The 72,089-nt window shown below is 35.3% G+C and overlaps 1 long non-coding RNA gene across 1 annotated transcript; it reads left to right on the forward strand.

Moving 5' to 3' along the window:
• Nucleotides 1–10,415: 10,415 nt before the first annotated feature.
• On the forward strand, nt 10,416–43,510 carry LOC119876973. Its single transcript, XR_005369375.1, has 3 exons — nt 10,416–10,540; nt 20,115–20,227; nt 42,725–43,510. It is a non-coding gene; the product is annotated as an uncharacterized LOC119876973 (long non-coding RNA).
• Nucleotides 43,511–72,089: the final 28,579 nt, after the last annotated feature.

Consider the following 72,089-nt stretch of genomic DNA (forward strand, 5'->3'; position numbering starts at 1 on the left):
CACCTTCAGCTCAGAGTGTGATCCTGGAGTCCCGGGATGGAGTCTGTGAATTGAGTCCCACGTCAGGCTCCCTGCATGGAGCCTGCCTCTCTCTCTCTCTCTCTTTCTCTCTCTCTCTGTGTGTGTCTCTCATGAAAAAATAAATAATCTTTTAAAAAAATAAAGTAACTATGCTTAATATATTAAGGAAATAAAGCACAAAATCAAAAATTTATGTATAAAATCGGAAACTCTAGAAAAGAACCAAATGGTAATTCTAAAACTGAAAAGTTGAAAAATTTTAAATATAAAATTAAGAACTTGATGGAAATTAAACAGTATATTAGACATAGCTAAAGAGACAATAAAGAAATTACAATATACGTGCGAAGAGATCATCATGTGTAATAGATTATAATCTATTATAATCAATATAGTTAGTTTACTATATAGTTATAATTATATAACTAGTTATAATTAGTTTTACTAATACTCCTTTACCTATTTAAGCCATAGGCCAGCAATGGTCCCCTCCTCAGTTGGGCAGTATTGTTCTCAGGGTTACCCTCACCTGCCTCAGTAATTTTGCATTAGCTTCCATCAGTATTCTGCAGCCATTTCTTCAACCTCTCCTCTTTCAACTACTCTGCCTGGAACATTCTTCCTCACTATAGCAGACACAGTGTCAATATATTTCTATCCTGATTTAGTCACTCAGTTACTAGTTGTTCATTTGTAACTCAACAAAACTAAATTTAGGTCTGGTGGTAATGCTGGGTGATATATAACTTCTCTTTTTGATCCTAACACTCAACATCATCAACAAAAACAAATATATATGTTATATATTTCAGACACTATTGTAGGTGCTGGGAGATGGGATGCATCTGTGAAAGCAAAAGGGAAGCTAGCAAACAAACACCAAAAAGTTAAAAAAAATCTCTGTTCTCCAAGAAAGGTAAATGTACCATCAACAAACAATAGATATAAGTAAATAAATAACTATAAATATTCTAGAATGTGAATTACATGATGGTGAGTACACAGTGTTGTTTTTCTTCTTTATACTACAATTGAGCTAAGGTTGAAAGAGACATGTATTTTTATTATTTTAGTTCTAGAAATCTGTTTAGATTAACCTTATGACCCAGCATATGGTGAATTTTTTAAATGCTCTTTTATGCTGGGAAAGAATGAATATTCGGTGAAGTATTCTTTACATTTGGGTTAGATGAGTTTTGCTAATGACAATGTTTAATAAAAATTATTTAACAACTTTTGCTCTTACTCATTTTTTGTCTGCACAACTCATTACTGACAAAGGTGTGCAAATTTGGATCATTATACTGTTCATTTCTCCATCTTTCTTTTTACTTTTGGTAAATTTTGCTTTACAATTAACAAGGATATATAAGTTAGGTGCATGAAAAGTTGGAGTTATTTTATGTTCTTTGTGAATTAAACCTTTAGTATGACAGGCCTCTCTTTATCTCTGATTATCCTTTTTGCCTTAAAGTCTTTTTTTTTTTTTTGCTTAATGTTTGGTGTTTGATATGTCAACTTAAACTTTTTTTTAGTTATATTTGTATTACGTAGTTTCTCTGGAGCATTTCTTAGCTCCAGGTCTTCCGTAAGGCTGCAAGCAGTGTGCTGGCTGAGACTGTGGACATCACAAGGTTCTACTAGGGGAGTAGCTTCTAAGAGGTCTCATGTGGCTTCACAGACTATTGACCAGAGAATTGGTTCTCTGCCATATGGGTTTTTCCATTAGAGCGGCTTGAAATATGGCATCTGAGCTGTTCTCTCATGCTCTTGCTTGATTGTCCTGAGGAAAGTCACCTGCTATGCTGTGAGCTTTCCCAGAGAACTGAAGCCTTCTAACTGCCACTTGAGTGAGTTTGGAAATAAGCCTTCTGATGACTGTTTCCCTGGCCAGCACCTTAATTGCAGCTTTCTGAGAACCTGAGCCAGAGGCACCCACTCAAGCCATGCCAGTATTCCTGACATAATAATGGTTGCTATTTTAAGCTGCTGAATTTTAGGGGTAATATGTCTATGCAGAAATGGATAACTAATACTAAACTACCAAGTGTTAAGTTTTCTGGCTTATAGAAACTATGTAAGTTATTTTCTTATAGGAATAATCTTGTTTAAATCAATAACATTTGCTTCCCCCACCCCCCAATTTTATTAATATATAGCTGACACACAATATTGCATAATTTTAAGGTATACAGCATAATGACTTGACATGTGTATATATTTTGAAATGATTACCACCGTAACTTTAGTTAACATCTGTCACCTCAAAAAGTTAAAATTGTTTTTCTTTGCAGTGAGAATTTTCAGGATTTGTTCTCTTTTCAAATATACTATAGAACATTGTTAACTATAGTCATCATTTTATCCTCAGTATTTATTTATGACTGTAAGCTTGTACCTTTTGACCACCTTTACCAAATTCCCCCACCCTTGCTTTTTTTAACTGATTAAAATCAATACAGAAATTTATTATATGGCCCAGTGGTTATCATACAAATCTCAAGGGCTATGTCTGGGCTTAATAAGTGACTGGAGCAAAAACTAGACTCTTTTATTTTTTTATTTTTTATTTTTTAAATAATAAATTTATTTTTTATTGGTGTTCAATTTGCCATCATACAGAATAACACCCAGTGCTCATCCCATCAAGTGCCCACCTCAGTGCCTGCCACCCAGTCACCCCCACCCCTGCCCACCTCCCCTTCCACCACCCCTAGTTCGTTTCCCAGAGTTAGGAGTCTTCCATGTTCTGTCTCCCTTTCTGATATTTCCCACTTATTTTTCCTCCTTTCCCCTTTATTCCCTTTCACTATTATTTATATTCCCCAAATGAATGAGACCATATAATGTTTGTCCTTCTCCGATTGACTTATTTCACTCAGCATAATACCCTCCAGTTCCATCCACTAGACTCTTTTATTAATCAAGATCACCCTTTCATTTTTATGTTATAGTTTTTCTGTTTCTCCCTCTGCATGATTACAGATACTTTTCTGCCTCTATCTTATTAATATGTGTCTATTTTAGTAAACCTTCCTGAATACAAGTTATGTATTATGTAATACAAGTCCTAAGTTATGGTGTACTTGTAGTTCTGTGCTGATACATTTATTAACTTATACTTAAAAGCTAATCCTTTTCAACTGAAATTGTCCCATTTGGTTTGGTTTAAATCCCAAATCCAAGTGCTAAGAAAAGACCAATACGAATTCCCTAGAGGTGTCATCTCTCGGATTCAGTGTGATTATCATTCACCTCTACTCCCATTTGGAATTCAACTCAACTGAGAAATTGGGACAAAAGTCAGAGTGATCAAAATACCCATTTTGTTTCTGGGAAAGCTACTTTGCATGGGGAGGAACATCATTTCTTTTTAAGACAGCTGATCCCCCAAGCTTTCCAGTGATATCTAAAGCTATTAATTGATAGTGACTGTACATGAAATGTGAAGGAATTGGAAGTTGCCAAAAACCTATCATTTGCACTGACCAATAGGAAGCATAGTAGAATGGAAATGCCTACCCTAAAGGCCTCTTGAGAGTTGAAGAATCATCAGTTAGTCTGGCATGGGACTCAAAGATCTGCTTTTTTATAAGTACTGGGTGATTTTGAGGTGGTCCATGAAGCACACTTTAATAAACAGCCAAAAAAGAAGAGCAACTAAAGAGAAGAAGCAAGGAAATTGCACAGAGGAAAAGAACGGAAAATGAAATACACAATGGGGGTGACAGGTAAATTTCTGTAGGTGTCAAGAAGTTTGTGTACATTTGATCTCATCTTGAGATATATAACTATTACATCTTTCAGGAGTTAGTCAAATATTTCAAAATGCTTTCTTATTAAATTGCACAGTATTTTAATGATCAGCAAACTTTTTCCATAAAGGGCCAGAAAGTAAATATTTTAGGCTTTGTGGGCTATACAGTGTCTTTTCACTCGATCCTGCCATTGTGGCACAAAAGTAACCATTAATGATATGTAAATGAATTGCATGATTATGGTTCAGCAAAACTTTATTTACAAAACTGGCAATGGATGGTATTTGCCTATGAGCCATAGTTTGCCAGTCTCTGATAGTTAGTTGATTAGTAAGTATTGTCAGCTATTTGAGGAACACAGGAGAGTTAATTGCATTTCTAAAACTTACATAGAAATTCAACAAGAACATTAAAATCTAGGTTAAATGGTAATACATCTTTTTAAAAATTATAAATTATAAAAAAATAAAAATAAATAAATAAATAAAAATTATAAATTATAAAAGAAATTTATAAATAAAAGTGCTGGGGTCTATTTGGTAGGTTTTGGATATCTAATGTACAATAATGTGATTACAGTTAACAATACTAAATTGTATACTTGAAATTTGCTAAAAGGGTAGATCTTAAGAATTCTCACCATAAAGAAAGAAGAAAAAAAAGAAAATGGCAACTATATGAAGTGATGGATATGCTAAATAGTTTTATTTTCTTTTAAAGATTTTATCGATTGATTGATTTTAGAGAGTAAGAGAAAGAGAGAGCACATGGGGCATGGGGGGTAGGATGGGGGAAACAATCTGAAGCAGACTCCACACTAAGCCCAGAGCCCAGCATGGAGCTCAGCCCCATAACTTTGAGATCATGATCTGAGCCAAAATCAAGTCGGACACTTAACCAACCGAATCACCCAGGTACGCCTAAATAGTTTAATTTTATAATGTATATGTGTATAAAATCATCAAGTTGTATACCTTAATATATGTAATTTTTAAAAAATATTTTATTTATTTATTCATGAGAGACACAGAGAGAGGCAGAGACATAGGCAGAGAGAGAAGCAGGCTCCCTGCAGGGAGACTGATGTGAGACTCGATCCTGAGACTCCAGGATCACACCCTGGGCCAAAGGCAGGCACTCAACCACTAAGCCACCCAGGTGTCCCAATATATGTAATTTTTAATTACTGATTATACCTCAATAAAGCTGGGGGAAGAAAAGTCTACTTGGCAAGTAGACTCTGCTGAGCAAAGAACAATTGAAAATAATAAACTACTTATGGTCCTTAAAAGAAAAGATACTTCTTCTGAACAACTTTATAGTAATTACGAAGATTATAACATATGCTGAGAAAATCATAATGGAAGGAAAATCATTATTTTTTAACTTGCATCTAAAGAATATTAGTAGGAAATCTTAACATATGAGAAATGTCTTATTAAAATATGGAGAAGACCTCTCCATCCCTCTCATTGACTTTAAAATATTGCTTACATCTAAGGAAAGGATTTCTGATATTGCAGGTTCAAATATATCATCAGTGCCCAAATGTCAAGGGTTAAGAGATGTTCAATGAAATGTGGTTAGTGAAATGTCATGTGGCAGGATTTCAATCATGAAATGCTACAAAATGAGGGGTCATGGCAACCTGTGGTGTGAAAGAAAATGTCAGTAATGGAATGGAAGTAAATAACACTATCCTGCTTGTTATCTAAATGGACACTTGGCAATTCATTTCATCTTCACTTGATCACTCGGCTTCCTCTCTATGATCTGTGCACATGTGAGTGCCCCCTTTTGCTTGCTTGCTTTCTCCCCAATATACATTGTAAGCAAGCACTGCTTAAATACTTTTAAAAGATGAACAAAAACGATATAAAATAGAAAACCCCACTGAGCTCAAAGGTAGCTATTATTTCTCACAATATACTCAAACAAAATATAGTGAGTCCAAGATATTATACTGTGATAGAAATGAGCTCTTGAGCCAGTTAGATTTTAGGAAATTACTCATAGTTTTTCAATCTGATAGTTTTATCGAGAGAAAGGCAATCTGAGCTCTACTTTCCTGTTCTGTATGATTTGTAGCCATTTTTTTCATGTTTTCTAGCACAACTTTATCTGCAGGACTGTGTAGTGTCTGCCACTGTGGAACTGTGTTACACACAAATACTGCAGCCAAAACATAGCCAATTTGCCAGGAATTAGACCAATTTGTGTAAAGTTGATAGTAGCTTTGGAAATAGATATTGCCCTGGAAGTTGGTAGACTATTGCTTCAGTTACCAGCCAACTAACCAGACTCCCAGTACCCTCATTCTTGTGTAGTCTCCCCTGTAAATCTGGACTTGCTCTGAAATATGTTTTAACCAATAAAATGCAGCAGGATTGACTTTGTATCAGTTCTTGGCTGAAGCCTTAGGAAAACCCAGAGGCTTTTGCTTTTGCACTTTACATTTTTGCATTTTGGGAAAAGCCAGCTGCCGTGTAAGAAATCCAACTACCTTGAGCACACTGTGCACATGGTCAAGTTGACCATATGAAGAGTACACATGGTTGAGAAATGAGGTGTCCAGGCAATAGCAAAAACAGAGGCCCTAAGTATATGACCCCAGTGGAAATGAGGTAGCCAGCCCCTGTCACTTGAGCCACACCAGATGTACTATGTGCTAGAAAGATGAGCTGAGTCAACCCCACTATCCTCTGTCCAAATTCCTGTCCCACAGAATTGTAAGCAAATAAAAGGTGGTTGTTTGAAGCTACTGAGTTTAGGGATGGTTATGCAGAAATAATACATAACTGAAGTTGAACAAGAGAGGCAATCACAGGCAAAGCCAGAAAAGGTAAAGACCATAGTAACCTAATGATGTTCTTGAGGGAAATTCTGGGAATGTCATTGTATATAACCAAATACACTCTGCCATAGGTGCCCTCAGACAAATCGTGTACCATTACAGCAAGGAGTCTTTTAAAAATGAGAGGAAATAATATGGTCTCATCAAACAAGGGATATATATATATAATATATATAATATATTATATATTACATATAATATATAGGACATAGCTTTTGGGACATAAGTCCTATCTGGGGGGCAGAGAACAAAAGCATTCCTTCTGCATGTTACTTTTAATGGAAGACTCAAGAAAGAGAGCAGAATTTGTCAAGTTTTGAATTTCTATATTTGCATTGGTAAACAAAAGTTTTGATATAGGCAAGATATTATGACCATCCTATAGAAACAAAATGGACACTCACTCAAAATTTGGTTTGGATATTGAGACTAAAGACAACAGGTTTTCTGGGGAGAGCAGGGCAGATTTCTCAGGCTGGTTCAAAAATGTCTTGAAAGAGTATAGGAAGGAGGCTTGCTTGAGGTTTTCATGGTGGAGAGGGAGAGTGGAGTAGAGGAAGGGTTCCCTTACAGAAAAGGGTATGCCTGGTTTGAATTTCTTATCAGGGCCAAAGAAGGGAGCATCTGGGCTTTCTTATTAGCCTGTCCAGACGTGAGACAAAGGAGAAGAAGCAATGGTGAGGCTCAAAAGCTTTCAGTAGGGCAGCCCCGGTGGCTCAGCGGTTTAGTGGCACCTTCAGCCTAAGTCCTGATCCTGGACCCGGCATCCAGTGCCACGTCAGACTCCATGCATGGAGCCCGCTTCTCCCTTGGCCTGTGTCTCTGCTGCATGCGCTCTCTCTCTCTGTGTCTCTCATTAATAAATAAAATCTTTTTAAAAAAAGCTTTCAGCATTCAAACATCTGAAAACAGAGTCAAACTCTTTGTTACAATCCAGCCCTTAATGTTTGATGACCAAAATGTGTCATGTTCATTTCAATGAATTTGAACTTATTTAAGAAGGCCATTATGCATTCCATGAAGCCTATTGCATGAGACTGGCAAGAGGAAAAACAGATCCTTGAATGTCTTCTTCAAGAGCCCAATGATATATGTACTCTGAAAAGTAAATGAGAGCCTTGGTCACTATCAGTATCATCTAGAACTCTGAAGAGGATAAGAAGAGTCTTGATGAGGCTATGGATTTTAGCCTATACACTAAATGTGTATAGAAACATGTGTGACCTTGATGTATGTTTGAGGTGTCTATGAGGCAAAAAATTACCAGAGTTCTCAGGGTAAAGAACTGAGGGAACAATAGTGGATAGGGAATCGTTATTGCTGCCACTGAGTAGAGCAGATATCCAGACCGTTTGTGATGGTTCAAGACACTAAAAATGTGCAGACAGGGCTGATTGTTGGCCAAGGCATCCAGTGCTAAGATACCTGACAACCAGGTTTTTATCACCTGAAGTCTGACCAATTGTGCTGATTCTTGTGTCCTGTCCTTTATGAGACATCCTGGTTAAGGAATGGAAAGCGGCTGCTCTCTGGGGAGCTCCATCATTTGTGATGGTGATAAATAATTTCACCATAAAGTTCACAAACTCTTTTTGCTCTTCATTTAATTGATCCCAAGGGGCTCAGATAGCCAGATACTTGGAGACAAGTTATCTTCTTTTATACTGTGGCATATCGCAGGAGATTAAGGACAGAGGAGGCAACCCCTCCTGCGGGAAGGATATGTCAGAGAGCCTGGGCTTGTCTCTATCCTGTAGCAGGTCACCTCAGCAGTCAAGCTGGGTTTGAGGGTTGCTGCTTCCATGATCCAAGACAAGGAAGACAGCTGGTTATGAAGTGTCACATGTCCAGTGTGGGGCCAAAAATTGCCAGTATAATGGCATACAGCACTGGGTCACGGGAGACGGTTTTTGCATCAGAAGCCTCCAGGCAATGAATGATCATTATAGGTGGTCAAGAGACTCCAAAAGACATGAAAAGAGGTTGCAAAAGCCTCTATGACAGAGGAGTCTTTGGAGTTACTAATGGGAATGTGTATCGTACAAAATTGAAACAAATTCTAGGGAATTTTGTTGTAATCTACAATAGCAAAATATTTACCAATTGCTGTTTGTATGGAGTCAGAAATTCCAAGAATATTGGTACAGAAACTTAAATATGTGAGACCAAGGCCTCAAGGTTGCAGTTATTTAGTATGTGGGCCCATTCATTCTTTACAAATGTAGGAAGAGGGCAGATTAAACAATTAAATGGATTGGAAGTGGGAATAATTACCTCTTCTCTAAATAAGACTTTTACAGTGTAGTTCAGGCATTGAAGGCCCCAATTCTAATGTGAGCTTTATTAAGTATTTTAACTGGAGAGAGGGTCCATGTAGTCCTATTTTGTCAAGCTAATTTGTAAGTGCAAAGACTTAATTTAATTTTTAATTTACTATTCATTAGGTCAGGACAATTATGATCATTATAGGACATTTTTGGGCAATAGGTGCTATGAATACAGGGGATTTAGGCAAGACAATAGTTTCAATAGCTGACATGAGGCATGTGTCCTCTACTTTATGTTCAGTAATTCCCCTAAGATCATGGGGCGGGGGTGTACTTTGTTTCAATTTAGTGGGATTCCCCAGTGTAACTGTAATTTGAGCTCTCATATTTATTAAGGCCATAAAGGTTTGCCATTGATATGAGAGTTAATTAAGAACCTATACTGTAGTGGCACAAAATCTAATCAGCATCTTTTTTTTTTTTTTCTAGTTTTCTCTGTACATTACTAACTTTTGGATTTTCAATTGGGTCAAATTGTGGATTGATTGATTGATTGATTGATTGATTTAGTATGTTTCCTGCCTCTCTCCCTCCCTCTTTCCTTTCCTCCCTATCTCCTTTCTTCCTGCTTTCTTGCTTGCTGTGTGTGTGTGTGTGTGTGTGTGTGTGTGTGTGTGTGGTTACTGGATATACTTCAGTGGGCTTTTCCCTACCCTGCTCATATTATAGGCTTCTTACTCCAGAGATCCTTACATCAGTATCATCAGGATTAGGGACCTCACCTCTGGCAATGGTTGAATTAATTCTTGACTGTGCTACAGGAATGCCATGGATGTTTTTCCTTATACCCCTAATGATAAGTATCTCTTTTTTTGGTGACAGAGACATAAGTGCAACAGCACCAGCAAAGGCATTTTATAGTGTCCCAGTGAGCCTCCTGTCTTTAGGATTGTAGAATTCAGCAATTCACATTTTCAAATAATGACTACTATTCAAATGGTGACTGTTCTTCCTCCACTGAGTTACTACCCAATGTGCCCATGTTTATCACACAGGGTGTAATCTTTCCCTTGAACTCTCTATGAATGAGGGCATACGCCCGACTGAGACACACCAGGTCACAATTGGTCACAAAGCAGTAGTCATTCTCTAAAGTTAGCGTCAGTCAAGTTTTTGCTAGAATCAGGACCCATAATTTAATCTAATACATACAGATGGGTTCAGACTGAGACACATGACCCAGGGCTGCTTTAATAAGGGCCTGAATCACATACTTCTTTCCCTAAAAGCCAATTAATTATTAAAACTTCTAACTTAGGTTACTTAAATCTATAACAGAGGTTCAGTAGAACTCAGAAAATAGAGCACAAAGCAGTACACCTCAAAAAGCAGGCTAGCTAGCAGGCAGCAGCTCAAAATACATGCTTGCCATCAGACAGTAGAATCTGTTAGTAAGCCAAAGAAACAGAAAGACACCCCCCCCCCCCCCCCCCGGTGATGGTGATCATTGTCTAGGGATTCCACTCTCAGAGTCAGCTGTGACATTCTGCAGATATAGGGATAGTACATAGAAACAGAATAGACCTCCACCAAAATTTGGTTTGGATGTCAAGTCTGCAATCTAGGCACACACCAAGAAGGTATGAAAAGGTTTTATTATTTATGTAATGAAGCTTTCTAGGGAGAGGAGAGCAGACTTCACAAACAGGTCCAAACATGGCTTGAGCGAGCAGAGAAAAGATACTGGCTTGGGGTTTTTTGTGATTATTAAGGGATGGTGGGAAGAGGCTTTTGTGATTGATCCCCCCGTTCAAAGAAAGTAGCACCAAGGCTTTCCTAGCAGCATGCCAAGATGTGGGGCAGAAAGGAAAGAGAAGTGAGGTTGTAAAAGCTCTCAGCAGTCAAACATCAAAAATAGAGTCAGACTCTCATCAAGGGATTTCTGGATACAACTGTTTATAGTGGAGTGAATTGCCAATGAAAATTATAGACTGTATAAACTGAGAGGAGTTTACATGACATGCTGTGGAAGATGGTGTATCACTGGATCACCCCAGAGGACACCTGGGCATGATAATTCTTTCCATAGGGATACAGAAGGATGAGAGCAAAGCTTTAAAATGACAACATACCTTGAAAAGCAAGCCTTTTATTTCTTCTGATAGTGTGGCATTTTTAACAAGTCAACTTTAAAAGGTAATAGATTACATAATCAACATTCACCACTTTATTCCACATGGAGAAGCATGGTTAGCACCTACTACTTAATGCTTATGTCATAGGGAGGGGACTATGCAAACATTGGCTAAGTGAATATACGAACGTTATGGAGTTTCAGGCTTTAAAAACTACTTTCTCATTATTTGTCTCATTTGATATTTAAATGCCTCCTCTGAAAAAGAGACAATTATCTGCATTTTATAGGCCAGGGAACTTAGGTTCAGAAAAGATAATACCTTTGCTCAAATTCAGGCAGCAAAAGAGCCAAGGTGCAATCCCAGTTATTTCTAAACACTCATGTATTTCTTACCAAAGCACTGTTCCTGCTAGGGATAGAGATAGGAGATCTCCTTTTGGAGATAAATGAGTTTCTCTCTCAGAGTTCTTTCTGGTTCTTTCACCTTTCTGATCTTCAAAACTCGACTTCGTAGTCGAAAGCTGTTTCAATGAATATTGAAAAAAATCTGTTAGACACATTTAATTCTAATAGCACTTAATTCCAGTGATTTGCAAACTGTTGGTTCAAACACTTTGTCTGGAATAATTTTCATTTCTATCACTAACACTTATTAAAAGTCCAGATTCAGGCATTCTAAATGATTCATTTATTATACTTGATATCCTGAAATATTTTGAATTTTTCTGAAGATCTGAAGAAAAAGAAATAATCAGATCTCTCTCCAAAGCAGTACTTTATTTCCTCCTAAATCAATGTAAAATTATGTGCAGGAGATGAGTTCTAATTGACTATAACCCTAAGTGGAATTTGTTTAAAGTCCTTATCACTCTGATTGTTCAATCTGTAATCAGCTTTCAAGTTCAGGAGCTGTATGAAATATGGGTGGGTCACATGAAAACTCTGACAGAATAACAAGTATTTTTTTGAGGTATAAAGCTTATCACAAGTGGTAAAAAGCTGAATGATATTTTGTTGTCAATTTACTCCTCTCAAGGAGACCATTTTCAAAGTAAGGCAATGTAAAATTCCATCTAGACTTTGATTCCTAAAGCATCTAACAATCGAATGCCTGGCATTGTCATTCCATCTATTGTTGTCCTAGATACCTATCTCAGATAACATTCCCAGATGTCTTGAAAGCATTGCTCTCTTGGATGGAAAGCACTGTTGTTGACCAAATTTGTTCCTTCTGGTACCTCTCTTTCCTTAGACTGCTGATATACTTGTCCATCAGATCACAGTTCATATTAGGGCAGAAGTATCTGAATCCTAAAGTAAAAATTGCCTAGATTCTCACCCTGAAACCTTGCAGAAAGTCTTGGTGACAAGCTTCTAAATATACATTTAACTTCAAAGAAATATGATTTACCTATTACAAAGGCATTACTTTTTTGCTTTTTTGTAGTTGATTGCATGCATCCCTGCTAATTCCTAGAAGGTACATTTCTGAGATCTTTTTTTAAAGTTTTTATTATTTATTCATGAGAGGCATAGAGAGAGAGAGGCAGAGACACAGGCAGAGGGAGAAGCAGGCTCCATGCAGGGAGCCTGGTGTGGGACTCCAGGATTATGCCCTGGACCAAAGGCAGGCGCTCAACTGCTGAACCATCCAGGTTTCCCAACATTTCTGAGATCTAAAGCGGCGTAGTGACATCACTATCTGTGAACCTCCCCCCCATTAGTATATATATGGTAACAAACACGGGGCATTACATTTACATTACATTACTTGTTTCTTTGTGTTTGGGGGGGTACGGAGTGGAGGGAGTGATTTTCAAGGTACTTATTATACTTTATTATGACAATTTAATTCCCTGTCTTCTTCCTCAACAAAATAGGATTCATGGATATGCTTTAGTTCTTTTAGTTCGGTAAATGTTTGTTGAACTAAATTCTAAAATAAGAGTAGCTTTTTATTCTCCCTGTTGTATCTTCTCTGTGGAACCTTGAGCAATTCAAAATATATTATATGTATACGTATTTTTTTCAGATATTTTTCTTGTATCAGTACCTTCCTACCTGAAGGAGGATGGATTTGTGTAATGGTAAATTATACTGTGAATGTTTGATCCATATGTATTGTTTCTGTACAGAGTGAATATTAAGGTTTCAAAGGGAAAAATACACTTTTAGACTCACTTTAATAATAATGTCATTACATCCTGTTTCAGATTCTGAATGCTTCTATTTAGTACCAACTGAGTACTCCAATAATGGTTTAACCATTTTTATTCTTCCTGTTTGATGTTAAAGTACTTTGGGAAATAAAATTAAAACTCTTTGGTGGGAGTAATAAATACATTCCACACATGACACTAGTTCCTACATCTGCATCATAAGCCTCTCTCTTCTCGGAATTCTAGAACTTTCCCATAAACATCAATAAGCAATTTTTGTGCTTAAATGATACTTAAGTCACATCTGTAAAATCCGTTATGAGTTTGGGCAAGTTTTGGTCCTGTAATCCCTCAAGAAAGAGTAGTTGTGTTGAAATCACTCTAGGACTATGATGAATTCCTAAATCATCGTAGATCCTCAGTGCTAGTCCCTGTTGCTGGAACAGTTTCAGCCCCTGTGTTAACAAAAACAACTTGGATTCTCACATGACCCAGTGCATCCCTGTGCTTAGTTAACAAGACATGCATTTCTGTATTGGTAGAAATGGAACATGATTTTCCCAGTTCTTTAATTCCCTGATGTATAGGACATGCTCACAGTTTTATCTTCTGTCACTGGAATTTATTCATTAGCCTCCTAAGAGGATCCTTGATATCATTCCCAACTCTACCCTCCTAAATATTTTAATCACTGAGCATGAACAATAAATAGAAGAATGCCATTCCCAAGCTTTCAGCTATTTTGTTCAGAGTAAATAAAATATTTTTAGTACATAGAAGCATTCTATGGTTTCACCCCATCTCACCACCTACCACCTAACGCTTTAAACACTAATAATGCCAAAATGCTGCCAGTGACTGTAAGGAATTTCACAATTCAAAGAGCACTGTCTTGTGTGCACTTCCTACCTTGCTTCACCTGGCTTTCGGTCCTTTATTTTTAACAGTATTTCCTTCAGGAAGCCCAAGGTACGTGTAGGAACCTTTCTATTGTGTTCCCTGAAAACCTGATCAGACCTCTAATCTACCAATCAAAATGTATTTATTGTGTGCTTGTTTTAATCTAATCAGGTACTGTGATATACTATAGCTTTAAACAATATATTCTCTGCAGCTGTTACCTGGAAATTCTTGGAAGACAGGAATCCTATCTGATGTGCCTTTGGCCTCCCCTGCACATAGCACAAGTGGTTCATATAGAGGCTAAGTAATTATTGGGGGTGAAACTGAAGTGAACCAGAAATTAATAGGGAAATCTAAAATTATTTTCCTGAATACATTATTTTAGAAAGACAAAGCTAATAGTCATGATTCATATATGGCTCTCTTAAGGGAGAGGGGGAGAGCAAATCACCCAGTCACTGCAATGACTAGTGGATTTGCCTTCATTCCTTTAAAAACCTGAAACCAGTCCTTGACACAATCATTAGAGATCAACTCTAATATAAATTTGTATGCAACATTATTGAAAGTGATTTTTATTCGGACTTGAGTAACTTTATAGTATACCTTAATTAGAACAAAATTTGGAAGCAGTAGTTTCTTATCACAGGTGATTTTCATTAGCAGAACATTAAAAAATAGATCTGTCTTCAATGTCCTCTTGTTGAAATATTTATCAAAGTCAAGTGATATATATTTAGTAATGTTTACAGTACTACATGTCCTAGTTTCACAGATTATAATTTTCATGCTGGATTCTTTTGAATAATGTGGACCAGAATAAACCAGACGTAGGATAAAATTGATTAAGTTAGCATACTACAGGTAAGCCAGGAAGACAAAATGAAAGGTCAATTTTGAGGGAGAAACATTAGAACAAATTTTATTCAGAGTCATGGTGAGCTACACACACCATCAAAAAGCTCCATGGACTACTCATTCATACAGAAATGATCCGACACTCTGTAGACACTAAAAAACAGAGTTTTTCTGACAAGGTTGCATGTTGACAGTGAAGGTGTTTTTGTTTCTTTATCTTTAATACATGATTCTATTAGATGAAACACTGATTATTAATATAAAATCATGCATTTAGAAACCTGAGAAATTGTTCTGGGCTCTCAGGGTCTGTTTTATGTGGGAGCATCACATTTTTTTTAATTGACCTGGAAAGCTTTTTTTTAATTGACCTGTATAAATTTGCGAATATGGTCAAATAGGGAGTGCCCATACTTCCTTTTGCCCATGAATCCCTTTCTCCTATCCAAGTTATCTGTCAACTCAATTTAAGGGGTTCAAACCTTTTCATGCAATTCTCCTTCCTCTCTCTCAAGATAGCTTCCTCTCTGTGAAAGGTAATTACTTCTCCCAGGAATATTTGCAGTTTATCATCATCTTTTCTACTAGTTTTTCTCTTCAGTTATCAAATTAATATATAGAATCACTCTTAACCACATTTCACCGAGCCATATCACTGGATTAACTAATGTCTCTGTAAAATGATTAGATTGATCTTATTGCACACTGCATTTATGGCTAGTAGGTTATTCTCCTCTAAGTATAAACACAACTGCTCACACTAGATAAACTGGATGTTTACCAAGAGTCAGGTGTTTTTGCGTCTAAATCTGTTTATGCCGGTTTTCCTTGTTATGGTAGTTTCCAAAGTTAGCTGTCATCATTTTTCCCCTCCCTACATGAACATGCCACTCCTCACTCCCAGAAGTGGAGTCTATTTCTTCTCCCCTTGAATCTGTGCTGACTCTGTGACTTGCTTTGACCAATAAACTGTTGCAGATGTATTGCTGTGCTAGTTCCAGGTTTGAGCTTTTTAAGGGAAACTGGCAGCACCTGCTTCTCTTAAAAACCAGCTGCCACACAAGAAGCCTAATACTCTGAGACCACCATGCTATAACCCAAGATAACCCACTGGAGAAGCCACAGGGAGAGAGATGCCTTGTCACTCCCTAGCTATTTCAGCAATCCTAACTGAGGCATGAGACATGCCAGTCCCAGAATATACCACCTAGGGAAGAAGAATCACCCACTTGAGCCTTGTTCAGATTCAGAATTGTAAAAAAAAAACAAATTGTGGTTGTAAGCTTCTAAGTCTTTTGTTATACAGCAGTAGATAGCTTAAGCACTTGCTATAGTAATCATATAATTTAATTAAATAAATAAGCCCATGAGTCTTGAATGTGGGATGAATGAGAATTATATCTATAAAAAACGAAATGAAAGCTTTGAAAAGTCTCAAAGAAGTTTTAAAAAAACAGCTTAAAGTATAGAAAGGTTGCTATCAAAATAGGGTGGGGAGAAAACAAAACGTAGGAATATTCTACATTCAGATTGCTTTAAAATATCTTGAAGTACATTTTTTTATAGTTCTTATTTGTTTTGCTTTGTTCTTACTTATCCTTGAGTGTGAAATGATCTAGCCAGAATTATCTACAACCACAGAGGATATATGTTCATCGAATCAGCCCCCACCATCCTTTTCATTGCAGTAGAATATCTTTCCCTGATCCTGATAGCTAAAGGAGCTGGTTTAAGAATACAACATACTAACCACTTTTGCACACTTGTTAGCATCACAACTAATATAACTCCAATACAGTGTTATAAAATTTACATCTTTGCTGCCAACTTGTATTTTATACAGAAAAGAACATCCAAGGCAATATCCAATACTTTGTCCAGATGAAAACATCTAAATGATACACTCTAAAGAGGATATCCTAGAAAACAAGGCTCCCACCTGTCTGCTTATGGGTTAGCTGAGTTTAAGACTTATAATGCCTTCATGGATGTATCTTGCAAGGAGTTACTGTGGCTGAGTTCAAAAAGGGTATTGCCTGTGTTCTCCTCTAGGATTTTGATGGAATCTTGTCTCACATTTAGATCTTTCATCCATTTTGAGTTTATCTTTGTGTATGGTGAAAGAGAGTGGTCTAGTTTCATTCTTCTGCATGTGGATGTCCAATTTTCCCAGCACCATTTATTGAAGAGACTGTCTTTCTTCCAATGGATAGTCTTTCCTCCTTTATCGAATATTAGTTGACCATAAAGTTCAGGGTCCACTTCTGGAGGGTATTATGCTGAGTGAAGTAAGTCAATCGGAGAAAGATAAACATTATATGTTCTCATTCATTTGGGGAATATAAATAATAGTGAAAGGGAATATAAGGGAAGGGAGAAGAAATGTGTGGGAAATATCAGAAAGGGAGACAGAACATAAAGACTCCTAACTCTGGGAAATGAACTAGTGGTGGTGGAAGGGGAGGAGGGCGGGGAGTGGGGGTAAATGGGTGATGGGCACTGAGGGAAGCACTTGACGGGATGAGCACTGGGTGTTATTCTGTATGTTGGTAAATTGAACACCAATAAAAAATAAATGTATTAAAAAATAAATAAAAGACTTATAATGATAATAAAAAGACTTGCAACCATAGAGAAAATAAGGCATAATTATGACTACCTAATGAAATAATACTTATAAAATAATGAAAAAAACTTCTGGTTAGTGAAATTTCATTACCCTTAAGCTGGGGATATGTGTGGAAGTTGAGCAAGTATTCCCTCCTAGACCCCTCTGCTGAAACAGAACCAGAGCATACAAAGACTAGTATTTTTCTGCCAAAACCTGTTGATTTCTATAGTGTTGTAAATTTTCTCCAGTCTCTAGAATAAATCTAAATATTATTCTTAGCTTCTAAGTGCTATTGTGTAGTTCTTATTGTTTTATATATATATATATATATATATATATATATATATATATATATATATACACACACACACACATTAAACAGAAAGTTGAAAGGGCAGATTCATTTTAATTTAAAAGAATTATTTCCCAAACACACAAGGTAATTCTTTTCTTTCTCAACTCTATAGGCATTTTATACCAACCATTGAATTCAGGCATCTTCTCACTTGGAAAGTGGTAAAGGAATGTGATTATATTATTTACTTACATTTTATTTTCCATATTGTCTTCAACCGTGTGACAGAAACAGTAATGCACACCAAGTATCCCGTTTGTTCCTCTATGTTTCCCAGCCCTCTGCAGTTTATAGAGCCATATGATCAGTTCTGGCTAATGAAAAAATGTAAGTGGAAGTGTGATAGGTCATTTCTAGCCTGAATAATTAAAGAGCCATCTGTGGGGGCGCCTGGGTGTTTCAGTTGGTTCAGCATCTGACTCTTGATTTCGGTTCAGCTCACGATCTCAGGTCATGGGATCAAGCCCTGTATCTGGCTCCGTGCTTGATTGTGAGTCTGCTGAAGATTCTCTCTCTTTCCCTCCCCCCATCCCCCTATTCTCACTTTCTCTCTCTCTTAAACAAATAAATCTTTTGGGGGAAAAAAGCATCTGTGATTCTCCAGTTTCTCATTCATCTGCCAGGGTAACTGAAAACGCTTTGAGTCACAGATGATTCACCTATAAGAGAGCCTTAGATCAGCCTAGGTCCCTAACTGAGTAGATGAAACAGAGCTCCTTGCCCACTTATGTAGAATATATACCATGAACAATTCATAAACTTTTGCTGAACTTATCAAAAATTTTGGAACTGTTTTGTTACTGCAGCATTAACCTAACCCATCATAATAATACATACAATATGGTGCAATCACAAAAATAATTAATCATTTAATAAATTCATTCAACATCTAGTTGGTAACCATTAGTGCCAGGTACTGTTACAAGATACTAGGTTTAGGTCTGTGCAAAAAGACACAGTCTATGTCCTCAGTGAGCTTATAGTCTAATGAGGAGAATGGAAAAATAAACTTTCAACAAGGAGCATTGGCAAACAACCAGCATGTGCTTCAACTATACAGGCACTTGGCAGAAAAGTGTGAATTAAGAATTTTCAGTGTAAGGCAGTATAATTCAGTGTAATATAGGCATGATAATAGATTATCATAATATGGTAAGTATTTCAAGAAAGTCTGTACCAAATATTTGGACAGTAAAGATAAAAAGGCAAGTAATTATCTTGAGATATGATGGAAGACTTCTCAGAGGAGGTGACATTTGTTTAGATCTTGAAAAGTGAGAATTCACCTACTGGAAAAGTTCATGGAGTAGTCATTAGCTCTGCTCAATAAAATTACCTCATTTTCTTTCTTCAAGGGTAGGTTTGCACTTCTAATCCCCTTTCAATTTAGAAATAGCCATGTGCTTTTTTTGGCCTATAAAATGTGAATAGAATGAGTGATTGACACTGTCAGGCAAAAAAAATTAAGAGCCAATGTATTATTTGCCAGGGTCCTTTCTCATTTCTGATCACAGGAGTGCAATTTGAGATGAAGTTTCAATCGACCTTGTGTCAGAATGACAATGATGGGATAAGCCTCAGCAATTCACATGGCATGAGTAAAAATAAATTTTTATTGTTTTAAGACACTGATAAGTGAAGAGTCATCTGTTACTGAAACATGACTAATTCTGACTGATAAAATATATTCCAAGCTAAGAAAATAGCTAGTGCAGAAAGACCTGGAAATGTGAAAGATTATTGTGTATTTCTGAAACAGTGAATTCAGTGGAGGCTTAAGTTCAAGGTATGTGGTGAAAAAAGGGTGAAATAAGATGATGTAAGATAGGTCAAGGTGTGAGTGGTTTTCTGTTGCTGTTAAAGGACTATTTTTGAAGCAAGAAAAAATAAGTCTGGAATGTTGATGGTCAAGGTATGAGCACATGTGTACCTTCATTCATGTCTACCTGACCCTGTGCTAAGGAGAACCCTTTGTAAAAAGCCCTTAGAGAAGGATTTTAAATAAACAGTTGTTTTGTCAAGGCAGTTATTAGGTATGTTGATGAAGCCACATTGAATGACAACTTTTTGTTTTGTATTATATAAAGCAGGAGGTTGTCAAAGCCTTGAATCTGTTGTCTGTCATTGCCACCATATTTTGTTTGGAGAATGTTAATATCTCCTAAAAAGTAAAACTGAATTTTTTTTTTAGATTTGCTTGAGAGATGGAGTAACATGCCGATTATCTGTGGCAGTGGGGAAATGAAACTGTCACATCAATTACAAAAGCTGCTAAGTTGCCAGCAGGAAAAGCATTGATTCTCGGTGAGTTCAGATCTGTAATTTCAGATACTTTTGTCATCTTGCTGAATGGAAAACTTTGAAAAGAAAATCACTTCTTCCATTCATAACAATACCCATCATTGGAGTCTTTGAAAGGAACTGATAAGGTGAAAATTTATTTTTGAAATGCCCTCAGTTCTTGTTAATTTTTACTTCTAATTTAATTTTCATTTTTCCTTTCTTTGAGGTATTGGTTTATCAGTTCACTAGATTCCCAGCAGGACTCAATATGACCATACCGTAGTTTATTTTAAAATGCAGCTAAATAAGAGTGATTCAGAATTGTGTACATTTGTATCTCAACAAAAAAGCATTTATTTCTATTAACAGTTTAAATTTTGGGCAGTTTGTTTGTTCCCTCCTGTTGTCTCCACTAAAGACATCTGGCCTCTTTATGAAGTAGAAATCAAGATATTTAGAAAATTTGGAAGGTCTTTGTTCTCTGTGGACCAGATCAAATTGTTCTAAAGTCAATCCATGGGGACTTTTGAGAGGGATGCCAGGCAGGGATTGACAGCTCTTATCAAACATCTTTATATGCCTTGCTTGGTGCATTTATCTATCCCCAATATCTCCCCCTCCTACCACCAATAACCGGGTTTCAAGGATTCTGATGACAATCTGAAAAGTTTATGAGTTGCAGATTTTTTGTTTAGGGATTGTGACAAAATCCTTTTTTCCTTCGTTTTTCTTTTTTCTCACTGAACACGGAGGAAGACTATTTCTGAGTCTCCCTTAAAGTTCGATTATGCCACATGACTAGATTCTGGCTAATACTGGTAGATAGAACTAATGTATTCATTTTGAAGTCTGCCCTAAAAATTCCTGTGTGCTTGCCTATTCTCTTCCTTCTGTGGTTACCATGGAGGCCATGTTTTTAAGATGGCAATGTTATATAATGGAAGGATCCTAGATTCCTGAGACATTCTTGAAGGAGAACTAGCTAACTTGCAGCCAAAAGCAATGTGAGAAAGAAATTTTTATCAAGGCACTGAGATTTGGTAGTTGCTTTTTACAGTAGTTAGTATTTCTTGTTCTAACACAGGATACTTTTGGAAATTAGAAAAGGTAATCTAATATGTTCAAAGTTTATAATAATATGGGAGAAACAGTAGAAAGCCCTTTAAGTAGGGCTTCTAGACTCCAAAATGACGCTTAAAAATATTAATACTGACACCATATCTTACATAAACTATAACTTCCTTGTGGGTTAAACCAATATTTAAGATTACTTTCTAGAGTACTATGATCATATCACTTCCCATCTTAGCTTAGGAACAGTGACAAAGTTGTAACACATTCGTTACAAGTATACAAGAGTAGAATACAAATCCCACAAGTAAAAGAATAAGTTATAACAAGTGAAAGTCTGTAAAAGGAATTGTGACTCTTACCTACTTGTACTAAAGAAATATTTTGCAGAGTTGACTTATTCAACCAATGAAATGAAGAAATCAGTTCTGCTTTCAATTTCATTATAACCAAGTAGTGATTTTGCATCGCTAAATGTAGGTTCATTGAAACAGAAATGGTTTGTAACATTTTCACTTCTCAATTTCAAGAGAGATTTTCATGCATTCCCAACATTTCATATATTTACTTACCTAGAAAATCTGTCTTAACCTTTTTTTTGTGTATAACTTAGGTACTCAAGGGCTTGACAATTGATTTGAATAGCGTGTTAGCATGACACATTCACAATTTTTAACTGGTGATATTGGTTTGTATAGCCTTTTGAAAGGAAGAAAACCTCCTCATAAAGCTGTATTGGTTCAATAAAAAATCCCATTAAGCTACTAAACATCACTTTTTTGACCTTTTTGCTTCTGTAAGCTGTAATTAGAGTTTTAAAAATTTCTTCCTTAAAAGCCAAGTTTTAGCACAGAGACAAATAGTGATTCATTATTGGAAAATGTGATATTTTTGGCATTTCATTTCCCAAACTATTTCAAGTCTGGCCCACATGACAGACATATTTTAAAAGCCACTACTTACTTTCTTTAACTTTAAAATCTTAAATGGGTCTATATATTGGCAAATTGAGTCACTCTTATAGAATGGAAATAAAGTTTTTAAAATTAAGTGACCAAACTAAGAAAGCTTATCCACTGTGCCTTATGCATCTTTAAGGCTCAGGTACTTATAAGTAAGGGTCATGCAATAGAATAAGCCCTAGTCTAAAAAACAAACCTGGATTTTCTTCTGGCTCCCCACTTTGTGTGACTTTGACGAGGTCTTTCATAATAATAAGTAACATTTGGATGATACTTAAAAGCCTTGAAGTATTTTTGTATATATCTCATCCTGTATATGAATCAGAATCATAATTTTAGTTTACTAGAGATTCATCAGGACTATTTATTTTTAGAGGAGAGCAGATATTGTCCCTGTTTAAGTAAATGTCACCGTGAATTATGTGATAGATCACCTTCCTAAACTATACTATCTGTCCATAAACAGGACAGTAATATCCATAATATAAGGAATATCACCTTGTTATAAAGTCAAAGAACTCTTTTGTTAAATTCTGCTACATTCAGTCATTATGCTAAAGGAGAAAAATGGCTCATTTCATAATTTGTTCTATCAGATTTTTTAAAAAATTATGAATAACTTATTAAGCCAAACCATGAAACCAAAGTTTGTCTCACAGAGATCTGCGGTGGTAAATTCAACCCTTGGAAATATTTGTTTACCAAAGAGATGAAATCTGGTCACACTTTTCCTAACGTTCAATTTCACAAATAAAAGCTAGAGAAATCCACTTCAGAATATTCAGACTTTATTGCCTTCTGGTCTTTACAATGTGAATTCCAGAAGAATAGAGACCTTTCTTTTTTTTTAACTACTGTATCCCTAGTGCCTAAAATATAACAGATGCTTAATAAATATTTGTCGAATGAAATAAATTATCTTTCTTCTGTTGGCTTCCAGGAAAAATAAATCTTTCACTTCTATCACTGATTTCAAAGAAACAGAAATTGGATGAGTATAGGATGTGAAGGGAAATTAATAAGGAAAATAAGTATATTATAGGGCAACATGGAAGAGAAATAGAACAAATGACCATATATCCATGTCTTTCCTCCAATATTTTGCTTTTAAATGCCTGTCATTGAAGATGTTAATAAAGCTTAGTCTCTCTCACCACAACTTTGACATAAGTAAGGAACAATTGCAAAACTGAAATTATTTACATCCCAATAAAATGAAGCAACAATGATAGGATGAATGGACATTTTGATTCAGTTTTACAGGTTTGCAAAAGTGAAAATTATTTATTTGAAAATACACAAGATGTCAAAACCTGGAACATTTTCTTATCACTATAATGATATTTCTTTTCTATGATTCAAAGAGGAATTCATTTGAATTTCCTCTCCCTTTTCCTATTGCTGTCTTCCTAGTGAAACCTCTAATCCATAGCATGAAACAACTAATGAAGAAATAATAGAAGGCGTGGTTAGGAAGAATCTGAGTTTACAGATTAAGAAAACAGGCTCAGGAACTCTGGTTTTGAATGTTCTCTTTACCTTATAAGAGCTGTAAGATCCTGGGAAAATGAATTCATTTCTGTAAGCCTGAATTTCATCATCTGTAAAAAGTAGATAATAATGGCCCACAACTCACAGGATTAAATGATTAGGAAAAGAAATGCTCTTCACCTATCAAGAATAAATAATAGATACCACTATTTTAACAATAAACAAAATTCTCAAATCTTAAATTATAAGAGAAGGCTTTAGATTAATTGCAAGTGTTAACTAACCAAAGCACACTCAATATTATCTGTAGTTGAGAAGATTCCTATCTGAGTTTGTTTTATACAAATCATCAAGTATCAGCAGAGTAACGGTACCTATTGTAGAAGGATCTAGACATCTGTACAAACTATAAAATGACAGGATAGGAGGTAATGCAGCAGTCTCCAGAAGAAGAGAAAGAGTATCTTTATCACCAAATGAGCAATTAATGTTTCCATATGAATGTCAATCTGAGAGCAAATGTCCATGCTGTGTCCTAGCTGGAGAACAAGGGTAACAGCAGGACATTGAACTAGCAATAGGAGGTAATTCTCATTTAAGTTAAAATGACATATTACAGTTTATTGATTGGCAAAACAGATTCCTTCTATCCAAAATAAAGGACAAATTAAGCCAAAATGGCAATATGTAACTTTTTGAGACTCACAATCCATCTAATCAACCCGAACTCATAAAGAAGGGACATAATTCTTTTCTGTATTTTTATCTTATTATATCTGAAGGATAAAATTTCTTCTAGAAAATAGTTGTATCTTTTTTTGCTGCTATCATCAATACTTCATAAATGCTTTAATATACCTTTACCTTTCACAAATTGTGCTAATTCATTTTTTAAGACTTGAAATAAGACCTAAATACCTAAAAAAACAATCCCAGTGGAGAAATAATAAGTCTTGCAAATAATTTTTAGAAATCCTATGATTCCAATTCCAGTTCAATTTTCATTTTGGCATTGGCTACATCTATGTTTGGACATTAGTTTTTTCTTTTTGTTTCTTTTTCACTTTTTGCTAGCCAACATCTGATCCCCCATCCTAAGTTTGCAAACTCCCCAAATGAAAATTCTACTTATCAACTTTCTCAGAGTCTCAGCAGCTGGTAGCCTCAGCCCAGGCCATTGAGGTTGATAGTGAGGCAGAAAATATATATTTATCTTGTAAGATCATGCAAAACAATTGATACGATCCAGACATTTTCTTAACAAGATAGTATATAAAATATAAATAATATTTAACATGTGTCTACATGGCTCTATTACTTTGAGTCAAATTTAAAAATCATGGTGAAATAATTTTCATTATAGACAAGAATAAGAAAAGCTTATACACTGTGACTGCTATCACTAAACAATGTTTAGGGGAAATTTTAGCTGTGACAATAGGTATAAAAATTTAGTATATTAAAAAATAAGAAAGTTGTCAAATTAGTGGTCTAAACTTCCATTTTAAGAAGCTAAAGGAAAAAGAAAGCAAACTAAATCCAAAGCAAACAAAAGGAAGAAAATAGTAAAAATCAGAGTGGAATTAAAGACATAAAAAATACAAAAACAATAGATAAATATCAACTAAGCCAAAAGTTAGATCTTTGAAAAGATCAACAAAAGTGACAAAATCCTAGCTAAACTGACCAATAAAAAAAAAAAGAGAAGACTCATATTGTTCAACTCAGGAATGAAATAGGGAATGTTGCTACCTACTTTACAAAAATTAAGAGGATTATAAGGGACAACAATAAACAATTGTATGCTAACAAATTATATAACTCAAATGAAATGGAAAAATTCATAGAAATTCCTAGAAAGAAAGATGAAATGGAAAAATCAAATAAGACAAACAATGGAGGAGTGCCTGGCTGGCTCAGTCTGTAGAGGATGTGGCTCTTGATCTTAGAGTTGGAAGTTCAAGCTCTATGGTGGGTGTAGAGATTACTTAAAAATAAAATCTTTATGAGAGATAGAGCAAGGGAGAGAGAGAGAGAGAGAGGAGAGAGAGAAACTGTGGAAACTGATTGAAGAAGAAGTAGAAAATCTGAAAAGACCTAGGAAAAGAACAGGAGTTTAATAAGTAATTTTAAAACTTCACTCAAAGAAAAGCTTGGGTGTAAGACTTTACTGGTGAATTCTATTGAACAGTTAAAGAAGAATTTGATACCACTTTCATAACTATTCCAAAAAATGGAAGAGAAAAGAAAACTTAAACTCATTCTATGAGGCCAGTATTATCCTGATACCAAAACCAGACAAAGTCAGTATGAAAATAAAACTATGAACCAATATATTTTTTGAATCTTGATGCACAAATGATCAACAACAAATTCAACACATAAAAAGGAGTATACACCATGCCAAATACGATTTACATATGAAAACCAATTAATGTAATATACTACATTAATATAATAAAGGACAGAAACCACGTGGTAATAATCTGAATACATGCAGAAAAAGCATTTGGTAAAACGGTCTGATGGTATCATCACTTAACACACTAGGAATAAAAGGGATAAGAGCAGGACTGTTTATGAGCATTGGATTTCTTTTTGGGTGATAAAAATGTTCTAAAATTAGGTTGTGGTATGGTTTCACAACTTTGATAAATACTAAAAACTATTGAATTATGTACTTAAATGAGTGAATTTTGCAGTATGTAGATAATATTTCAGTAAAGCTATTAAAAAATTCATACCTTCCCTATGTCTAAATAGCCATCATTAAGTAAATTCAATGTAATACAAAGATATCCATATATAAAAGATGTAAAAATAAGCTAGCAAAAATTGATGAAATTTATATGAAGAAATATTTAAATGGCTACTGAGAAGTGTAAAAGAAATAATCTTTCTGTATAATAAAATCCAGTATTATGAATTTTTTATTTTGCCCCAATTAATCATTTTTTTAAAGATTTTATTTATTTATTCATGAAAAACACAGAGAGAGAGAGAGAGAGAGGGAGAGAGGGAGAGAGGCAGAGACACAGGCAGAGGGAGAAGCAGGCTCCATGCAGGGAGCCCAACGCGGGACTTGATTCCGGGTCTCCTGGATCACGCCCTGGGCTAAAGGTGGCTCTAGACCGCAGAGGCACCGACGCTGCCCTCAATTAATCATTTTTGAGGCTACCTATAGAAAATGCTAACATCTTATGTAGGCAAGAAGTTAAATTGACTCTCAAATATATTTTAAAATAAAATATATGGCCAAAATATCGGGAAAAATAATGAAACAGAATCAGCCTATCAGTAATCAACTGATATTATAGAACTATAATGGTTAAAATTGTTTATATGAGACATATTAGAGGCTATTTGGATAGCCTCAAAAGCCTCAAAAACATGTGGAACTTTGGTTTCTGTATTGGTTTACTAAACAAGCTGAAATCAGAATGAGAAAGTAAAAGGAAATTTTATTTGTATCCAATTACTGTCTTTAACTCATTCGAATCATCAGATTTTTTATCCACTCCTGAATTAATTAACTCATTCAGCATTTTATAAATATTTTTAGGGGCTCTACCATGAGTCCAGCACATTCTTAGGTTCTGGATCATAGCACTGAACAAAACAGGCATTGCTCCCTTCCTAGGATGTATACTCTACTTTGGGGAGATAGACACTAAACAAAACAAATAAGATAATATAAAGAAAGTTAAATTTGATAAGTATAATGGAGCAAGATAAATGAAATGAGGAGGATAGTGAGAGCTGAAATAGAAAGGTTTTAAATACATGGTCCAAAAAAAAAGATATTTATTTATTTATCTATCTATATTTTATTTATTTATTTGAGAGAGAGAAAGAGAGTGTGATAGAGACAGCAGTCAGGTTGGAGGGGCAGAGTAATAAGCAGACTCCCCACTGAGCAAGGAGCTTGATGCAAGGCTTGATTCCAGGACCTTGGGATCATGACCTGAAGTGATGGTAAATGCTTAATCGACAGAGCATCCCCCAAAAAATACTCTGAAGAAAGAATAAAGATAAGCCCTTTGGATAGCTGGGGAAGCTTTTTCCAGGCACAGCAACCAGCAAATGCAAAGAGCCTGAGATGGATGTTTGCTTGATGCATTTGAAACTAGAACAAACTGGGGGAAAGGAAGTAGTAGGAGATGAGGTCAGAGAAGCAACAATAATTTACAGAGGCATGATAAGGGCTCCAGCTCAAAAATCCTCCCCTCATCTCCTATATCCTACCATATATACCACATAGCCTCTGTCTATTTGGGTCCACTGACCTTGACAAATAGATGTTTTTCAAAAGAACTCTGGTCCAGCTACCTTCTATGGCATTCACTTAGTTCATGAGAAAACTCAGCATATTTGCCCTGTTGAACTCAGGTAATACAGGCTGCACCCATCATGGCTTTTGCACCTTTTCTTTTGTCACCACCAGCTGCAGCCAGCTTCTCACATGTACGGTGTTTAAGGCAAAAGTCAGGCACCATTACCATTCCTCATAGTCTCCATAGACTTAGGTCAAAATCTCCCAAGAACCATCTCACCACACTTCATTCTGCTCTCCTGACAACACAAAGGCCCATGAAACTCCGTTAACTCAGCAAGTAGCCAAACAGTTGTAAGACTGGTCTTTATGAGTGTCTCTCTTGCACAAAGAGGGCACTAGAGCTTTTCGTAATGGGTTTGCCACCAGAACACAGGTGTCGTGAAAACCACCGCTAAACCTAAACCAAAATGGGAAAGGAAAAGACTCACATCCACATCGTCATCATTGGACACGTAGATTCGGGCAAATCTACCACTACTGGCCGTCTGATCTACAAATGTGGTGGGATCAACAAAAGAACTATCGAAAAATTTGAGAAGGAGGCTGCTGAGATGGGAAAAGGCTCCTTTAAGTACACCTGGGTCTTGGATAAACTGAAAGCTGAACATGAACATGGAATCACCATTGATATCTCCCTGTGGAAATTCGAGACCAGCAAGTATTATGTTGACCATCACTGATGCCCCAGGACATAGAGACTTTATAAAAAACATGATTACAGGCACATCTCAGGCTGACTCTGCTGTCCTGATTGTTGCTGCTGGTGTTGGTGAATTTGAAGCAGGTATCTCCAAGAATGGGCAGACCCGTGAGCATGCCCTTTTGGTTTACACACTGGGTGTAAAACAACTAATTGTTGGTGTAAACAAAATGGATTCCACTGAGCCACCCTACAGCCAGAAGAGATACGAGTAAATCGTTAAGTGATATGAGTAAATCGTTTCTACATTAAGAAAATTTGCTACAACCCCCACATAGTAGCATTGGTGCCAATTTCTGGTTGGAATGGTGACAACATGCTGGAGCCAAGTGCTAACATACCTTGGCTCAAGGGATGGGAAGTCACCCGTAAAGATGGGAATGCCAGTGGAACCACACTGCTTGGAGCTCTGGATTGCAGTCTGCCACCAACTTGTCCAACAGATAAGACCTTGTGTCAGCCTCTCCAGGACTTCTATGAAATTGGTGGTATTGGTACTGTCCCAGTGGGTCGAGTGGATACTGGTGTTCTTAAGCCTGGCATGGGGGCCACCTTTGCTCCGGTCAATGTTACAACTGAAGTAAAGTCTGTTGAAATGCATCATGAGGCTTTGAGTGAGGCTCTTCCTGGGAACAATGTACCAAGTCTGCCCAGAAAGCTCAGGAGTCTAAATGAATATTATTCCAATACCTGCCACCCCAGTCTTAATCAGTGGTGGAAAAATGGTCTCAGAACTGTTTGTCAATTGGCCATTTAAATTTAATAATAAAAGACTGGTTAATGATAACAATGCATCGTAAAACCTTCAGAAGGAAAGGAGAATGTTTTGTGGACCATTTGGGGTTTTGTTTTGTGTGTGTGTGTGTGTGTGTGTGTGTGTGTGTGGCAGTTTTAAGTTATTAGTTTTTAGAATCAGTACTTTTTAATGGAAACAACTTGACCAAAAATCTGTCACAGAATTTTGAGACCCATTAAAACAAAAGTTTAATGGAAAAAAAAAATGAGGGGCACTAGAAACACAAACAGCTTTGACAATTCTGTTCCAAGAAACCCTAGTTCAACAAAGCCTTTGATCACTCATTGCCTTACTCTTGTGATCTCTAGATGGGTGATGAGCTAAGGGTTACAGAGCTGATCTGAGAACAACTCTTCCAAAGAACTGCATAGATGGCCTAACATAGATGGCCTTTATTTGAATATGGAGATATGTGTTCTGCACTAGTTATGGATATAAAATCTCACCTGAGACTAGGTGGAATTTTATATAACATCCTATTACCATTAATAAAGGCAGCAATTTATATAAGTGGCCAAAATATAGATCATTCAATAAATGATATAAGGACATCTGGCTGGTTATTTCTCTCTTTCTCTCCCCACCTGCCCTTCCTCCTTGTGCCGCCCACAGCAGCACCCCCCCTCAACATATAGTTCAAAGATATCCAAAGATTCACATGTTAAAAAAATGAAACAAAAATACTAGAAAACAGGTACCTGTTAAAACATGGAGGAACCCCAGAAACAGTGTGCTCAGTGAAAGAAACTGACTACAAAATACCAAATACTACATAACTCCATTTATATGAAAAATCCAGACAAGGAAAATTTTGGGAGACAGAATGTTGAGTAGTGGTTGACAAAACTATAGGAGTAATGTCTGCAAAGAGGCACTACAGAGTTTCCTTTATGGGGCAATAGAAATGTTCCAAAATCAGTTTGTAGGGACAGTTATATAGTTCTGTACAGTTATTAAAAGTCATTGAATTATACACATAAGACAAATAGATTTTTGGCATGTAAATTACAATAAAGCAGCTTTTACATGCAATAAAGCAGCATGTAAATTACAATAAAGCAGCTCAAGAAAAAACTTGAAATATGCCTTCCTAAGTATGACACAAGCACCAGAAGTTATTTTTAATAGTTATACATTTAACTACACAATAATCTAAATTTTTTTCTTTCACAAAAATTATGAAGTGTCAAAAGATAAGTGACAAACTGGAAATGAGATTTTACAGCATTGTGTCAATTAGGATTCAGGGCAAGAAACTGAAACTGAGGAGTATTAAGAAGAAAGAAATTTGGTAAAGTGAAGTATGTATTTACAATGCCATTAGAAGCTGGAAGAATGAGCTAGAGGCTGGCATCTCTAGCAATCACCCAAAACACTGTTACATTGTTCCACCAGAGGTAGTTTTACCTCTGAAACTGCCACTTTGAACTACCAAGAGCATACAACTGTAGCTGGAACTCAGGAATCAGGGAGATAAAGTCAGGAAGCTGCAACAACTATCTGTTAAAGAAACAGCTGGCATATTGATGCTGGAATATGAAGTTTACCTGTTAATCCTAACACGAGCACCTCTCACCATCACAAAATTGGTAAATAGCCCTGGGAACATGGGATCCTAGTGCCTCTGCCTCCAAAATAGCCTCTTTTCATTGAGAAGATGAGGTAATAGCCAATACTGTGGACAAAACTCACATTTCCAAAATTTTACTTAACAGCAAAATAAAACAGTCAGGAAGATGAACACAGATTCACTGTTGCTGCTTTCATGCAAATCTCATCAAACACACCTAACAGCAGTACCAATTTACCACAGAAGCATAGCTATAAGGTAGCTTGGAAACATAGTTATTAGTTTTCTAATAGCTGTAGGAAAGAAGGCGAGCTGAAAAGAAGGGGAATAAAAGTAAGTAAAAGTCCACATTATTAACCAAAAACACATATAACAACCAATGGCTTATTCTTTAGTGTATAAAGAGATCTTATAAATCAATAAGCGGAAGGTGAGTATAAATAGAAAGTTACCAAGAAAACAGTTACAGATATTTTATAAGCATGTAAAACTACAGTTAATATCACTCATAATAAATAAATGCAAATTGAAAATATAGTACTCTTTACCTCTCAGATTTTAAAATATCAACATAATTGAATTGAGGAGAGTTTATAGGAAAAGAACAGCATCTCTGGAGGGCAATTTGGCAATACCTATTAGAATTCAAAGTGCACTTATACCATGGTTATCAATTCTAGGAATTTATACTGGATACATATAAGTGTATTTGCAGGAAAGTATGTACAAGGTTATTTACTGAAGTACTATTTGTAATACCAATTCTGAAAACAAACCTAACATCCATAAAATAAAGTACAATAAGTCCTAACATGGGATGCCTGCAAAATATATTGTTAAATAAAACAAGCAAGAAACAAAGGTATGTGTACTTAGTCAACATTCATACAACGTACAAAAGACAGATAGTTTTATATATGCTTATATATGAATAAAATATTTTTTAATAACAATGATTGCCTTCTCTCTAAAGCACTACAGGCCTGTATATCAGGGTTGGGACAGAACTTATTAATTGTATCTTATCATATTTGAATTTTTCCATGTGCATTTATTATCTCGGTAAAAATACAGAACATTTAAAATATAAGACACAGGTAACCATAAAATTAGTGCAGAAAAGAAAAGCTATAGCAAATTATAAATTTCTCATTGTAGGTTTTCTTAGTGAAGTCCTGTCAGCCAAGCTAGTATAGTATAAGACTTGGCAGTTACTTATGCCTCCTGGTACTGATGAGCAGTCTATAGAGGTATTGTCTGTTCAGTAAAGCGGTAAGATAAAAGATTGTATTCTTGGGGCCATTTGGGATCACATAACAATTTTTTAAAACTACAAACATAATTTATAGGCTCATTTACTGAAAATTCTAGAGGTAGAGCTAGATTCACCTGAGTTTGATCAGAGTTTTGGTTTTCTTTTTCTATTATTTTCTTGGGTCTTCTTCTGTTGCCTTGTGTATTATTTTTATTCTCAGTCTCTTATTCCTTAAATTAGCTAACAGTCTGAAGCTTCAGGTAATACAATCCAGAAGACAAAAAAATTTGCCTTCCTCGGCTTGCAGGGACAAGATCTGGACTTTAAGATAAGTGGGCTAATAGAAGTCCTACATCCCTTCTTGAGCCAATTAGCAGAAACATGACATTCTACTGATTAACTTAAGCCAATCAATGTTCACCCATAGATTTCCAAAATGGTGTCAACCTAACCAAAAGCATTTATGTTTTACAATCCAAATCCACAATGGGATTTTGGTAGGGGGTGAGAGTGAGGAGGTTGAGGGAAGAGTAGGCAAGGAACCACAGTATTCACTAATGTGATATTTATTTTTAGAATTGCTTCCAATGAAACACTTTTTTAAATGTAGGATTTTAATACAAGTGGTGTGCTTGTTTTCCATTCTTGGAAGTTTATGTAGTCAACTTCTTTATTTCCAACATAGACCAGAACACCAAGTCAAAGATTGAGAGTTAGAGGGGAGAGGGTTTTCTCACTTGGACAATGGTAATAGTAAATAATACCTACTTCATAAAGCTGCTCTAGGAATAAACCAATACATATAAAATATTAGTCTAGTTCCTACCATATTACAACTACTGAAAAATAGCTATCAATATCTTTTTAAACCTGATTCTTCATCCACAAACATGGCAGATATGTTAGACTTGTCTGACATATGTACAAAGATTTTAAAGCATCCCTGACAAAGATGCTTCAACAAGCAACCACAAACACACTCGAAGCAAATGAAAGAAATAAAAAAATCAGCAAAAAAACCCTGTGATGTAAAAGAGACCCAAATAAAAATTTTAGAACTAAAAAAAATTATTGAAGTAAAAAATTTAATGGATGGGCTTAATAACAGAATGAATGGGGAAAAGGGAAAGAATCAGCTAACTGGAAGACAAAACAATACAAACAAATCAATCTTAACAACAGAGAGACATGACATTCCTAAGTGGCTCAGTGGTTGAATGTCTGCCTTTGGCTCAGGTGGTGATCCCAGGGTCCTGGGATCAAGTCTTGCATCAGGTTCCCTGCAGGGAGCTGGTTTCTCCTTCTGCCTATGTCTCTGCCTATCTGTGTCTCTCATGAATAAATAAATAAAATCTTTAAAAAAAAACCAGATAAACAATAAATTGAAAAATAAAAGTGAACAGAGCCTTGGGGACTTTTGGGATTATAAGAAAAACTGTAACATATCATCAGAATGTAGGAAAGAAAGAAGAAAGAGGTCAAGATTTAAAGGTACGAGGTGAAATAATGGCTGAAAACTTCCCAAATTCAGCAAGAGATATAAATCTACAGATTTGAGAATATTGGCAATGGGATAAACTCAAAGAGGTCTATGCCAGAATACATTAATTACAATTATACGTCTGAAAACTAAGGACAAAGGAAAAATGTTGAAACCAGCAAGAAAACAAACATTTCCTATAGGAGAAAAACAATTTGATTGGGGGTAAATTTCTCATCAGAAAATGGAAGCTAGGGATCCCTGGGTGGCACAGCGGTTTGGCGCCTGCCTTTGGCCCAGGGCGCGATCCTGGAGACCCGGGATCGAATCCCACGTCGGGCTCCCGGTGCATGGGGCCTGCTTCTCCCTCTGCCTGTGTCTCTGCCTCTCTCTCTCTCTCTCTCTCTGTGAGACTATCATAAATAAATTTAAAAAAAAAAAAATTAAAAAAAAAAATGGAAGCTAGAAAAAAGTGGCACAGCATTTCTCAAATGCTAAAAGAAAAGAACTATCAATTTAGAATCCTATATTCAGTGAAAATATCCTTCACAAGGGAAGGGGGAAATCAGGACATCTTAGATGAAGTTAAAGTAAGAGAATTTGTTAGAAGTAAATCTGCCCTAAATTAATGGCTGAAGGAAGTGATCTAAACAGAAATAGAATAATAAATGAAAGAAGCTTATAGAATCTGAAAGGAAGAAACAAATGATCAGCAATGTAAGTAAATGAAGTAGGCATTTCCTCTCCTCTTGAATTTCTTAAAGTATGTTGGACATGATCCACAATTATAACATTGTATGATATGGTTCTAAATGTATGTAAAAGAAAAATTTAAGATCATTATATTATAAATGAGTTAAGGTAAAGGTACAAAAGGTAAGATTTCTATACTTCAATTAAATTTATAAAATGATGACACCAGTATAAAGTGATAAATGATATATACATAATGTAATATCCAGAACAACCACTAGAATACCATACAAGAGATAAATTAGAAAACACTATAATCAAAAGGGAATTCTAAGAAAAATGTTGAAGTAACTTTTAGAAAATCATTAAAAGACAGAAATAAATAGAACAAACAGAAGACAAAAATTTAAATGGCAGACTTAAACCCTAGTTTGTAAATAACTACATGACATTTTAAAGTCTGTATATACCAGTTAAAAGATAGATTATCAGAGGGGATTGTATACATTGCTAGTTGGAATGCAAATGTCATTCTGCCAAAATAGTTTGACAGTTTTTTTAAAAGCTAGTATGTAATTTTTCAGAAACCCAGAAAATTTACTCCTGTACATTTATCCCAGGAGGATAAAGACCCATGCTCATACACACACAAATCTGTACATAAATGCTTATAGCAGCTTTATTTATAATGGCCCAGATTTGGAGACCATACCAGAAACTATCTAGATGTCCTTCAATGGGTGAATTGTTAAACAAACTGTGGTATATCCATAACAATGGAATACTACTCAGCAATAAAAAGGGGAAAAGCTAATGATGCATTCAAAAACCTGGATGAATCTTGAGAAAAATACGCTGAATTTTTTAAAAAGCCAGTTCCAAAACATATATATGGCATAATTTTATATATATATATATATATATATATATATATATATATATATATATAAAGGTACAAATATATTGAGGTACAAATGTGATTTTATCTTTTCTTAAATGGCTAACCAGTTAGACCAACAATTATAGGCAATCTCAGTTTTCATAGTTCAAATATGCTTAGATTTCAATTTCAATGTTATTTCAAATAACATTGTTCCTCAATAATATAGTTGAAATTTCAGTTATCACATTATATTAGCTGTGAGTAATTACATACAGTGCAAACTTCGCTGCTAATTCTTCAGTTTGCAAATGATTACATAAACAATAGATACACATCGTGATCGGTGACAAATCATGTTCCTTCTTTCAAAGGCGTTGGTAATCAGGTCACTGTACATCTATTATTCTGATTATCCACAGACAGTGAAGTGTGTAGTTGTGTTGCCTTCTTATCTCTAAGTAATAAATCGATATGGCACTTCACAAAAATAGACAAGGGAAAGAGGACTGCTCAACAAAGGTAAAGATGTGGTAAAGAATAAAAATGATAATGCTGCAAGTAAATTTGAATCAAACATAAATGGAATTATAGAAAAAACTGACTGGGAATGGTGACACTTCGACTGAGAGACTATATAGGAAGCCCAACATTCCTGATGACACAAATGAGGAACATGGTTGTGATGAAAAAATGAAGATGTCTCCGCAGAAGTCATGCTAGCAAATGAAAAAAAAATCACATTAGAATTTCAGGGATATCTCATAACATAGAAAGTGCAAGCTGATCTAAGCTTAGAAAGGAACAGGCAATTTTCCAAGGCCTACAAAAGACAGAATTCTGTTTCATAAGTTATAGGACAATAAGAAGAAGCTAAACACTGTTAAATCTACTCTTGATAAATTTTTACAAGAAAATAAGATACTTTCATTCTCAATGTTTCTAATGTTTTAGAGTATACTAATAAATATGACTTTTATTGTTTTTAAATTTTCTTATACATTTATAATCCACATTGAAGGAAGTTCTGGTGCTTTGACAAAAATTTTGAAAGACCATAGAACAATTATAAATTTACTATTAACTAATAAGATTGCTTTACATGATGTCAGCTTGCATAATCATTTTTTTTAGTTCCTGTAACACCACAAAAAGTGATAACTACCTGTAATAAAAAGGTTCCATCTTTTCCCCAGGGATTTGGGAAGCCCACTTATATCATACACTTCATTTCTGCATGTACTTGGCTCTATTATTGGAATTCCTATTCCATCCTATTTGATCTGACTCTTCATATATCAACACACACATATTAAATTATAGAAGCAAGTTCACTGGCTTTATTATTTCTTTCCCAAGTTTTTCTGGCTATCTTTTATAAATAATCTTGCTTCATTATATAGAAACATTTTTTAAAAGAATACAGAAACATTTTTACTTCTTCCTTTCATTCTACATGTCTTTTAATTCCTCTTCTGGCCTTATAATGGCTAGGACTTTCAATTCAATGTTGCACCAAATTGATGAGAATATGCATCCTTGACTTGTTTTCTATATTAAGGGGAAGACATTCCAACTAATAAAAGGATAGCAAATATCTCAAAGGCAAGTGTAAGAAATAAACCTCCAGAAAATACTATGGTCACTGGTAATAAGAGATTGGAGGAGAAATACATTTGTTTTCAAAACAAAAGCAATTTCTGTTAAGATCAGAGATTTGCATTTTTTCATAATTCCTACTGAGTTAATGGACCCTAAAAACCAAGGTCTTGGATAAGAATAAAAGTTTAGTTTGTCTTCAGCAACCACCCAAGTCATTCTGAGATTCCAGCTGCACAAAACCTCACCCAAGCAGGTTGCTGTTCATCCACTGAGATGAAAGGATGTAGAAAAACATATCTCTTCTGCATCACATGCTTAGCAAATATATTTTTCAGTACTTTCTATATTTACCTGATTTCAAGGTTGCATTATACTTCAGTCTGGTGAAGTTCATCAATTCTTTATAATTTTCAGATAAGTTTTAGAAATGCTGATTTTTAGAATTGAGGTTTTACCTTTTTTATTTTTATGTATGAGTATGGCATTGATTCAACATAAAATTAATTTGCTTTACTTGAGAAAATAGTGTAAGTCTATAAAGTCCTCATAACAATTCCAGTTCTAGGGATTTTGCTCTGAATATTGTACAGCCCAGTTTATCAAATGTGAAAAGAAGATCTAAGAACTGAGATGTATGGTTATCTTTATGGCCTGGATACTAAAACTTTTGCCAATTAGAATGAAGATTGATTGGAGTGTGGCTACTAGATATTTGGAGAAGTCCAAAGAAATATGCAAAGAAACTCTATTTTGACCTGCTAATAAAACATGCAAGCCAGGGGAATGACTCCTCCCCAGATTGTCATTTCAGGAACCACTTTGCAAATGCAAAAGAGTTTGCCGGACAGCTGTTCCTGAAAGCTAAGTTTTTATTTTACTGTTTCCTATTTTTGTTTCGTGGAAATGCCTCGTAGACAATCAAATATTTGTGCTGGAATTTTTTCCTGTTCTGCCCCTGCCAGACACAAAAGCCAAGAAAACATTCTCTTTGTTTGCTCCACAGAAGCCATATATAGCTGACCAAACGGCAGCACTGAACTATATGAAAAAACAAAAGCAAAAAGCACGATTCGTTTATGAGCTAAAGAAAAGAAAGAAGGAGAGAAAGAAAATGAGAAAGAAAAAAATAAATCTGTTTCATGAAGTTCATTATTATTTAACTTGAAGACAGTATTAGACAGTTTTATTTATTTATTTATTTATTTATTTATTTATTTATTTATTTATTTATTTATTTATTCTTTTTAAAGTTTTTATTATATTCTAGTTAGTTAACATACAGTGTTATATTAGTTGTAGGTATACAGTATATTGATTCAAAATTCCATGCAATCACTCTGTACTCCCCACAAATGCAACCCTTAATCCCCATCACCTATTTCACTCATCTCCCCAGCTCCCTCCACTCTGGTAATCACCAGTTCTCTATAATTAAGAGTCTGTTTCTTGATTTGTCTCTCTCTCTTTTTTAACTTCTGCTCATTTATTTTGTTTATTTTTTTTCAAGTTTTTAAATTCTAGTTGGTTAATGTACAGTGTTAGTATTAGTTTCACGAATAGAGTTTAGTGATTCATCATTTATATATAACACCCAGTGCTCATCACAAGTGCCCTCCTTAATACCCATCACCCGTTTAACCCATCCTCCCCATTCCCTCTAGCAACCCTTAATTTGTTCTCTATAGCTAAGAGTTTCCTGGTTTGCCTCTCTTTTCCCCCTTATGTTCATGTGTTTTGTTTCTTAAATTCTACCTGTGAGTGAGATCACATGATATTTGTCTTTCTCTGATTGACTCATTTTGCTTAGCATTATACTTTCTAGCTCCATCCATGTCATTGCAAATGGCAAGATTGCATTCTTTTTTTATGCCTAAATACTATTAATACTATTCCTTTGTGTGTGTATACACATCACACACACACACACATATATATGTATATGTATATGTATATGTATATGTATATGTATACACACACACATTATACATCTTTATGTATTCATCTAGTGATGGACACTGGGCTGATTTCATAATGCTGCTATAAACATAGGGATGAGTGTATCTCTTTGAAATAGTATTTTTGTATTCTTCGAGTAAATATCTAGTGGTGCAAATAGTCATAAGGTAGATCTACTTTACCTTTTTGAGGAACCTCCATATTATATTCCAGAATGGCTGCACCACTTTGCATTCCCACCAACAGTGCATGAGGGTTCCTTTTTCTCCATACTCTTGCTGACATCTGTTGTTTCTTGTGTTTTTTATTTTAGTCATTCTGACAAGTGTAAGGGATATATTGTTATAGGTTTGATTTATATTTCCCTGATAAGTGATGATGAACATCTTTTCATGTGTCTGTTAGCCAACTTGTGTGTCTTCTTTGGATAAATGTCTGTTATGTCTTCTACCTGTTTTTAAATTGGATTGTTTGTTTTTTGGGTGTTGAGTTTTATGAGTTCCTTATATATTTTGGATACCGATTCTTTATTGGATATCTCATTTGCAAATATCTTCTTCCATTACTTAGGTTGCCTTTTAATTTTGTTGATTGTTTCCTTCACTATGCAGAAGTTTTTTTATTTTGTCATAGTATCAATAGTTTATTTTTGCTTTTGTTTCACTTGCCTCACGACCTATCTAGATAGAAGTTGCTCAGCCAATAGCAGAGAAGTTATTGCCTTTGTTCTCTTCTAGAATTTTTATGATTTTGAGTCTCACATTTAGGTCTTTAATCCATTTGAATTAATTTTTGTGTATGATGTAAGAAAATGGTCCAGTTTCATTTTTTTACATGTTGCTTTCCACTTCTCTCAAGAGAAATGAATCCAAATATGTCATTAAAGATTATCAGCAAATCATGAAAGAGAGAAAGAGAAGAAAGGATCAGAGAAAATCTTCAGAAACAACCACAAAACATAATAAAATGACAATAAATAGATAGCTATCAATAATTATTTTGAATGTAAATGGACTAAATGTTCCAATCAAAATATATAGGGTATCAGAATGGATAAAAAAACCACAAGGCCTATCTATATGTTTCCTACAAAGTGACTCATTGTAGACCTAAAGATACCTGCAGATTGCAAGTGAGGGGATGGAGAAAAATCATGCAAATGGATGTCAAAAGAAAGCTGGAACAGCAATACTTATATCAAAGTAGACTTATTACAAAGACTAACAGACAAAGAAGGACACTATATAATAGTAAAAGGGACAGTCCAACAAGAAGATATAACAATTGTAAATATTTCTGCACCCAAAATAGGACCACCCAAATACATAAAACTGTTAATAACAAACATAAAGGAACTAATCAATAATAATACAGTAATAATAGGGGACTTAATTTTTTAAATATTTTATTTATGTACATGAGAGAGGGTATGAACAGGGGGAGGGTGGCAGGAGAGGCAGAGGGATAAGCAGACTCTCCACTGAGTGAAGAGCCTGATGTGGGGCTCAATCCCAGGACCCAGAGATCATGACCTGAGCCAAAGTCAGATGCCTAACTTGCTGATCCACCCAGGCACCCCAATAGGGACTTTAACACCTCACTTACATCAATGGACACATCATCTAACCAGAAAATCAAGAAGGAAACAATAGCTTTGAATAACACACTGGAACAGATGGATTTAACAGATATTTTCAAAGCATTCCATCCTAAAACAGAATACACATTCCTTTCAAGTGCACATGGAACATTCTTCAGAATAGATCACACGTTAGGCCACAAAACAGGTCTCTACAAATTCAAGATAGAAGTGATACCATGCATCTTCTCTGACCAGAACACTATGAAAGTAGAAGTCAACTGCAAGAAAATATCTAGAAAGACTACAAGTACATAAAGGTTAAATAACATGCTACTGAACAGTGAACATGTCAACCAGGAAATGAAAGAACAAATTGAAAATACATAGAAACAAATATTCAAAATTTTAAAATCTTATTAGGTGGCCACCTTTGCAAAACATATTTTTCCTCATTATGCTCTTCTTTTTGCAAATTTTTAAAATTTTTAAGAATTTTATTTAGTTCAAGTATGGTTAACATATATTGTGTCCTTCTATAATAAATTCCTACTTTGTATTGTGATGGTAGAAAGTAAAACTATATGTTAGGAAAACATACACACACACAACAGCAACAGCAAAGAAACAGTCTCATATATGCAATGCTCAAAACTGTTAGATAAATATTCCAATCTGTGGCTCTAAGTATATGGATGCTATTATCACCTGGTTGGGAGAATTCATATTTTTCTAAATTATATTATTTCAAGAAGAATATAATTTTGTATTTACATCATTCTACACAATTTGATAGGAAGAAAAATAGATTGCGTTGGGATTTTTAAAAATCTGTATGCCAGCTTTGGAGACATTCTTTTGAAAGTATTCCATTAAATAAAATAGAAACCGCTGAGATCTGGGAATGGCTTATGTGGGCAAGGGGAAAGGAGGCTCCTGGGAGTTGCTGCTCATCAAGACTAGGTCCTAGTTTGAAAGTTTCTAAAAGAAATCTATTGAAAAGACATCTCCACCCACAAGCTCAGAATTTAAAAAAAATTTTTTTAAGGATTTATTTATTTGAGATAGAGTGAGAGTGTGCGCATGAATGGGGGGGGGGGAGCAGAGGGAAAGAATCTTCAAGGAGACTTCCTGCTGAGTGAGGAATCCCATGTGACTTAATCTCACAACACATGAGATCATGACTCATGAGATCATGATCTGAGCCAAAACCAAGAGTCAGACACTTAACCCACTGAATCACCCAGGTGCCCCACATGCTCAGAATTTTAAACAGAGGGATAGTGTGAGGAATGTGAAAAGAGGTCATCTAGATAAAATAGAAAATAGGGACCTCTTTTAGGAAAAAGTACCACATGTCATGGAAAGTTCAACAAAAGATAGAACATAAAAGAAATCTCTTCCTTTCTCTACACACATGTAGGATTATGTCAAAGGAGTTATATGCAGGATTTCATTTGAGGAAAAGGAGTTTTAGCAATTATGATTTGTAAACCATCAGATTAGATAGCATTCATGGTGTCTTTCAACTATAAAATATGTAAGAACAGAATGTTTATCATATTATTATTTGTTGTAGTGAAAAATATTGTGTCCTGGGCAAAACTTTGTGATTATCAGAATAATGGGAACATATCCATGCTGATCTCCTAGGCATTTCAAAGAGTTAGATATACATTTCCTCTTCAGCAGCTCTTATCAGCTCTTATCAAGTTTCTCTGCCTGGGAAGTGTCTGGCTTTGTCAATGGCCCAGCTGTTTGCCAATGGGAAATTACCCTCTTACCCTCTGGGATGAGCTGATCCTTTATTCATATCATCAAGGCTATATCACTGTATAAATCTTGTAGGAACATTGTTTCAGTGGCAAAGAATTGGCAGGAAGATGAAAAATTAGACAACAAATAGAGTAATAATATTACAATTTTTAAAGCCCACAGAAAAGTAAAAAGACTAAGAAAATACTGTAATGTTTTTCCTCAAGACTAAAGAGAATCTAATGTCCTGACATTCTTAACTTAACTCAGGTATAGAAACAAGTAGTTAATAGTTGTCAATATGAAGGGAGAAACCCAGTGACAGTGTTATCTATTTTAATGGACACCTTCCATTTCCTTTTTCACCCATGCAAGTTTCTTGTCTTTTGTAGGAGGAGAGTTGGTCATCCACAGACTGATATGTTATGAAATTCCACCTGTCAGAATTTATGTGGAAACAGGATCTGCCAATCTCGCTTGTGGTTTTATGTTCACGTAGAATCTTCTGCAGAAACCCACTCTTCACGCTGTTAATGACAAAATCTAACACGTGTTATTTTCCCCTGTCAAACTTTTCATTCCCCTTATGACCGTTCAACAGATACCTCTAAACTCAAGTTTGAAGATTTAAAGTTTATGCTCTATTTTTTCCATCCTCCTGTATCCCTCCCCTACAGATATTCAGATTCCGTTATCAAATGGGTATTCTGACCCTAGATTTCGATTCTATTGATCCACCTTTTCCTAGACATGTTAAAGTTTCTGAGCTTTCTATCTCTGTGTTCAAAATCTCCTGTTGTCCTTTTCTTTTACAGCCCTGAATATGATGTCCTAAGTGTCATTCTTCTAATAGTAGTTAAGTCTTTATAAAGTTTTAATGTCTTCATCTTCCCAGGCTGTGAGCAACTTTTGTCCTAGAATATTGAATCTAATTATGCGAGTAACAGGCTCAGAACATTCAGACAGGAAAATATTTTTGAAATATACATCTCTCAGCCTGGGTGGCTCAGTTGGTTAATTGTCTGCCTTCGGCTCAGGTCATGATCTCAAGGTGCTGGGACTGAGCCTTGAGTCAGGAGCCAGGCTCCCTGCTGAACAGGGAGTCTGCTTCACCCTCTCCCTCTGCCCCTCCCCACTGCTGTACGCAAACTCTCTCTCTCAAACAAATAAATAAAATCTTCGACAAATAAATAAATAAAATATACAATTCTCAAAAAGTCACTTATTCATCAAATGCTGTGATGGATCTTACTAAGATTATATTTTAGTTTTACCTCACCTATTGGAATCTATCATGGTGAATTCATCTTTCTTCTAACTTATCTCTAATCATTTGTAGAGTGTCTCAAATTAAAGGAGTTATATGGCAAATACCTGACTTATGTAATGACTCTAAAATATTAATTTGGGTGACTTCCTTCCCCAGATGGACTTTTGTCCAAAATTATCCAATTTGGTTGTTCTTGTAACTTAATTTTTCATACAAAGTATAAGAGTTTTCTTTACTTTAATATTTTAAAAAATCTAGTTTATGTAGTTTTGTTATATTTTCTCTGGAACTTAGGTGACTATATATTTGGTAAGATATCATAATATAAGTAATATCAGAAAAAGTGAGAAGCCAATTGAAGGATTTCAGGTTGCCAAAGACAAGATATATTACCTATGTTTATATACAGGCAGATGGGCTTGGCCTAATCTCCCCAAATCCACTCTAGAAAGAGGTGTTATTGCATTACTTAGTCTTTCTCAATTCTGATCAAAGACTCACTAGTGACAACTGTTGGCATAAAAATCATCGAAAGCAAAAAATTCATTCTGTAAATGTGACTTCATCAGGGATTTACATATATAACAAAATCAAAACTTATTTCTTATTGTTTACTCACCCATTAGTTTACTTCATCCAAGTATTTCAAAGTGATTAAACAGTTTAAAACTTGCTAGAAGTCAAATCTCCTTAAGAAATTTATTTTGAAATATAAGTATGTTGTGTTTGCCAGGAAACTAATTTATAGTATTTACAAGTTAATTCATCTTAAATGTGTTGTGTATGCTATCACTTCAAAGGTAAATTGAGAATAAATAAAACCAGATACCTAACTACTTCAACTATTCATCTTTGGGCAATTTCTTCTCTAGTCTCTGACTGAAACATAATTAATTTGCATATTTCCTCTCAGCCTGTTGATTAAGGGACCTAATACTCTCACAAAGTAATTTACTTAACATGAGCAATTATGTACATTTCAGGCATCCCCATTCACAATACATGTTCTGGGACTTCTGAAAAGATGACTTCATTTCATGTTAATTAGACTGAAATTAAAAATCCCACCAGAAACATAAGGTCATGTTCCCAAGATTCACCTCATTTCCTTTCTCTGAGTAAATATATGAGAAGATTTACCATGTTTCTACATGCAGCAATGAAACTTTTAAGCAAACTAATTTTTAGTATCTTGGATTTTCTCTGGAAAAATATTAGACTGCTTTGGTGGACTCAGTAAAGTTTTAATCATTCTTGGGAGGCCTAATATGGCTATCATTTCCCTTGTGTGTGTTTGTGTACGTGTGTGTCTGTGTGTCTGCACGTCTATGTGTACACCTGTGACTTATTGCTTCATCCAAAATTACTAAAGATCATTATGTTGCTTTGTAGGAGGTTAGATGAGAAGCAGCTCTGCCAGCCTCCTGTAGAGGATAGTGATATATTTGGAGGTTTTTCTAATGGATTCCCTTCTGATATTATGTAACAATTTATGTCTCTTATCTTTGGTTCTACTGTGTAATTTACACTGTAATTATGATTTGCAGGTTATTTAGTTGGACTATTTTGGTTTGTGTACAATGAACTTTTACTATGGTTTTGTTTTGGAGGGGATTTTTTGGTAATTTTTTTTAGGGTTTGTAGGTGTTGATCTAAGTTGACTCCTATCCTCATCAAAATTCCTTAGGATAACATGATGTGCTCCTTACTGCATTTTGCATTCCTTTTATTTAATTTGGAGTCAGTGGCCCTTAAGAATAAACAAACACAGCGCTTTTAGGTTTTCTCTATTTCTTTGTATTACCCTTCTCCTTGAGTTCATCTCAAATTTTGCATTTGACTTGGTCTTTAAAATATTTTGCATTTTGGGGTTAGGAAGACTGTGAGGGCTAGATGAGGACCCACTTATATCCTGTCACAGAATTCCAGATGACCTGGACATTGGTACATGAAAGGTACATAGCAGGAAGATTTCTAGATCTCCATATATGTCTTTAACCTCTGAATTAACTCACCATAGCCATCTATAATGAACTCAGTTTAGGATTTTAATTAACATGCCAAAGCCAATTCTAGTTACTGGATTAAGCACAGAGTCTTTTGGGGATATGATATAAATACATAATTCTTTGGATATATCTTAGGGTCATGTGTAACTTACCAGATTTATCCTTATGGACATTATAGAAATCCCGAAGTAAGATTTTGTAATGAGTTGCCTGTGCTCTGAGTATATTCGAAGAAAAATTATTCACTCCTTTGGGATATTTCTGTAGACTTCCTTGCACTTTACCATAAGATAACCACAATAGTTACTACAATTTTGTTGCTTCTTTTCTGTGGCTGCCATACTTTGCTTTTCCAATACCACCAGAAATAGCAATTGGACTTTTATTTCTTGCCTTTATGGCTTGATTTTAAGGCAGATGCAGGGAAGGAAATACAGGAAAAATTTCTTCCTGCCCAATAAGTCTTTCATTCCCTCCCCCCCTTAAAACTGCTGCTACTATCTCCTACATATGGTGTATTAATCAACTCTAGGAAATTATATTTTCATCTTACACTGAAGTTATGAAGCAAAAAACTGGACCTCTTTTAAGGAAAAGGAACCAATTATATGAATAAGGATGTGCTTGAAAATAAGCAGTAATCATGACAAGTTTTTTGTTTGCATGTTGCAATCTAATCCTTCTTGCTTTCAATAAACTTGAGAGTTTATTGGCATCCACATAATTTACTCTGGAGATAATGATATAACAAGCAAACTATTTTATTTTCTCTAGCTTAGCCAAGAGAACATATTCAACAAAAAGATTTTATGTAACTTTGGAGTCTGAGGATAAGATTTCTTTTTTTTTTTTTTTTGTCCCAATGATGCTCAAAATCCAAGGTGTCAAGAGAGAAGACTCCATTACTTCAAATTAGTTATTTCCCCAAAGTTAAATAAGTGGTGAGGGTTGATCTAAGAATATAGAAGATAGTGTATTCCAAAGATTAATCATTTTTGTCAGCTTTACTATTTTTAAATGAAGATATCAATATGTTTGTTAGAAATGACTGGCACAATATTAAAAGACCAGTTAATTTTATTAAATCTTATTATAATAATTCTTAATTTCACCAGAGACTTCCAATGGACTCATTAAGAAATGATCTCAAATGTACTATTAAACATGATTATTCATCATGAAATCTCTAACCATTAGCTGTAAATGTACTTTTCCTTCCTAAAATGTTGAAAGCTTGATTGTATTAACAAGTGAAAAATATACACCATATTTTATTTCTGAAAAGTAGTCTCTTTGGTATTTTTTTTAAGAGAGAGATGACAAGAAGGAGAGGGAGACAGAATCTTAAGCAGACTCCACACCCAGTGCAGAGCCTGACACAGGGCTTGATCTCACAACCCTGAGATCATGACCTGAGCCAAAATCAAGGGTTAGACACTTAACCAACTGAACCAGTCAGGTTCAGTTAGATTAGATTAGATTTGCAGCCAAATGAATTCAAATAGTTGAAAATGCTTAAACAGCATACAAACAAAGCAGAAGTAAAGATCATATATTACAAAAGACAAATGATGAGTTTTTCAGTGGAACCTTTTTAAAGACTATTAGAAAATATGAATTTTAAAATTGTTAGGAATAAAGGAAAGGCTTTCTTTTCTAAGTTTATGTGTATTTATACACTGTAGAAGCAGATATGATGACATGATTTTAAGGTCAAACTTAACATTTACTTACATGTATCTGGTACTAGAACTTACTAATATCTTACTGCTACTGTGGCTGTGTAAACTGGCTTCAGTGATTAAAACCATTTGACTCAATAGAGTTAAGCACTATTCACTTTTTCATTTGCTTATGTACCCATATGCTCCCTCATTCATTTGACATACACTTACTGAAAATGCACCATATATCGTGCACTGTATTAGGCACTGGAGATAAAAAAATAAATAAGACACAGACCTTGCCTTTAAGTAGTTCATAGAGTCACAGAAAAAAGTGATATGTTGATAGTATAATAAAATAAATAATGGAAGCATGTCTGTAAATCAGTGATTTTACAGGATAGGGATTGATTTGCTCTATACAGAAAAACCAGTGAATACTTCTGGAGGAAGCAACAACCTGAGTTGGATTTTTTTTTTAAGATCTTATTTATTGCGGGATCCCTAGGTGGCTCAGTGGTTTAGCACCTGCCTTTGGCCCAGGGCATAATCCTGGAGACCCGGAATTGGGTCCCACGTCGGGCTCCCTGCATGGAGTCTGCTTCTCCCTCTGCCTGTGTCTCTGCCTCTCTTTCTCTCTCTCTCTCTCTGTGTGTGTGTGTGTCTCATGAATAAATAAATAAAATCTGTAAAAAAAAAAAAAAGAACTTATTTATTGTCTCATGAGAGACACAGAGAGAGGCAGAAACATAGAGAGAGAAGCAGGCTCCATGCAGGGAGGCTGATACAGGACTCAGTCCCAGGACTCTGGGATCATGACCTGAGCCAAAGGCAGATGCTCAACCACTGTGCCACCCAGGTCCCCCCTGAGTTGGATTTTTGAAGCATCATTAACAGGCATTGAGGCCCAACTGGGTCTTGAAAGACATATAAGAGTCTGACAGACAAAAAAGCAAGATGACCTATTATGAAAAATTCCATAGAGTCAGGGAAATGAATTGATCTATTCAGGGAGAGAGGGAAAAAATGAGGAAACTGGTAAGAATAGAACCTGGGAAGCACCACTCTTTCAGGAAAGAGGACAGTTAAACAGATGGAGAAAGAGAAGTCAGAGAGATAGCAGGAAACTGGAATAGAGCTGTGTTTCCAAATTCAAGGGAGTAGAACATTTCATGAAGAAGTAGACAGCCTATCAATGCTCAGAAAATGGCAAGCAAGATAAAAGCATAAAAATTGCGTATGGCAGTTAGATAAATGGTGCCTTACCAAGAGCAGTTTCACGAGAGTGAAGAAGGTAAAATTACTCTATTTCTTGTTCTGGAGGAAAACTGAAGATAAAGGTGAAACTTTCACCATTAAAAGGCTCACATTCTACTTAGAGACATAAATTACAAATGTATTTGTCATATGAGTTAGCCCTATGCTGCTGTGGAGTGAGCATGATGTGGTGGTAATTATGGAAAGGGTAAGTTTTTTGTTTTTTAAGATTTTATTTATTTATTTATTTATTTATTTATTTATTTATTTATGTTTTATTTATTCATGACAGAGAGAGAGAGAGAAGCAGAGACACAGGCAGAGGGAGTAGCAGGCTCCATGCAGGGAACCCCATGTGGGACTAAATCCCAGGACTCCAGGATCACAACCTGGTCCAAAGGCAGATACTCAACCCCTGAGCCATTTGGCGTCCCAGGAAGGGTATGTTTTGATGGAGGCTAGAAGAGGAATAAGGAAAGAAATCAAGCATGGGGTTTTCTGCAGATAAGGGACCATGAGGCCAGGGGACGTGGGTGGTATCTGAAACTCCACAGGGACTCCATGAGCATTGTGTGAAGGAATAAAGATAGAAACTTTATAATTCCACTTAACAGGAATAGAGTACAAGTGCAAGCTTTATAAATGAAGGTACTTGAGAATTACCTATTTAGAGAGTGATATCCTATCACCTCTAAACAGAATCATTTCCTACCAAGGCAGATCCATGAAAGCTGAAACAGCTAACATGACAGGAAGGAGAAAATATGGGGAAACAACAATGTTGAGAATATTTAGATGCATTTATTCCATGAGATTTACTTCTACCTTAACACCTTAAAATTTTTAAATTTACATTCAATAAGTTGTCACCAATATAATATTATTTGTAACTATGTCATAGAGTCAATTTTCTTTTCTAAGTATCAACAGGAATTAATGACCTTGTTAGTGATATGTTTTTACTTAAACTTCTAAAAACAATTCTGAGAAGATAGATGTTATCAAGGAAACTTGATACTCTTGTATTTTAACTCTTTTGCTTACCGCATCCCTATGGAGGCCCCTGCATTTTTTGACTTACCCAACAGAAATAAGTGTGTATTTACAGGTAATTTTCCATGATTTGAAAGTATGAAGAAAAATTATATATTTAGCTATTACAAGGCAATGCAAGCTACTGTATATCAAATGTGATCTTTGAATTAAAAATATTTTTGTGTGACTATCATAAATAAAAAAAAATTTAAAAATATTTTTTAAAACACAAGTTCATGGGAAGAAAAATAATGGGGGGTGGAGGTGCTTCCTTGATGGGAAGTTTAGGAAAACAGCATTAGGTCCTGTTTAAAATTCATGCTGACAAAAACAAATCAATAGCTAGACAGATTCAAAAGTTCAAACCAACAGGAGAGATGATTTAAGCCATATCTATCTAGATTTAGGACATTTGGCAATTTAGCATCTGTGTTCCCAATAAAGGTCAATAAAATTCCTTTTCCAAACTGAAAAGCAAGATAAAGAAAGAAAATCTTAACTAAACTGTGGTCTCAGGCTCATGTTTCTGAAGAATAGGAAATATGATGATTAAAATTTATTAAAATCAAATGAAATATATATGATGGGGGGAACTGCACTGGCTCAAGACTCAATCAGTCTCTTTTCCTGAATGAGCCATACATGGAAATGAAATAATGTGAGAGTATATACATTAAGAAAAAGTAGGCTGAAATACTTTGAAAAAGCCAGAGATTTAATTGTCTGAAGTATACATTTCTCAAATTGTTCATCATACTTCCTTGTTCTCCTTCTACTAGCAAGTGGGACAGGGGGATACAAATATAACGATACATTAATATGTTGCAACCATCATCAGTGTAGGTAACTAATAACTATCTGTCCTTGAGCAAAAATGAGTCTAGTTATATATCAAAGATAAGATTTGTTGATCCAAGAGTGAGTCACTCTATCATTTGTATTCCACCCCATAACCAAGAGTTGGAAATTGTTAGAAGGAAACAACTTTGTATAAGCTGAATTGGCTTGTTCTTTTGTTCTTCCTTTAACATATTCTGCAAGGTAGGTCAGTCATCACTGGAATGGCACAAGAAGCTGCAAAATCAAGTTGAAATGCAAATGAAAACAAATTCAGTATTTCATAAATATATGTAAACTGCTCTATTTCCACTTTGTAGTAATATTAGCCATTGTTTCCAGCTTTCCCCCTTATTATTGGATCTTTCATCTCTTTCAATCCTGGCTTCAAATCTTCCATCCACTTCATATAAAAAGATGACATAATTTAAAACTGTTTATCTTGCCTCCTCTTATGATACATTTCTTGGAGACACTGCACTGGCCCCTTGCTTGTGGACAATGGGCACCTCCATCTTTGAGGACTCAGATGTGAAATTGCCAGCACAAAGAAGATTGTTGACTAGATGAATTACAATCCTGTGAGTACCAACCCAGAATTAGGATGGGTTTCATTAATAAGAAGCAAATATCAGACTGGCTGTGACTCTTCCTTATCCAGTTTCAGGAACTCACAGGCATCATTCTCAGTGAACTTTGGTCATTTGGTAACTGGTTTAGCAAAAGCTGCTCAATCTCAAAAGCCTAAAATATCAATACAGCTTCAGAAACCTTTGGGAACATATCAGGAAGTCTAGCATGTATGTAATTGGAGTCACAGAGAGGAAAGGAAAATGAAGGCATAAAATATTTTTGAAGAAATAATGGCCTCAATTTTGCCAAATTGGGTGAAAAAAACCCCACAGATTTAAAGTAAGAAGTCTCCATAAGTCTTAATGATAACTGCAAAGAAAACTACAGCTAGGCACATTTTAGTCAAACTTCTGAAGAGCAAAGATTAAGAGAAAATCTTAAAAGCAGTCAGAGAAAAATGCACATTATATACTAGAAAACAATAATACAAAAGATGGCTGACTTCTCATTGAACAATGTAGCTCAGAAGGCAGGTAATCATATCTTTAAATTGCCAAAAGAAAAAGAAATCTGTAAGCACAAATTTTTCTCTTCTAAAATGGAAATGAAAAAAGATATTTTCAGAGAGCCAAAAGCTGAGGGAATTCATCACCAAAACATTCATATTATTTAAGTAAAAAGCAGTTCTCTAGGAGGCAGGGATCTGTCATCAGATGGAGAAACCAGCTTAACAGAAATGATTGAAGAGAAATTCAGAAATTATAAATATGTGGGTTAATATAAAATTGATTTTTTTCTTCTCCAATTTAAAAAACATAGGGATCCCTGGGTGGCGCAGCGGTTTGGCACCTGCCTTTGGCCTGGGGCGCGATCCTGGAGACCCGGGATCGAGTCCCACGTTGGGCTCCCTGCGTGGAGCCTGCTTCTCCCTCTGCCTGTGTCTCTGCCTCTGTGTGTGTGTGTGTGTGTGTGTGAGTATCATAAATAAATAAAATCTTTAAAAAAAACAAATTATTGTGCAGTTCAAAATATAAATGGATGCTACAACAGTAGCATAGAGAATATGGGTTGCATACATGAAAAATATTTGTACAAGATCCTTATATTTTATATGAAGTAGAACAAAATTAATCCTGGGTAAGCTTCAATAACTAAGGGTACACAAATGTACCCCTTAAAGCAACCACTAGAAAAATAATCTAAGCATAACAGCTTAGAAGAATAAAGTGAAATGCTAATGTATTTAGTTAACTCCAAAATAAGGCAAGAAAGAAGGAAAAGAAAGAAAATAAAGATAGGAGACAGAAGAAAGCAAAAGGTAGCTTCAAGCCAATCATATCAATAATTGAATTAAGGTGGAGATTTGTAGATCAGATAAAATAGCAAAACTTTATTATATAGATTCTATAAAAGATGCCTTTAAAACAAAAAGACATAGATAGATGGAAAGAAAAGAATGGGAAAAGATAACTAAAGCAATCAGTATACATAAGAAAGCTGGAGTGGTTATATTGATATCAGAAAAAAATTCAAGGTAGGAGATACTTTTTACAATGAGAAAGGATTAATTGATCAAAAAAGCATAGCAATTGGAAATTTATATGCATCTAACAAGAGAGTCTTAAAATGCATGAAGCAAAAATAGACAAAATTAAAGAGAGAAATAGGCAAACCCATAACGGTAAATCTTGAGGGACCTGTCCCACTGTGAAAGACTGGGAAATTTGTCTCCCCAGTCTTCCTTCAATGCATGTGGTCTCCAGTCATGCTGGCACTATAGCCCTTCTACTTGTGATAGATCTGCAATGGAAAGGGATCCATAGATCACCTGTGTCCAGGTTATTCTGTAAAGGCTCATGCCTTCCTCATTTCTGGTCCATTCTCTCTTCCTGCTACCCATCAGTGAGGCTTAGCATGCTTTACACGTAAGTCCCTGTGGATTGTGCACCTGTCAGAGAAAGCTCTGGATCAAGAGGTAAGCATCACCCCAATGATCAGTCTGAACTGAGAAAAGCATGTCCTCTTTCTCTAACTTGAGGTTCACAAGGGGTCCCTCTTGATAGATATACTTCTCACACTCGCAGAAAGAGTTTTCTATTCTTCTTTTCACTGCTCCCAGTTTTCTATTTTGCATTAGTCTTTTTTGGGTTATAACATATTATTCTACATAAATACCTAAAACTCTCTGTCACCACTGGATAACTTTTTTCACCACCCTCCCACCACACTGCTGATGTATCTAACCAAAAGTGGGACCTGCATCTGTTCTTTGCCTCTGAAGAAGCAGGAGGAAGCCTCAGAGAGTGAGGGAGGATACTTTTCATTTTCCCTTGCATAAGAAGTATTTGATGATGCCTATACTGTCTATGGTGGACTCCCACCCAAGTAGTGGAACAAAGATTAAAAGCATTTCCTTCCCCTTACATGAAGACACAAATTGATTCCCTTCACCAGGAACTGGCTGAGAGAAATTAATTCATGTTTATTTACACCCACATGTTATCAGCTTTGGTTGTTTCTAAGTAATATCCTTAGCAAGAGGACATCTACCCATACAAGTGCTCAATTGACCATCCTAGGACACTGGTGAGTCTTATCCCCAGGGCTTCTTTAAACAGAACTGCTCACTCTGCCTTAAAATGCTCCTTGCTGTACCCTCTTTTGTCCTCTTCCCCAGGCGATGGTACATCAGCCACTCACCTTCAGCCGTACCCATCCCAGGTCACTATTTTGCAACTGAGTAAAGCTCACTGCTCCAGGGACCCTAGGCCTTGTAAGCAGAGCAAACTGATGCAAGGAGATTATGGCACCACACCTCGATTAAATAGTGCATAACTCATTCTCTACAAGACATGATTTCTGCACTAGGGAGTATAAGTCTCAGCATTGAGCAATCCAAATCTTTCTCTTTAATTATGCTTCACAGCTCAAAAAAAAAGAAAAAGTTACCTTTTTCCTTCTCTTCTTAACATAAGAAGAAATGTGAAATTATTCTGAAGGAACAAAGTTGATTTTTAACCCCCATAACAAATGTAGGTTTTCAATTTCTATAGAAAATCAAAAATCTATTTGTAATCACCTACCATTCATAGACTAGGTAAAGCTTTAATAAGAAAAAGCAAAAAGTAACCACTATTGCATGCTAATTTGTACTTCTTAACTTCCTCCTTTACACCTTCATTCTAAAAGTAATAGACTTAAAGCCCCATAGAACTTAGACTGATCTTCTGTTCTTTGATTCTATGCGGTTGAAAGGCATATTGCTATTCCATGAAGTTAACATTTCCTGCTCTTGACTTCTCTAAGGAAGACAAAATGTTTGCAGTGTTTGATTTATAAGTTTCATGGGGAACAACAGCTGTCTGTACAAGCCTCTGTGATCCAGGTAGTGATTAATCTCCATGTAAGAATGGAAACATGGCAGGTAGAGGAAGCCACACTAGTTATTTCTTGCTCAAAATAGTTAACTATGGCTATTAAGCAAGAAGCAACACAGTCTGACACAAATTAACTTCTATCTATTAACTTCTTCTATTAAGTTTTTATCACAAAGGAAGGAAAAATTGACCATTTATATCATCAGATAATTGCCCCCCCCCCCTCACTCCCAATGTGGTTAAAGTCCTTTTAACAAACCAATGATTCCAAGCTGAAGTAGAGAGGACTATAATACAAGCATATGATGAAGCTTTGAAAAGTGATTGTTCCCTGGAAATTCATTTATTCATTCATTCAAAGAATAGTTATTGATTGCCAATAATTTACAAGGCACTATGATAAGCATTTAAATCTACAGGGGAAAAAGGGAAACAATAAAAAAGCTTTCACTGAATACATCTGAAATTACTAAAACCCTCAGAAAAGATGGCTGGGCTTGGAAAATAAAATCTGGGCACTCCTGGCCTGCCCTTAATAGATTACTTAAGGTCATTTCCTTCATTTCTTTCATCATGAAATAGTTAAATGATTTATTTAAGAAAGACCTTCTAGGAATGCATTTTAAAAATTGTTTACAAATTGGTAATCTGTTTAGTGAAGTGACTTGCAGAATATCAAGTATGGACAAAAATACTGAGCACCTGGTCCTCCTATTCTGCTAATGTGCATGCAATTTGTTACTAGCTCTTAGAGAACAAACTGCAATTCTCTTGCAAAATTGAACATAAATACACTTTACAACCCGGCTGTAGCAGAACTGAATAACAGAACCACTACAAATTTATGCTCCCTTTCTATAATATAACATTGTTATGAAGTTGTGCCAGCCTGGAACAGGAACTAGAAGTTCCTACTAGATTCCTGGTATCTAGTGTAGTCTGTATGCTTGGTTCTGGCCAACAGAATATGAACAGAATCTGTGAGTCCATTCCCAAACCAATGTGAGCATCTCCAAACCAAAGTGGTAATCTGTTGTTTTCCCCATGATCCTTTCTGTAGGAAAGGACAGCCTACACTGTAGGGCCAAATGTAGAGCATGGCATCAGTACCACTTGCAATCTGCCTAAGAGAATCAACCAACAATATTCACATGTAACTTGGAGTGAATGAGAAGTAATGTTTATAGTGATCAGTCACTGAGATTTTGGAGTAGTTTATATCAGCACCTGATCTACCCTAATGGATATCAAGCACTTCTATTCTTAGATTTGCTTATGGGAACCTCTTAATATGTCCATGAAGAGATATGTTAAGAAAGTTCATAGTAATATCATTTGTAATGGCCAAAATCTAAAAATGATCCAAGTGCTTTCGGGAAAGAAAATGGATGAATAATTGCCATGTATTCATATAATAGAATACTATCCAGCAGTGAAAATGAATTAATTCAAATTGCATCACCGTGGATGAAAGTCAGGAATATAAATGTTAAGTGAAAAACATTACTGAAGAATAAATACAGTATAGTTACTGTAAAATTTATGTAAAATTCAAAAACATGAAAAATAAAAATTTATTTAGGGACACCTGCATATGTGGTAAAATTAAAAAGAAAAACAGTAGAAAAATGAACACAGCATTATGAAAGTAGTTACATCTGAAGAATGAAGCACACAGAAGACTTCAAAGGTAACGATAACATTTTCTTCTAAGTTTTTCTCCAACAGGTCATAAAAATGTAATCTCAGCAAATAAGAATTCACCTAAACTTTCCCTGGGGTTATATGTAAGATGCGGGAGTTCCAGAGCATTAGAAGGAGCTCTCTTGACTCCCATGTTTATTAACAACTGTGTATACCCTTCTGAGACTTCCTTGTTTAGATCTGGTCCCCAGCTGCCAGCCCACACAAATCCCTTTGAATCATCCTTTCATCCTATTTATAAGGTGTTGCCAGATTTTGCTCTGTTCCTGAAATCTCAGTCCCATTCTTGGATGTCAGGTTGCTCCCATGACATATGACTGTCTAAAGCCTTGCATTTCTTCTAGGAGTAGGAAATCTAACTCTAATTTACCACATTCTTTTTCTGTGTTCTGAGTTATCTCAAGGCCCAGGCTTTTGAAATGACAAAATCTTTTCCTGATTTTCTGTTGTAAACTCCCATTCCTATGGATGCCACACCATCTTGTTCCTGAATGGAGAGAAAGGTCAAGATAAAAGAATAGCTTAATGTATCCAAATAGTGTCCTATTAGAGTTTCTGGGTATAGTGAATTATTTTGGTACTGTGATATATTAATGAGACTTTTCTCTTTGTGAGGGACAAACCCTTATCCAAGCCACATTCTGGAGATATTAGGTACAGATGATGGGTGCTTGTTTTATGAAGACATCAATGGTAACTATAAAGAAAAGATATTCAGGTTTCTAGGGAACTCTGCAAATGAGCTTTTCCCAATCTGTCTCTCTCTCTCTCTCTCTTTACCTCTCTCTCTCTCCCTCTATCTCGCCGCTGCTCCCTTCTTCCCTCCCTCTCTTCCTCTCTTTCCTCATGATCTTCTTCACTAACTTTTCTTACTGCTGTTTGTACAGTTTTATACAGATAAATCATTCAAAATTTATGGATAAATCTAATCTAATCTAATCCGATTTAGGAAATTTCTTTCACTGAGCAATGTTTTTCCTTTTTGAGCAATAAATAGTCAATCAATAGCATATAACTAGTTTACTATTTCTTATATAATATGCCTTGGTCTAACCAGGGCCCACCTCTACACAAAGAATAGCCCAGCACTACACATTTTCTAAATAGGTAGTATAGTTTAACTCTACTAGGGACTGATAATGTCAGGTACCACATCAAGGGAAGTCTGTCAAGAAATCAAGAATAGATTAATGAAACTCATAAAATGGTGTAGACTCATTTCTCTCTGCCCCTCTCTGGTGAAGCACAAATACAATCCTTGGAATTAACATAAGAGACAACCAAATGAAAACTCTGAAAAGTGGTGAGTTGGTAAACTGATTTGGGAAACCAGCACTAGAGGAATGATACAGCAACAGGGAGTCTTATGTCCCTTCCACCAAACAAGTCAAAGCAGACTCATTATTCCCTGATCTCTAACCTAGCAACAGAAAGCAGCCCACATAGGCTCATTCTTCTGTGGAATTTAATGGAAATCCCTTTGACATCTTGTAAGCCTGACACCACCAACAAAGAAAATTGATCAGTCAATTTTAAATGGCTTTAGAGACATTATAGAACTGGAAAATGTAATAACAAACACAAAAAAATTCACTATATGGACTCAGTAGTACAGTGGAGATGACAGAGCATAGAATCAGTGAATTTGAGAGAGAGGAATAGAATTCACCTTATCTGAAAAATGAAAATTGATAAGAAAGAAAGAAGAAAGAAAAAGAAAGAAAGAAGAAAGAAAGAAGAAGAAGAAAGAAAGAAAGAAAGAAAGAAAGAAAGAAAGAAGAAGAAAGAAAGAAAGAAAGAAAGAAAGAAAGAAAGAAAGAAAAAAAAAAGAAAGAAAGAAAGAAAAGAAAGATGAAGAGACTGTAGGTCTATAACAAAAGATAACATTCATATCATAAGAATCCAAGAAAGAGAGGAGGAACAATGAGCCTGAAAGAGTATCTGAAGAAATAATAGATGGAAACTTCCCAAATTTGGAAAAAGCATAAAGCTACAAATTCAAAAAGCAAATTTCAAACAAGATAAATCAAAGAAATACATACTATCATAATTAAAATTCTGGAAATTAAAGATAAGGAAAATGTCTTGAATGCATCCAGAGAGAAAGGACATATTGCTCACAAGGAATATCAATTTGTATGACAGAGGATTTCTTGTCTGAAATCATGGAGACTAGAAGAAATTGGGAAAATTTTCAAGTGGTGAAATAAAATCACTTTCAGCTGTAAATTCTATATCCAGTGATATTATCATGTAGGAATTAAAGAGATATAAAGACGTTTCAGATAAAGGAACACTAAGACTTTGCTTATTTTTTTTATTTTATTTTGTTTTGTTTGTTTCTGTTAGTTTGTTTTTGTTAGCAGACCTACCTTTAAAGGTTGGCTAAAGTAAGTACTTCAGATAGAAAGGAAATTATAAAAGAAAGAATCTTAGGTACCAGGAAGAAAGAAGGAATAGCAGAAAGAGAAGAAATCAGGGTACATATAATAGCCAATTCTTTCTCTCATCAGTTTTGTAAATTATATTTGATGATTGAAATATAAACTATAATACTACCTAAACTCAAGACTATATTTTAAAATGGAGAAAGTCAAGGACTTAACTGGAAATGAACTTTCCATACTTTGCTTGAAGTGGTAAAATGATACCAGTAGACTGTATATATTGTAATACTCAAAGCAATCACTATGAAAACTATGCAAAAATATATACTAAAAATCCCTTAAATAAATCAGTATGGAACCCTAAAAAAATATTGACATATCCCAAAAGAAGATAAGAAAAGAGAAATAGAGAAAGAAAAACAAGAACAAACAAAAAACAAATGATAAATGGCAGATTGGTTGCAGCATGTTAAAATTATGTTAAATGTAAATGGTTTAAATATACTGAGTGAAAGATAGAGTGGCTTAAAAAAATGACCCAACTATATACTGTTTACAGGAAACATCAATGATATTGGTAGGTTGAAAGTAAAAAGATGGAAAAGATACCACTTAAACATTAATTTTATTTTTAATTTTTTTGAAGGATAGTTGACACACAATATTACATTAGTTTCAGGTATACAACACAGTGGTTCAACAAGTCTAAATGTTATTCTATGCTCATCACAAGTGTAGCTCTCATTTGTCACTATAAATATTATTCTGTATGTTGGCAAATTGAACACCAATAAAAAATAAATTTATTATTAAAAAAATAAAATAAAATAAAAAATTTTGAGAAACTTCGCAAAAAAATAAAAATAAATATTATTTTTTAAAGTAATAATTAGACTAATGTCTGATCACAGATTTCAGAGGAAAAAAAATGAGTAGAAAGAAAGAGGGACATTACATAATGATAAAAGGATCAACCTACCAGAAACATGTAATGATGCTAAATATGGAACCAAACAAAAAAGTCTCAAAATAAATGAAGCAAAAACCGATGGAGTTGAAAAAAGAAATAGAAAAATTGACAATCGTAGTTGGGGAACATTTACCAAAATATCATAAACTGACCCATGAAATCAACATTAGTCAACTTAAAATAATTGAAATCATATGTAATTAATTTTATTATAGAAATTCTGGTTCAAAATTGAGTTGGCTGGGCAGCCCGGGTGGCTCAGTGGTTTAGCACCGCCTTCAGCCCAAAACCTGTTCCTGGAGACCCAGGATTGAGTCCCACGTCAGGCTCCCTGCATGGAACCTGATTCTTCCTCTGCCTGTGTCTCTGTCTCTGTCTCTCTCTTTGTGTGTCTCTCATGAATAAATAAATAAAATCTTTAAAAAAAAAAACAAAAAAACAAAATTGAGTTGGCTTAATGAGTTCTAGTATATATTTTACGAAATGGTCACAAAAATATTTATGAAGATACAGAAAAATAAACTCATAATGATGTTGAAACTAAAATTGCTAGAAAACCTGTTACCAGGGTCTGAAAGACATTTGCACTAGCTACAAAACTGAAGGAATTAAATTAAAAGCAAACTGCTGCCCATATGTGCATAGTTTCTGAGTATCAGGAATCTGAAAGCAGCTCATCTGGGTGGTTTGGACAAGTTTCATTGCAAGTCTCAGATTACAGTCAAGGTGTCAGCCAGGGCATCAGTGATCTCAATGCTTGACTCGTTCTGGAGAATTCTCTTCCTCACCAAAGCATTCTTTCCATGAGCTATCTCAGTGTCTGTAAGATGTGGAAACTGGCATTATCCAGAAGTAACCCAGAAAAGAGAAAGAATGAGAGAATGCTCAAGATGGAAGCTTTTGGAATCCTAGATGTTACATCCCATCACCTCTGCTATATGCTATTGGTATCACAGACTGATCCTGACCCAATGTGGGAAGGAACTACACAAGACAGAGAATATCAGAAGGCACGGGAATCTTAGGGCCATCTTAGAATCAGGATATCACAATCTCTCATCAACAGCACTCCTTTTATATGTAGTCGATTAGAGATTGTGACTCCCAGTAAACAATGCAGAAGGAAATGGAGAGGGATGAGAAAGGGGATGACCACAGAACATTGGATCATAGGAATTACGGTTTTCCAAATATATGCCATTGGCAAGCCTAGGAGGAAAAGAGCCACAGCATGAGGTTTTCTGTTTTGTCTTTATTTCTTTATTCCAGTTCAGAATGTCAGGAAACATCTCGAAGTGGGAACATAAGAACACCTTAAGTCAATCTAGCAAATCTTTGTCGTTTATTATCTGCTAAACTCTGATCACTGCTTTCTGCATTTAGAACCATCCCCAGCTGTGGCTCTGAGGTGGAATCTGGACGTGAAGCATAGTGTCAGTGAATAAAACCAAGGGAAGTCTGCACACACTATTTTAATGGGCTTTAGTGATCTTTTCTCATACCAAAAGGCATAAAACTTACAATCAGCATAGGATCTATGAAACCACACTAGAAACTCATGTAAAAGGAACATAGTTTTAAATACTCAAACTAAAGCAAACTGCTAAAAATAATTTATGACAGAAAAAATATTTTAGAAAATAAAGCCTTTATGAAAAAGAAATCCAAATAGATTGAACTGTGATAAGTAGAACCTAATCAGAAAAGAAGGATAAGTGACAAGATAAGTTAAGATTGTAATAAAACTACAAAATGAAGTATTAGAATTTCAGTGAAAATGGGATGAAGAAAAGAGATGGTGGAATTGAAACTGACAAAATAAAATGAATAAAGAAAAGGAAGACCTATGTAAGCTTCTCCTGGGTGAAAAGAAGAGAAAGAGAGTGGTAGACAAAGCAAGAAGAAAATTGCCATCTTCGAATTATAGGCATGCCTAGGACAGAAAGCCTTCCTAAGTACATTGATGGAAAAGACTCAGAGATTACTACAATATAAGAGAATCTAGCTGGAAATAGGCAAAATTCTCCTCTGGGACACTAAATGACAAAGGCATATATGGCCAAGAATACTTTATCCTCCAAGGCTGTCATTCAGAATAGAAAGAGAGATAATGAGTTTCCCAGACACACAGAAACTAAAGGAGTTTGTCACTACTGAACCAGCCCTGCCAGAAATATTAAAGGGAACTCTTTGAGTGGGGAAAAATGAACAAAATCAACAAATACTAGAAAGGAACAGAGAACATCATCAGAAACACCAACTTTACAGGTAGCACAATCGCACTAAGTTCATATATTTCAGTAATCACTCTGAATGTAAATGGACTAAATATTTCAATCAAAAGACATAGGATAACACAATGGAGGAAAAAAACCAAGACTCATCTATATGCCACCCATAAGAGACTCATTTTAGACCTACAGACACCTGCAAATTAAAAGTAAAGGGATGGAGTACTGTCTATGATGCTAATGGATGTCAAAAGAAAGCCAGAGTGCCCATACTTATATCAGACAAACTAGATTTTAAACCAAAGATTGTTACAAGAGATGAAGAAGTGCATAATATCATGATTAGGGGGTCTATGCATCAAGACGATATAACATTTATAAATATTTATGCCCCCAACTTGGGAGCATTAAATATATAAATCAACTCATAACAAACATAAAGAAACTCATTGATAATAATATAATAATAGTAGGAGACCTTAAGACCCCACTCACAGCAATGGACAAATCATCTAAGCAAAAAATTAACAAAGAAACAATGGCTTTCAGTGACACACTGGACCAGATGGACTTAGCACATATATTTAGAACATTTCTTCCTAAAGCAGCAGAATACACATTCTTTTTGAGTACACATGTAACATTCTCCAGAATAGATCACATGCTGGATCACAAATCAGCCCTCAAGAAGTATAAAAAGACTGAGAACATATGAAGCATATCTTCAGAAACTTGAAGTCAGCCATCAAAAATAATAATAATAATAATAATAATAATAAATTGGAAAGACCACAAATACATGGAGGTTAAAGAATATACTACTAAGAATGAATAGGCTAACCAGGAATTAAAACAAAAAAGTACATGGAAGGGACACCTGGATGACTCAGTCAGTTAACCATCAAACTCTCTTGATTTTGGTTCACATCATGATCTCATGGGTCATGAGATCAAGCCCTGTGTTGGGGATCCATGCTCAGCAGGGAGTCTGCTTGAAAATTCTCTCCCTCTGCCCCTCCCACATATGAGAGCTCATGCGCACCCTCTCTATAATGAATAAATATATTTTTAAAAAATACATGGAAGCAAATGAATGAAAACACAACAGTCCTAAAACCTTTGGGGTGCAGCAAAGGCAGTCAAAAGAGGGTAGTAAAATGCAATATAGGCCTACAACAAGAAATAAGAAAAGTCTCAAATACACAATCTTACCTTACACCTAATAGAGCTAGAAAAGAAACAGCAAATAAAGTCTAAAGTCAGCAGAAGAAGGGAAATAATGAAGATTAGAGCAGAAATAAATGATACAGAAACAACAACAACAAAAGACCCAGTAGAAAAGATTAATGGAACTAAGAGCTGGTTCTTTGAAAGAATTAATAAAATTGATAAACCGTAGCCAGACTTATCAAAAAGAAAAGAGAAAGGATACAAATAAAATCACAAATGAAAGGGAAGATCACAACCAACACCACAGAAATACAAACAATTATAAGAGAGTATTATGAAAAATTATATGCTAGCAAACTGGGAAATCTGGAAGAAATGGACCAATTCCTAGAAACATGCAAACTGCCAAAACTGAAACAGGAAGCAATAGAAAAATTGAACAGACCCATAACTAGCAAAGAAATTGAATCATTAATCAAAAATCTCCTAACAAGCAAAAGTTCAGGACCAAATGGCTTACTAGGGGAATTTTACCATACATTTAAGGAACAATTAAAGCCCGTTCTTCTCAAATTGTTACAAAAAATAGAAATGGAAAGAAAACTTCCACACTTTCTACAAGGCCAGAATTACCCTATTCCAAAACCTGAGGAAGACCCCACTAGAAAGAATTATAGGGCAATATCCCTTATGAATGTGGATGCGAGATTTCTCAACAAGATACTGGCAAATCAAATCCAACAGTACATTAAAAGAATTATTCACCACGATCAAGTGGCATTTATTCCTGGACTGCAAGGGTGGTTCAGTATTTGCAAATCAACCAACATGATACACCACATTAATAAAAAGAGAAAAGAGTCATATAATCCTCTCAATAGGTGCAGAGAAAGCATTTGACAAAATACAGCATCCGTTATTGATAAAAACCCTCAACAAAATAGGTACAGATGGAACATACTTCAACATCATAAAGGCCATAAATGAAAGACTCACAGCTAATATCTTCAATGGGAAAAAAACTCTTGTTCCTCTATTGGCAGGAACAAGACAAAGATGTCCACTCTCACCATTACTATTTAAATTACTATTTAAGTACTGGAAGTCTTAGCCTCAGCAATCAGACAATAGAAAGAAATAAACGTAATCCAAAACAGCAAGGAAGAAGTCAAACTTCCACCATTTGCAGACAACATAAGACTCTATGCAGAAAACCTGAAAGACTCCACCAAAAAACTGCTAGAACTAATACATGAACTCAGTAAACTCACAAGATATTAAACCAATGTACAGAAATCTGTTGCATTTCTGTACATCAATAATGAAGTGGCAGAAAAAGAAATTGAGGATTCAATTTCATTTGCAACTGCACCAAAAATCATAAGAAACCTAGGAATAAACCTAACCAGAGAGGTAAAAGATCTATATTCTAAAAACTACAGAACACTTATGAAAGATATTGAATAGGACACACACAAAAATGGAAAAACATTCCAAGCTCATGGATTAGAAGAACAAACATTGTTAAAATGTCTACACTACCCAAAGCAATCTACACATTTAATATAATCCTTATCAAAATACTACTAGCATTTTTCACAAAGACAGAACAAACAATCCTAAAATTTGTATGGAATCACAGAAGACCCCCAATAGCCAAATCAACACTGAAAAAAAAGCAAAGTGGAGGTTTCACAATTCTGGACTTCAAGCTATATTACAAAGCTGTAGTCACCAAGACAGTATGGTACTGGTGCAAAAAATAGACACATAGATTAATGGAACAGAATAGAAAACTCTAAAATGGACCCACAACTATCTCCAACAAAACAGGAAAACATATTCAATAGGAAAAAAGTCTATTTAACAAATAATGTTGGGATAACTGGACAACCACGTGCAGAAGAATGGTATAGGAATAAGGAATATTCCTTATTGATATAGGAATATAGGAATAGGAATGGTATAGGAATATAGGAATAAGGAATGCTTCCTTATACTGTACATAAAAATGAATTCAAAATGATGAAAGATCTAAATATGAGACAGGAAACCATCCAAATCCCAGAGAAGAACACAGACAGCAACCTCTTTGATCTCAGCCAGAGCAATTTCTTACTAGACACATCACTGGAGGCAAGGCAAGCAAAAGCAAAAGTGAACAACTGGGGCTTCATCAAGATAAAACCTTCTGCACAGTGAAGGAAACAGTCAATAAAACTAAATGGAAACCCAAAGAATAGGAGACGATATTTACAAATTACATATCTGATGAAAGGTTAGTCTCCAAAATCTGTAAAGAACTTATCAAACTCAATACCCCAAAAACAAATAATCCAGTTAAAAACTGGGCAGAAGACATGAATAGAGATTTTTCCAAAGAAGACATCCAGATGGTCAACAGACACATGAAAAGATGCTCAACATCACTGATCATCAGGGAAATCCAAATCAAAACTGTGGTTATCACCTCATACCTGTCAGAATGGCTAAAATTAACAACACAAGAAACAACAGGTGCTGGAGAAAGGGAATCCCTCATGCAGACTAGTGCACCCACTCTGGAAAACAGTATGGGGGTTCCTCAAAAAAGTTAAAAATAAAACTTCCCTACCATCCAGCAATTGAACTACTATTTACCCAAATGATACAAAAATACAGATTCTAAGGGATACATGTACCTGATGTTTATAGCAGCATTATCAACAACAGCCAAACTATGGCAAGAGCCTAAATGTCCATGAACTGATAAATGGATAAAGAAGATGTGGCATATATATACAATTGAACATTACTCAGTCATCAAAAGTAATGAAATCTTGCCATTTTCAATAATGTGATTAGAGCTAGAGTATATTATGCTAAGCAAAATAAGTCAGTCAGAGAAACACAAATACCATATGATTTCCCTCATATGTGGAATTTAAGAAACAAAACATATGAACATATGCGGGATGGGGGTGGGAGAGTGAAATAAACCATAAAAGACTCTTAATGTAGAGAACAAACTGAAGGAACAAACCAAGGTTGATGGAAGGAGGTAAGTGGAGGATGGGCTAGATGGGTGATGGGTATTAAGGAGGGCACTTTTTATGATGAGCACTGGATTTTGTATATAAGTAATGAACCGCTTAATTCTACCCCTGAAACCAATATTGCACTATATGTTAACTAACTGGAATTGAAATAAAAATTTGGGGGGAAAAGGAAATAAAAAAATAAATGAGTAATAAAATAAAATGACAAAGGCAATTGAATAATGTCTATATGAACTGGAGGGGAATGATATCCCAACTATGTTCTTCCTCACATATAAAGACAAAGACATTCAAAGCTTTTCAGAAAAATACACCATTGATGTAACCTTCTTGAAAAAGAAAAAAAGTTCAAGTATATTGTACCTCCTAAAGATATCACATGAATTAAGCATCAGAATTGATTTTTTTTCTCTTTATAGAACCTAACATATAATAAAGCTAGGTAAGGTTTTGTTTTCATACAACTTTAGGTAAACAAAAAGACAAGTTCGGTATACTCCTAATCAGGAGACGGATTTAGAGGTCAAACTTAATAGAAGGAAAGCCCTGAGATCAATATCTTGCAGCTACTTCCCTCTCAGGACTCATTTTCCTTATCATCTCCTTAAACTAACAGACCTAAAGACCATCTTCCACCTCCACTGTATCATCCTTTAAGAAATACAACCCTATGGAACTTAAGGATTGTAAACCAGAACTGAGGGCCAAGAATAAAAAGACAAAACACTGGAGTGGGAACAAAAGTTTTTAAATCAATTAGACCATGAGGGAAGGTGTTTCCAGAAAGGAAGGGTTTCGTTAGTCACCCAGAAGGGAAGCCACAATTGGTGTCTCAGAGTCAAGAATGAAGTCCTTCATGGTTGTGGAGAAGCTCCAGGCTGACAGAGATTTTCCTGTATCCCTGTGTCCTGTGGACTTGTAGTTATTGAAAAATAATGGTCACAGGACAGAGGCAGACTCACTGTGCTGCTAATGGAGAGTAAGAGTCAGAGGTTTTCACTTGCTGAGCACTGTGAATATGGAGTGTTGTTGAGAGTTAAGAGGTGTTTGGAAGGGAGAAGGAAGCCTGGGTACAACCAGGAAGCATATCAGGATAGGCATTTATGGTAACTTTCCTGAAGACCTTAGAAAAAAGGGATTTGAATTTCCTAGGCTCCAGTATTTTATTGTCATTTCTTTTCTCATCCTAAATAAGCACTTTAGTACCTAATTTTGAATTTGTAAATTGCCTTTTTATCTAAAGATAGTCTCAAAAACTCTAGAAGCTCCAGATGTTCCATGGAAAACACCAGTTAGGAAGCCCTGGAGAAGACTGGATACTGAAGCAAAGAGCTAGTGTATGTATTTTGCTGGCTTCATATGTATGTCCAGCTTAATTACTACTCACTCCTCCATCTCTTATAATTTTTTTGTCTTATTTAAACCTCATTTTTAACCCATGTGATTTAAATCAAGTTATATTCACTGATGTGACAGATATGTTTGAATCCATTTATAGTGTGTTACATTGTTTAGTCTGCTTTTTTAATTAATTGATTTTTTTCAAAAATTTTTGGTTTTATAGAAATATAGAGCAGACAATATGGAGAGTTCCTATGTATCCCCTTTTCTCCTGCACATAATTTCCCCTATTATTACATTTTCCATTAGTGTGGTATACTTGATGCAATTAATTAATGTTGGTCCATTTTTAAATTTACTTCATTTTTAAATTTTATTTAAATTCATTTGCCAATGCAATAATACCCAATGGCATCCCATCACATACCCTCCTTAGTGCCTGTCACCCAGTTACCCCATCCCCTCACCCACCTCCCCTTCTGCAACTTTCTGTTTGTTTCCCAGAGTTAGCAGTTTCTCATGGTTTGTCTTCCTCTTTAATTTTTCCCCACTCAGTTTCCCTTATGGTCCTCTTCACTATTTCTTATACTCTATATATGAGTGAGACTGTATGAGAATTTTCTCCAATCGACTAGTTTCACTCAGCATAATACTCACCAGTTCCATCCACATCAAAGTAAATGGTAAATATTCATCCTTTTCTTCCTTTTTAAAAAGATTTATTTATTTATTCATGAGAGACATAAAGAGGCAGAGACATAGGCAGAGGGAGAGGGAGAAGCAGGCTCCCTAGGGGGAGCCCAATGTGGGACTTGATCCCAGAACTCCAGGATCACTCCCAGAGCTGAAGGGAGCTGCTCAACCACTGAGCCACTCAAGGGTCCTAATATTCATCCTTTTCTGATGGCTGAGTAATATTCCATTGTCTCTATATATTACATCTTTATCCATTCATCTGTCAAAGGTTGGTCCATTATTATTAACTAAAGTCTGAAGTTTACAGTGAGGTTCATTCTTTGTGTTGTACATTCAGTGGATTTTGACAAATATATCATGTTATGTGTCCACCAATAGAATATCATACAAAATAGTTTCACTGACCTAAAAATCCACTGTGTTCTACCTATCTATTCCTCTCTCTCACCCCTCAAACTCCTAATCCTGATTCTTTTACTGTCTCTATAGTTTTGTCTTTTCCAGAATGTCATGTAGTTAGAATCACAAGATGTATCCTTTTCAGAATGGCTTCTTTCACTTAGCAATATGCATTTAATGATCCTCCATATCTTTTAGTGGTTTGATAGCTCATTTGTTCTTATTGCTAATAATATTCCATTCTATGGAATGGAACCAGTTTGTTTATTCATTCACTTACCAAAGGACATTTTGGTAGCTTCCAATTGTTAGCAAATATAAATAAAGCTGCTATAAAGATTTGTGTGTAGGTTTTTGTTTTGACATAAATTTTTATCTCATTGGGTAAACTTATAGGAGCATGAATGCTGGATCATAATGTAAAACTACATTTAACTTTGTAAGGTTGGGCCCCAGGAGTTTTTAACCTCTCAAACTAGCTCATGCTCAGTCTTCATCAATGAGTCGATTCACATTTAGGTGTTCCTACCAGTTCCTGGCATTCTTCTGAGCTTCTGTTCCTGGTCCTCTGCTCCTGGTAAGTTGTGATGCTCTGTATTCACCTGTTTATTTTTCCGCCTATCAGTTTACCCTGTAACATCAGTTATCTAGTGGATCTAAGAAAAGTTGTTGAGTTTGATTTGTTTGTTTTTGTTGTTGGGAGGGCAGAATGACTACTTTCAAGATCTTTATGAAAATCAGACTGGAAACCAGAAGTCTCCTATTTTTAAAATGTATCCTTCACTAGGTGTTTTCTTTGCTTTTTATTCCAGCTGTCTGATGTTTCTTTGTATTTTCATTTCTTTTTTTTTAAAGATTTTATTTATTTATTCATGAGAGACACACAGAGAGAGAGAGATAGAGGCAGAGACATAGGCTGAGGGAGAAGCAGGCTCCATGCAGGGCGCCTGATGTGGGACTTGATCCCGGGTCTCCAGGATCATGCCCTGGGCGGAAGGCAGGCACTCAACCGCTGAGCCACCCAGGGATCCCCCTGTATTTCATTTCTACTGAGTACTTTGCAATTTCACTCAAAATGCCCTCAGTTGGGATCCCTGGGTGGCGCAGCGGTTTGGCGCCTGCCTTTGGCCCAGGGCGTGATCCGGGAGACCCGGGATCGAATCCCATCGGGCTCCCGGTGCATGGAGCCTGCTTCTCCCTCTGCCTATGTCTCTGCCTCTCTCTCTCTCTCTGTGACTATCATTAAAATAAAAAAAAAAAAAAATGCCCTCAGTTCCCGTCTTCATTAGCCCTTAACTATCTGCTCCAAACTATGTGCTACGATAAAATTAATTTACGACTTCTACCCTCCACTGGTAATTTCATTGCAAAATTTTACTCAATAGTATGATCTTAGTGGTGTTTATATTTGTGATACGTCACTATTCCAACTACTTGATTTCTCAGCCGTAAGTTGTATCCATTGAATCTTGCTGATTGCATTTTGCACCTTCATTTTCCTTTGCCTCCTGATTTTTGTTAGTTGTTTCGTTTCTACATTGACTGAGCATATAACAAAAATCATTCCATTCTGTTGCCTTTATTCTCACTTCTTTTCAGTCTTAAATTCTCAGTTAATAACATTCATAGCTCCAATCAATCCTTTTCATGTTTCTCTTTTATTATTTGCATGTTTGAAGATTCTCCTCTAGGATCATGTCCATTCAATTTAAGATTTCTGATATTTTAAAAATGATTTCTGATATATTGGCATAAAATGGTAGCAAATGTGCTCTTATTATCCTTTTATCCTGTATTCATATCTGTACTTGTGTCTTTTTGGTAGTGATTATTTTTGTCTTCTTTATTTGTTTTTATTTTGTTAATCTTGCCAGAAGTTTATCAGTTTTATTGATATTGGTTTTGTTTGTTTTGTTTTGTTTTGTTTTGTTTGAGAAATAAATTATTAAAAACAACAGGTCTGCAATGCATTTGCTCTCCTGGCCAGAGGAGGAGATGCCCTGGAAATGAAAGAAGGCAAACACCCTAGTTTAATCTCCTTGTAAACATACCAGTGACAGACTTCATAGCAAACAGACTAAATGGTTTTTTAGAAGGAGAGGCCTTGTTATGAAAGGCTTTTTAGCAGGGTGTGCCTGGCTATTTAGAATTGCATAAGGAACCTGGAGTCTATAGATTTATAGGATATGATGGCCTGAAAAATACCGTATAAGCTATAACTATCTGAGTATAAAGCACAGATGATTTATGACCTAAGAAGCTCCTTCAGTATGGGTGCTTTGGGCCAAAGAATTTCCGATATAGTTTTTTAAAAAGATCTGAGAATGCCCACTGAAGAAGAAGTGCTAGACTTTTCCACAGATTGACTATGCTTTTTGATTATTTGCATCCTTGATATTTTTAATAAAGTTTGATCTCTTGTGTCAGTCTTATTTGACAATCTGATCCTTTTTTAAAATTATTTTTTGTAGAAGTATAGTTTACAATGCTATATTAGTGTCAGGAGCATAACACAGTAATTTGACAACTGTATTAAGTTATGTTCACCATAATAAGTGGGGTCACCATCTGTCACCATACAAAGCCATTACAATATTTTGGACTATATTTCCCATAATACATCTTCATCTCCATGACTTATCCATTCTTTAACTGGAAGTTTGCATCTCTTAATCCCTTTCACCTATTTTACCCATCTCCTTAGCTATCTCCTCTCTGGTAAACACTAGTTCTCTGTATTTATGGGTCTGTTTCTGGTTTTGTTTGTTCATTTATCTTGTTTCTTAGATTCCACATAAAATTGAAATCTGATGGCACTTGTCTTTCTCACCTGACTTATTTCACTTAGCACAATACCTCCTTAAGTCCATATGTATTGTGGCAAATGGCAGGATCTCATTCTTTTTATGGTTAAAATTACATTGTATATGTATACTACATCTTCTTTATCTATTCATCTATTTATGGACCCTTAAGTCGCTTTCATATCTTGGACAATGTAAATAATGCTGCAATAAACATAGGGGTGAGTTAGTGTTTTTGTTTTCTTTGGGTAAATTTGCAGTAGTGGAATTGCTGGATCATATAATATTTTATTTTAATTTTTTGAAGACCCTGTATATTTTTTCCACAGTGGTTGCACCAGCTTATATTCCTACAACAGTCCATGAGAGTTCCTTTTTTTCTCATATTCTTACCAACACTTTTTTTTTATTTTAGTCACTCTGACAGGTATAGGGTGATATCTCATTGTGGTTTTGATTTGTATTTCTCTGATGATGAGTGATGTTGAAGATCTTTTCATGTTTGTTGGCCATCTGTATTTTTTCTTTGGAAAAATGTCTATCAAGTCCTTTGCCTATTTTTAATTGGATTGATTTTTTATGTTGAGTTGTATAAATTCTTTATATATTTTGCATATAGCCCCTTATCAGATATATCATTTGCAAATATCTTCTTTCACTCAATAGATTGCCTTTTTGTTTTGTTGATGCCTTGTTGTTTTGTTGATGAACATCATTGTTCAAAAGCTTTTTATTTTGGTATACTCCCAATAGTTTGTTTTTGCTTTTATTTTCTTTGCCTGAGGAGTCCTATACAGAAAAATGTTTTTAAGGCCAATGTCCAAGAAATTACTGCCTATGCTTTCTTTAAGGAGTTTTATTTTCAAGTCTTACATTTAGGTCCTTAATCCATTTTGAGTTTATTTTTGTGTATAGTATAAGAAAGAGGTCCAGTTTTATTCTTTTGCATGTAGCTGTCCAGTTTTCCCAGCACCACTTACTGAAGACTGTCTTTT

This window comes from Canis lupus, chromosome 14 (assembly GCF_011100685.1).
Source record: "Canis lupus familiaris isolate Mischka breed German Shepherd chromosome 14, alternate assembly UU_Cfam_GSD_1.0, whole genome shotgun sequence".
NCBI classification, from domain to species: Eukaryota; Metazoa; Chordata; class Mammalia; order Carnivora; family Canidae; genus Canis; species Canis lupus.